At 41.5% G+C, this 72,089-nt stretch overlaps 1 protein-coding gene across 2 annotated transcripts; it reads right to left on the bottom strand.

Moving 5' to 3' along the window:
* Positions 1-5,386: 5,386 nt before the first annotated feature.
* Positions 5,387-31,816, bottom strand: CLDN18 (claudin 18; the record flags this gene model as incomplete). 2 transcript variants are annotated; one of them, XM_080807293.1, is made up of 5 exons in its annotated part: positions 5,387-5,558; positions 6,528-6,638; positions 10,776-10,893; positions 11,520-11,684; positions 31,597-31,816. In XM_080807293.1, 5 exons carry the CDS (start codon positions 31,814-31,816, stop codon positions 5,387-5,389), a joined length of 786 nt encoding a protein of 261 aa, XP_080663419.1. The 2 variants fall into 2 exon arrangements, with proteins under 2 accessions (XP_080663419.1, XP_080663418.1); XM_080807292.1 differs by lacking the exon at positions 31,597-31,816 and adding an exon at positions 22,720-22,939.
* Between the last annotated feature and the right edge of the window lie 40,273 nt (positions 31,817-72,089).

The raw sequence follows: 72,089 nt of genomic DNA on the forward strand, positions 1-72,089 counted from the left end.
CCTTCATTGGGTTTTCTGTGTTCTCTTGGCTGTGCTCCTCTGCAGCTGGATGTGATGGTCTGTCTGCATGAAAGCTACTGGTGGGAGGGCTCTGCCAGTCCTTGTGAGAAGCCATGCACTCACCACTGACATTAAAAATATCTCCATCCATATTCTGAACCTCCCACTCCCACCCCTCAACATGTTTGTTTGCAGCTGGACATTTTTGTTTCTCTCTCTCCAAATTATGACTTAACTCCTAAGACTTGGGCAAACACTCCCAGTATCATAAGGGACTGGCTGGCCTGGCGGCCTGTGCCCCGTTATGGAATTTTATTCACCCTTCAGCCTCACTCCATTGTCCTTACCAGAGCCATTTCCATGGCAACTGTCCTCCTTTGGCCATTAAGTATGGGTGGCTAAGTCTTACATACTTAACATGTTTGGTATTTCATCTTCCAAAAAATTCAAGTTGGCTTGTCGAATAGAACAAATAAGCTTTTTATAGTCAACAAGGACTAAGGGCGGCCGCTTTGATAACAGGGAAAGACCAGAAACCTCAGGCCAGTCACATCCAGCTCCACTTGAGACAAGAGAGGAATGGGAAGTCTTTAGAAGGTTGGGGGAGACTGACTCAGACCCAGTGTTGGGGCTTCAAGTTAAGAGTAGTGCTGAGATGACATGGGTCTTGGCCAAACCCAACCTCAAGGACCTTTGGGTGGTTTAGCTGTCATCAGTGGAGGAGTTCACCTGCAGACAGTGCAGTTTGGGGACCCCCGGGTTTCCATACCCTTCACATAGCATCACACCATAGTGCTCTCTAGCCTGGGAGCCCTTAAAATTGCACATATGTTCCATAGCACCCTGAGAACTTTGCTGAGGTGCATGTGTCAGCTCGGAAGGGACCAGTTGGCCTGATGGTCTCCTCCATTCCCACCATCTGTCCACCATTTGCAATACATTTGCTCTTGTTCAATATTTTTTTAAACTTGAGAATTAAAAGTTGAAATTACAGTATGTTAAGTATTACGCTTCTTGGATTCATAGGCAAATACCTTTATCTTTAAAGTAGATTTGTTCCTTCCTCCCTACCTCTCTCCCCTCTTCTCTTCCTCCCTCACTTCTTCCCCTCCTTCTCTCCTTCCTTCCTACATATGTATGTATTTTGCCTGTTTAGTGGGATTCACTCTGGCATACTAGAAAGAGAGTGAGATGTGGAGCCAGACAGATCCTGGTTGGAACCATGATCGTCTATAAGCCATGTAACCTTGGCATGAGACGACCAGCTGTCCTGGTTTGCTGGGGGCTAGAGGTTTCCTGGAATGCAGGACTTTGAGTCTAAATCCAGGACCATCTTGAAGAAACCAGGACAGTTATGACCTTACTTGGGCAAGACAGAACCTTACTGAGCCTTGGTTTCTTTCTTTATCTATGAAATGGGCATAATAGTACCTGTCTCCTGGTTATTTTGATGATTTGAGTTAGTATTCAAAAAGTACGTGAAGTTATATTGGAGATGTCCTAGATCTCCTAGATCTAAACAGACGATAATGAGGTAATATTAACATTCATAATTGTCTCTCTTTTTAAGGCTCAAAGTGATCTTTCACCATCATTCAATGCTTTTTTCATCATTTCTAATGTCTCTTCAGGAAAGGGGAATTTATTCTGGGTACGGGTATAAAATGAAGATATTCTTTATACTGAAAAGTATAAAGAAAAAGTATCATTATCATATCCCTAACCTGAAGCAACCACTTTAAAAATACTTTGGATTCAGGTTTACTAGTCTAAACAATTGATATATATCTTTGGGTGTAAATATTTTTTATTATTTCCTTAGAGGAAATTAAAAAACGGGGGGTTGCTTGATTAAAGGACAAATATTTTTAGCCTTCTTTTATATTAGATATAACATTATATTTACATTCCTCCAAAAATCTAAGTCGACAGAACAAAATATGATGTTTTCTATGAAGGGAGTTGTGTGTTCCTTGTTTCCACACAGGACTCAGCTGTCTCTGGAAGGCTCTCTAAGGAAGAAGTTTGATTTCTTTCAGCAACCCTGTGGTAGTGGTGGCTAACAGATATCATCTTATCTTGTCATTAGGTAGTAGTACTGCTTTTACTATTGAGTATTAGTTTAAAATGGAATGTAATGTCTTGGTCAGTTTTAGATTTTAATTATCCATTTTCTGGGAGAACCAGAGTAATCACTCAGATCCTCCGTCTCTGTACTATAAATACTATGCTGTTTGGTAATTTGTTTAGAGGTTGTGCCTCTGAAGCTTTTCCTGGAGATCAGGTTTAATCAAAGGGGTAACAATGAGGCAAAGCAATGAATTTGCCTGATTTCTAAGGACTCTGGGTCCTTTGTGGGATACGACAAATCTCCATATTTTGACTGTGGGACCCAGGCTCGGCTAAGCTAAATATGACTGCTCTGGTTATACAAAGATGTTTAGGGGTGGCTATGACTCAAATAGTGCAATAAGTTTTATCAGAATTTTTTTCTCCTACGGATATCAGGAAAGAGATACTTCCTTTTGGCAAGGTACTCCAGCTGAAAGACGGCATATGCCTAGAGATATGAGCAGCCATCATTGCTATCCTGTGGGGACATCCTGCCTGAGAAGCAAACCAACAGAGAGGAAAGGAGAACTGAGGTACGGACAGAGAAAAAGTAGGATCTTGGTCATATCCCTTGATCCATCTATGCCTGAAACCAATGCTGGCCTCAGATATCCTACTTACCTAAGTCAATGCCCTCTTTGTCTTAAAGTTATGCAAGTTGAGTGTTTGTCACTTAAATATGTCCTTTACTTGCATTATGCCATTATGGTTCTTATTTTCATTCTATAGAAACCAGGACTCAGAACGATTAACTGCTTTGCTCAAGCTAACACAGCTGGTAAGTGGGGTGGTCTGGGTTTGTGGTTGGGCTGTTCTGACTCTACAGGTCATGTTTCTTAGCTTGATTCAGCCTCAGTGAGTATAGCTACTTGAGCTGGTGAAGCCAGCCCTTGACAGCATTAAGATAGGCATTGGCTCTCCTGTTTTACTAGCTCGTGAGCAGGCCAATGACATTAGACACTTCAGGCTGGTGCACTGAGGGTCAGACAGGCTAAATGTGGTCCCTGGATCGCATGCCGCATGCCTGCCTGCTCTGGAAAGTCCTTTTGATTCAGGCTTCTCAACTTGCAGGAACCACTAAGTGGGTGGAATCAGACCTCATTGGCCTCTAGTCAGCCAGGCTACTGCTGAGCAGGGAGATTCTGCAAGCAGAAACATTCCAGAAGATGCCCTCAGCTTTGAGGTGCTGAGACTACCCCCCTCCACGTTCTGAAGCTTAGGAGAAAAAAGCAGGAGCTATTCAAATGTGAGATAATAGTAATTTTAATATTTAGTTCACAAAACATGCAGGTCAATAGTCAATGCATATATAATAGGCTAAAGCAACAATAACAAAATTACAAAGTACAGTCTAACTCACAGAGGCTTTCATACAACAAAGTGTTGGGTAGAGAATGTGCTGATTAAAAACCCAGCTGAGCCACACCTCAGTGCCTCAGACCGGACCAGGGACTTTCTGGTGGTAGCAAAGAAAGCTCATTGTGCCCATGGCCTTCAAGTCAAACCCTGAGAACCCTCACAATCTCCATGCCCTCGGTTGCTCAGTTTTGTCTTCTCCCATCTCTGCCTTTTTTGTTGTTGTTGTTGTTGTTGTTTTCCTTGAATTATCTATCCACCCTTTATCCCATCTCAGACAATGAGTTCCATGAATACTGTATCTGATGTAGCTTAGAACCATTGCAGTTTCAGTGAGAAGGGTCTCTGAGTTTGCTTTGGATGTTGGTGAACAAAATTCCTCTCTGTTTAATGGGCTGTGATCTGGTTTTCCCCAGACATACTCTGTTGAGTCTGAAGACCCCTATGAATAGTCACCCAAAACCCTGGAGGCCACTTTCATATGCACTATTGGTGTAGGGACTTTTTTCCCCAAATAATAACCCAATGGTGAGATTCCCCCAGTGCCAGTGCTACTGCCTGATTGGGTAGTTTTGAGAGACTGCTCTTATTTTACTTCCCTGAGGACCTGTTCTGGCTCTGGTGCTGAGATGGAATTCTGGTGGCCTGGAAGGAATTCAGGCTTTCTGCAGCAGGCATGTGAACACAGGGAAGGTGTGTGGCTGTCAAGAGATTTCAGTTCTTGAACATCCAATGGTCCAACCACTGTAGGTAAAGTTAGTGAAGGGAAGAGCTCTCTGAGTATCAAAGCTGACCACAGTGCCTAGTAAGTGCTCCTGTCAACTGACAGTGACCTCTAGCCATGCAAGTGTGCACAGGGGTCACTTGCCATCACATTACATCCAGGCTCATCACTTTGTAGTTGTGCTTGTCTTTTGAAAGAACTGGTTTCAACTCATTCCCCCAGCTTCATCATTTGGTTTTTACAGGGTTACACTGTATCTATCATGTGTAGTCACAGTCCTGGAGAACTCAAAGGGAAATAATTAGGATCAGTGAACATTTCATGGAATTCAAACTTAAGGATGATTTTACAAAGTCAATATAGACAATACCAAAGCAATTATTTTGTCATTTTCTTCTATTCATGTGCAGGGGTGAGGCTAATTCAGAGACAGTGTATTGTTTCACTAATATTTATTCTAACTATATTGAGAATACCATATATATTCAGATTACCCACAAATATCCTTTTCTCATTCTTCTAGGGACACTTTCTGGCCTGTGACAGAAAGAGAACCTGCAGTGGGGAGCCCAGGAGACCCCTGGGGGCATCATACTGGAATTAGCAGTTGTCAGCAAAAGCAGAAAGCTTTCCTTAAACTGAAATTGCTTTGGTCCAGGTAATGTCAAGATCACAGTGTAAGAAAACTCAGATAATGAGCTGGAGACATAACAAATATCTTTCCCTATCACCTCTTCTTCAATCAGTGTTTATTAGTAGCCAAGTTGGCGGGGGAGGTTAAAATCAAATAGCAGGAAATGATGTCTTTTGATGGACTCTCCTTTTTTCCTTGCAGAATTGTTCTGGGGGATGAGTTGGGAAATAGATCATCGATGGGCTATTGTCTGATAGGAATTCAAACCACATTCTATCATCAGATTAGAAAGGTTAAATAAAAAAAAAGAAATAGGGGATTGGAAACCGTGAACGGTAGCCTCTAATTCATATCTGATAACTCAGCTGTTTTGTGATGGAACATTAGAGACATAGAGACATGTGGCCCAGACCATCTGGCCACCTCACGGGTGAAATCAAGGTTTTTCTAACTTTCAACTGTGAGTCAAAAGCAATCAGGAGTCAAGGTAAAATTTCCTTGTTTTTCACGTGCGTTCTAACTGGGGGATTCTTTTGCCCATGCCGAGGTGTCTTGGAGCGCTACACGTAGTCGTACTTGGAAGGATGAGACTGTACCTCATCCTCTGTGCGGGCACCCCCATCGTATATCTTCTTGTTTTTGCTATTGGGCCCAAAGGCAGTGCTGGCCTTGAAGCCTCCGGGCTTATAGGCGACGTTGTGGCCTGAGGCATGATAAGACACAGCTTTGTAGCTGAAAGAAAAAAAAGAAACATTCCATGACCACAGATGTATTTGGTAAGAGGATAACCCACTCCATTTACCCCAGGATATCTTGGTTTTAGCACTGAAAGTCCAGCATCCCAGGAAACCCTTAGTCCTGGGCAAACTCAGATGGTTGGTCACCCTAGGTTTTGAGGCACTGGTTTTTCTGCCTCTGCACTGGAGCAGAATTTCTTGTTTTGTATTAGAGCCGGTAATTAATGACTAGTGAGTTCCCTCTGTTAATCAATTAAAATGAAGCTGAATCAGAAACAATGTCTGGGGGAACATGGTTATGGCAGAAAAAAAAATCACAGAATTTGTAAGCTGGAAGGCACATCCATGGAGCCACTCTTCTCTCATCCGCTCAGTTTATGGATGAGCTAACAGAGGCCCAGAGAAGGCAAATGACCTGCTAGAAGTCACAGGACTAGTTAGCAGTAGATCTGGCCCGGGATCCAGGTCTCCCAGCTCCAGGTCCATGTTGGGGGTACAGTGGGGTTTTCTCTGCAGCAAAACTTTGGCATTTTGGAACCGAGGACTCTGTCATGAGGGCCTCTCCTGTGCATCGCAGAAAGTTTAGCAGCACCCCCCCCCACGCCCCCTGCACTTGATCCCAGTATCACCCCTGCCCCACTGCAAAGATGCTGCAACAATCAGGAGTCTTCAGCTGTTGCCAAATATCCCCCGGTGGGCGGACTGCTTTCAGCTGAGAACCATCAAATCCTGAAGTCAGAGGGAACCTGGGGGGATATTTTTTTCTCTCAAACAGGATCATTCCTAAATCCACTCAGCTGAAATGTTCCTATTCCGTTCTTTAGGTTCCCCATAAAAGAGAGGGTTCAGGATCCTTTAGTTAATAAGTTCTTCCATAAACCTAGACTGATCATTCTGGCTCCAAATTATACTTTAAAATGGACTTGGATTAAATGTTTGATTGCACTGGGATGGGGAGACTCACTTGGTTTCCTCAGGCGCCAGGCCCCGGCAGGCAATGCACATCATCACACCCCCAATTAGTGTGAGGCCTCCAGCGACCCAACCCACGAACAGAGCCGAACCAAAGGTGTACCTGAGGGGGAAAATGAAGCGATGAATGTGGGCGACTCAACCCTCCAGACTCTACCCACTGTACTTGGCCACACCCATCCTCTCTTGTCAGTTCTTGTGGCTTCCACACCCATCCTCGCCCATGCACTGAACACGCACTCCTTTGGGTCTTGGCCAACTGAATGAGGTGCCCTAGAGAGCAGAATTGGGACGGAAGCTAGTCAGCCAAACGGCAGTGGGATTCTCTGGCCCCTAGCATCACTCAGGCATGGAATTAATTATAAGTCTCTAATCTCAGAGAAACATCTCTGGAAACCCACCTCCTTCCCGATTGACATTAGGGAGTGTCTTAAAGGTTTGGCAAGAGGAATTTGAGAGATGTGGAATCAGTCTGAAGTTATTATTTCTGAAGGTATTTTGGCGCCTTGAGTTCTTCCTGTGGGCCAATAAGCTTTCATCTTACCTAATTCAAGTACCCTGGAAACTGTCCATGCAGGTAGGGGCATTATCTTCAGAAAGAACTAATGTGAAGGGACCATTCATTCTTCCACTCATTGTTTATGCATCTGTTCAACACGTATTTATTGAGCTCCTACTATGTGCCTGACACTGCCCTGGCACTGGGACATAGGGAACACAGATTCTACTTTCCCAGTGCTTCTGTTCTAGAGCCCACACTGAAACTTTAACCTGTGTCATCTGACTCCAAAGCTGGTACACTTCCCCTAGGAGGGGTGCCTCCATGGGACTTGTTACCTCTGAGCAGGATTGTCTGAGAACAAGCTGTCCTGAAAATAAAATAATTCTCATTCCAAATGGACCTTTGTAGGTAGTGGAGACTGTGACCAAAAGCTGTTAGGAAGTCAGTGGGTATTTCAGTGTTAGCTGGTAACTTTCCCTTCATCTCCAAGAATCTCACAGGAAGGGAGAGCTCAGCACAGTGGATGCCTGCCCGTGGAGGTTTTCCCCTTGGGCTCATTAAGGATCATGGGGATGTTTGTAGAACACTGTGAATCACTGGTATGTTTAAAAATCATAAAATAAGAACATTATACCAGTACTTGGAAGACAGAAATGTGTGCAGACCTCTGCAACCTAAGAAAATAAGATACTTTAGATGTGCTTAAAAAGTATACACATTTTAGCAGGATCAAAGTAAGCAACATAAGCTGGATGACCAAGTGTAATGTAAAGGGCGAAGCTGGCAGACTTAGCTCAGGGCTTGAAAAAGTTCTGGGAGAACATTTATTTGTAGGCTATTTTTATTTCCTTTGGACTAGGAAAAGACAGGCATTTGGTTTGAGTGCTGTTGGCTTGGAATGAAGAACCCCATCCCACCCCCTTGGTCCTCCCCATTGTAGCTAGAGGTTTAACAGCTGACCTCTTCCTAAGACTCCTCTTCCAGCCCCTGGGTGAATCTCCTGGGGGCAGTCCTGGTCCGTCTGTCCTGACAGAAACCCTGTCCTTGATACCCCTACGGATGTTTGAGTGATTGCACAATGTTAATGATGACAAAAATCGCTCCAGTTATTGAGCCCTTACTGAAACTGTGAAGGACTCTTTTATCAAAATTTTATTTAATTCTTCCATCAGTCCCATTTGGCAGGATTTATCATTCCCATTTTATAGATGAAGAGACAGAGGCTCAGAGAGGCTGAGCAACTTTTTCAAAGACCCAGGAAGGAGTTGCTGGGATTCAAATGCAGATCCCTCTGCCTCCAAAGCCCTCAGTGTTAGTCATGAAGCTAATTCTATCTTCTGTGTAGGGGGAATGAGGTCCCCTTCTTTAATTTAGACCTCTTGGTCAAGGTCAGCAAACTTAAATACTTAACTGGGATGGGTATGGAATTTAAATGGGTGAAGTGGGTTGGGTATAAGAAAATATTTCACTTTCTTAACTCTCTCATATGGGGAAAAAACCCCACAAGCCCAGTGATAAATGACCTCAGAGCTGGGACATTTGATAAACTGGAGAGGGTGAGTCCTTGCTAAGAGGGCGTCTGTCTCTTAGCTGCAGAGATTGTCGTCATAGAGGATGAGGGCCCAGTATTGTCAGATCTGATTTTTTTTTTCAAGAAGCTGGGAAAACAGATTTTGTGTGAGTGTGTGTGTGTGTGTGTGTGTGTGTGTGTGTGTGTGTTGTGAAATATCCTTGTAGAAAGCATTAATGGTACTCCACCCAGGTCCCCTATGTTCCTTTAACCATTTCTTCAGCTCCTGTGGTCTTTGCCTTTGCTTGCCCGCCCCCATATTTCCCCCCTGGAGCTCTAGCTTTGGTACAGTCCCTGGAGCCATTTTACCCACAAGCACAGAGGCTGACTAGTGCTGAAGTGTGACAATTTGAAGTCAGGGCAACTCGGAGATTGTCTTGTTCACAGCTCCCCAGGATTGGATTGAGTCCCAGACTTCATTGCAATTACCCCCTTCTCTACCCTGGGTTCCTCTCTCCTACCCAGTCTCCCCTTCCTTAATAAATCGCTAAACAGAGCCTTGGGATCTGTTTCTCAGGATCTGTTTTCGAGTAACCCAATCTACGACACACTTCTACTTTTTAAAAGTTGGTGATTAATGCAGGTTATAAAATGCAATGTGTAGGCTAATACAACATACCTCGCAAGCTGTGTATAGCATGAATGAAGGCAATTTGTAGCTCAGGTACATACAATGCAGCAATAGCAGAGGAAGGGATACCAGAAAGCCCAATGGGGTACCAGAAAGTCCCTTCAACTGACTGCCAAGGCCTTTCTTGGAAGCTGTACTGTCCTGTGTGATTTCTGGGTAGACAGGATAAGAAGACAGAAGAAAGGGAAAAACTGCTGCCCATCCATGGAGGAAGGCATTCAGGAGGACTCTCAGAATACTATAGTCTCGATCTCAGGATATAAGTTGGCTGCCGAAGGGATGGGGCAGGTTTTAGGGAGATGGTGTGGGAGAATGATGGAGGCATTAGTCCCAGGTGCCAGTTGGGTGGATGACCCCTCTAGGCAGGGACAGTGACCCCAGGCACCCAGATACTCCAGATAAGGTGGGCTTTTCATATACTCTTCTAAGTAGGCTGACCAACCATCCTGATTTGCCCACGAAGGAAGAGTTGCCCAGGATGTGGGACTTTCAGCGCTTAAATTGGCAAAGTTCCCAGAAAACCAAAATGAGTTGGTCAGCATACTTCTAAGTTGTCCTTGTAACCAAGAGATAATGGAAAAATCATATAGGAGGATGGGAAGAGCTTATGGGGATCACTTCCTCCTCTCTTGAAACAAAGCAGAGCAAGGATGGGGACTGGAGTTCCAGGGAGTCAGAGATTAATGGATGCATCCCAACCTCATCTCCTCTTTGTATCCCACGATGGTGTGGCTGGAGGAATACCAAGTGTATCCACTCCAGAGATGACAGATCACTTAGATATAATATTTACATGACTCTCTCAGGGCAAGATCTTTCTTCTTTAAGAATTTGCTGCTGCTTCTTGCTTTGAAATACATCTCTTTGAAGTGGTTAAATGAATATGGGTTTCAGAATTGCTCTTGCATCATTTAGAAGTTCTACCCTCCTTTAGACGCCAAATTATCATGGGGGTTCATCTCCCTCGGCTAGACCACAACCTCCATGAGGATGGGGACCTTTTCTTATCCCCAGCACTCAGAACAGTTCCTGGCCCACAGCAGGTGCTCCATACATTTGTCGAATGAATACATGTGTGAATGAAATGAAGATGCAGCTGTTCAAGGAAGAAACATAACATTACTCTTCACACCTGTACCACACTCTGCTCAGTTCTACTCAAGCTTTCACCTGTCCCTAGCCAGGTTCCTGTCATGGCCTGGAGGTGCAGGTTGAGGTTCATTTACATGCCTGGGCTAATAGTGCCCGTTTCATTGCCACCACAATGGGGCCTGTGTAAGCGTGTTAGATAAATACTGTGAACTGTCGCTGTATTTCAATGCAAATGTCAGCTCAGCCTCAAGTCATAGCACCAAGGATATTTCACTGAAATGAAGTTTATGAATTTACAGATCATTGTTGATTTACGATATGACATGGTTGCCTCTGATAAATTTTTGCTATTTCAGGCACTGACAGTCACATTAGGCATATGTGTTTAATAGGATTTTTACAACCGTACTCACCACAGAATACTAAGACTAGATTAGGAGGTTACCTGGTCTGAACGGTCTGCACCATCCCACCCATGCCGGTGTACATGTTAGCTGTAGACATCCAGAAGTTAGTAACCAGCATGTTGGCAAATACAGATACTCCAACGATTGCACAGAGACCTGTGGGCCAAGAATGAGAAAGCTCCAGAGTCAGCTTTAAAGGGATCACAATGTTTCTGAGGCAATGTGTGCTTAAATGAGTTTAGATGAGCAGGCTGGAGAATATTCCATTCCTGTAACAGAATGGCTAATCCAAGCCTTGATTCTTGAATTCCCACTCTGTGCTAGACATTGTGTTAGGTGCTTAGACTCTCTTATCTTGCTAATTGTGGAAGGATTTGTATGTGTGCAGAAAGAGATTTTCCAGGCATCTTAGGACAAGGGATTAATAATACAAATATTTTGGGCCTGGCCCTTTCATGATGTTAAGTGCTCTTCCCTTAAAATCATTTTTCTAGAGTCTTACCAAAATAATGCCTTTAGGGACTGAGTCACATGACTACCTTAGGATTGATAATCTCTTCTAATAAAGTGGGGTGGCAGTTAAGGGGGACCTTAACACTCATGACAATTCTGTACAGCATAATTGGGCCCTAATCTCAGATCTTGAATCCCAGTGTGTAAAGCTCTGATCCATGGTCCAGCCATGCTCAGTAGAGAGAAGTTGTGTTTCCTCTGCCAGAATGATTTTGCTTTGACATTCCCAGAAGCCCATTTCAGAGAGGGAACTTCAGCTCCTTGTTTACCTGAGATGATGAACATGATCCCAGAAGTCAGTGTCATGTTGGCTTTGGCGGAGTCCTCCATGCTGCCAATGCGGATGCACTTCAGGGCAAAGATGGACACCAGGAGGCTGATGGCACCCAGGACAATGCCCACGATCATCAGGGCTCGCACTGCTTGCAGCATGGCTGCAGAAGGAGGAACAAGACACGAGCTGCAGATAAGACCACCTCCACATGACTGATTAGGCTTTGGCTCAGTAAAACAAAGCAACCACAATCAACCAGCACCAAATTCCCAAGAAATAGCAAATCCATGAACTGTGACCCTTGCCATCGCCAGGGTACGTGGAGTTGTGAGAGATGCAAAACCACATGTACAATCCTCTGATTGTTGAAGGACCTGCCCATGGTTGTCTGTAGAATGAGGACATTGTGGAGCTGGGACAGCCAGTGGAATTGAGCTATTCTTTTTCCTCATTTTAAAGCTTGATAATCTGTGGTCTACTTAGAGGAAATGGCTTGACCAAGGTGACATGAAAAATTATTGATAGAACTTACAGTAAAACTGTGTGGCTTTGACTTCTAACCCCAACTTTTTCTCCTCTAGTCTCTTCATATGGGCTCAAAGCTTCGTATTGTTGTGTCCACTTTAGGAAAACCCAATATTCATTTATAGCACGTGATGAGCAAGTTTGCTAGGTGATATACCAAGGGCACCGTATTTTTGTCTCTTTGCAAATGGACTACTACAGTCAGTATGAGTCATAGGTTTTGGGTATATATGAAAAGCCTGATGTCTCAATCACAGGCCTTTCAACACAACCAGTTTATCATCAGTTCCCTTCTCAGGAAACAATGGAAACTGTAGGTTCTGCTTGGACCCTGCAGCAGTGACCTCCCTTCCAGATATATCCACAGTGGATTCTAGTGTGTCCTTAATATGCAATGACTCATCCCAACAGCTTTTTTCTGAGACCCTATGACTAGGCACAGGGATGACCTTAATTAATATGTCAGCATGGCCTCTGCACTCATGGATCTTATGCCAAAGTGGGGAAAAACAGTCATTAAACATGCCCACTACAAGCATAATGCATTTTACAAAAGAAAGACAAATGAGTCCCTTGTGTTCTCCAGAGGGGAAGGCCCTGAGCATGGGTATTTCTGATAGAGTAGAACTGGAGAATTGTGGGAAGCAAAGCTCTGTCCTACCCCAGTTATCATAGCCAATTGCTACATTTTGATTGAAAGCTATCAGTGGCTTTTTAGACATTAAAAAACTTAATCCACAGTAAAAAAACAAAACAAAACAAACCCTGCAATGTGGGTGATATGATTACCTCCATTTTATAGTTGAAGAAACTGAGAGTCCGAGGTTAGAGAGCTTCAAGGACACATACCAAGGAACAAGCAAGACCTGGGGGTCAAACCCAGAACTATCCCAAAATGGTTACTTTCTCCATCACAGTACATCACTTTGAGGTACCTAATCCTGGAAAAGCAGGCTGCCATCAAGGTCAGGTGATCTGTAAGCACCTAAGAGAATGTATCCTCCAAACATGGAGACTCAGCTGTGAAATATCATCTCCTCAAATGGATGCTAAGAATGTATAAGGAAATAGTCTCTAAAAATCATCTCAGGGAATAACCTGTGTCAGGAGATTATTTCTAAATGTGACTCTCAAGACAAGGAATTTCCTGGGAACATTTTCTCTCTAATCTCTTCAGGAAGACTTCTGTCTGAAATATGGCCTTTATCGCTGGACCTGCCAGCTCACTCACTCTGAGGTGCATATCACAAAGCAGCTGATCAGATGGAAGAATTGGCAACCGATGAAGTCTATTGAAAAAGGAGAGGTAGATCTTGCGGAACTCATTCAAGAGCCTTCTGCATTGTCTGAGGAATGGAAGCCCAGGCAACCTTCTCACCAGGTGTCTCCTTGTATGGAGATGATGATATCCAGCCATTCTAGTTCTACTCCACTTGATTCTGATTCTCTTCTCCCTGAACCAACTTCTGATTTTAACTTTGCTTCTCTGCTGAGAAGAGAATTCTACATGCAGCCATCATCAGTCTTGGTCCCATTGGCAACTATGTTAGCAAGGTAAATGTGTTGGTTTATGGTGTGGGTCAATCCTGTAGGATCTGACCATTCTTTCCTGGGAGAACTGAACTGATTAACACTGGCATCTTGAGATTACAGCTGAGTTCTCATGCCAGAGCCGCAGTGACCCCGGTAGGGCAAAGAGAGCTCAGGAGGGCCTTTAGAGTGGCCCTTGGATCCACTCTTAATACAGAAGGGCTCTAGAGTGTCACCTATGTTCTCTGAAGCCTTGCTCAAGGGCTTGGCTGGCCCTGTGGGAGACTGGGAACAAACAGCCTGTTCATCCCCTTATTAACAAATACAAGCATGTGTCAACTACTTGTGTATTCATTTACATTTTTGTGTTTGCATCCAGCATATGTTGGTATATACTCATAGCCATATGTCACATAATCATACAACTCATCAATGAATTCAGTCATTCATTCATCGAATATTTTAAAGCTCAAATTCTCTACAAAACCCTTTGTCAGATGCCATAGGAGGTATAAAGTTTCACAAAAAATAATCACTGCCTTAAAGCAGTGTATGTCTTGGGAAGGTCATATTTTTAATGGAAATCCTGAACCTCAAGTTTCTTTTCACTTTGGGAGTACCTTGGCTAAGTAATAATAGACCCATTTCCTCACAGTTGCTCATGATATGGTTCTAGTTCTCTTTAACATATACAATTACACTACAAGCCTGGTTCAGGACAACTATGGAGAGAACATCCAGGCAGTAGCCCTAGACTTGAGAAAATGTCCTTCAAGCTCTACTAATATGTATGTTATTACCAGAAAACTGGACATATGGGAAGAGAAAGGGAGTTGACTTTCCCTTCATCTTGTCCCCATGGGCCTCTCGTAAGCTTCAAATCTGCCCAGAATCTGGGTTGGAGGTTTTAAACACTGCTCTCATTCTGACATTTTAAGCCTTAAGCTATTCAGAGAACAAAATCACTTATCCCTTTTGAGAACCACCTAGCAGGGCATCTGGTTAAAACAGCCAAAACCCAATCAACCAACCAACCAAACAAATAAAAACCAAAGAAACAATATTAATGAGGCAAGATAAAGGATGTCCCTTCCTCATTCTACTTTTCTGCTGGACTCTTGGTGAGGGTGGAATCATGGACTCTCTTGACTGGGTAGTTTTAATGTTTGTTCCCGAGAACATAACACCAGGTGGCCGTGGCTGAGGCACATGACCTTGCCTGACGTTGCTGGATTAGAAGGGCAGTGAGACTGGCAAGTGGGAGGTGAAAGCACGGTGGGCTTGCCTCCTGTGAAGAGTTGCCGCTTCTGTGCCACGGGAGCCATTGGGTACGGGAGCCCTTGGGTACAGGAGCCCTGGACAGCCTGTCCTGGTCAGCCTTTGCCTCAGGCTCTCAGAGGTCCTTTTGCCTCTGTGGAGTCACGTTTGCATGACAAGGCCTCATTTCTTTCCTGCTCTCTTGATCTCTGGATTTTGGATGAACAATGGCACCTGCTTTGAAATAGGAGTCCACCTTCACCCTGAGCACTTTTTTATTTCTTAGACACTGTTTCTAGCTTATTCCTACCCCTTTCTGTGGTTGGAAAAGACACAACATTGTTTTATGTTTTACGTTTTATATCTTGTGGGACGACTGTCCAAGTCCCAACCCTGGACCTGGATGGATGGACCAAAGTCTGCCTTGCTTTGGAGATTCCTTGATGGGTTCTTCTAAGAGTGGGAGCTGTGATGGGGGCAGGTTCCAGAAAGTAGGAGGAAACGTTCTCCACCACTCATTGCTAGAAACCCCCTAAGCCTAGTAATGACCATGGACATGCATGGGGGTGACCTCTATTTCCTTTCCAGTTGGAAGATTCTACCATCTGGAGTTCTAATTCTTCATAGATAGGTAACCAGAGAAACTGCTCCCAAAGGAGGTGGGTTTCTCTTTTAGCCACTCTGTCTCTTATTTGCTATTCCAAGCAAGAGGCATATAGGCTTATCAGCTGATAACAGGTGAGTCAACGGCTCTGTAGACTGATTCCCTGCACCAAAGGTGTGACTACAGCATTCTTTCCAATGAACAATGAGGCATTATCAGGCTTGAAGGGTGGGCAGGATTCAGGGCTGACAGAAGCAAACAGAAAAAATGGGAACTCAGTGTTCCCTCCCAGTTGCAAAATATCTAATTCCCCCAAACCAGCTATGGACTGACATACAGGGTGCCTTTGGGTGTGGTTCTCAACGCTGGTTGTACCTTAGCATCTCCTGGGGGAAATTTTAAAGAAATGTTAATGTTTGCCTCCACCCCTAGAGATTTTCATTAAATTGTTCAATAACACAAAATTTCAAGGAGTAATCTGGGAAAACAGCCCTCCACAGGGCTCAGGAGGAGGTGCTCAGAGTGACAAGTTGAGAGGAAAGAGTTCCCAGTGGCTGACATCCCTGAGCTAGCTGGGGTGTTGGGGAGTGGGGCTTATGAGACAAAGGTGTGACCTGGGGCATTTGTTAGTGGCAGTTAGAGAGGACCCACACCTCAGGCACAAAGTGGCTTCAGACTGGAGGCAGGGAGGGCTGATGGAGGAGTCCAAAGGAGGGGAGCCCAGAGGAGGGAAGTCTGAGGCCAGACCTCAGAGAAAAGGTCCTTCAGAACAAGGTAGAAGGGCCTAGATTCTCCTGAGATCTCAGGGAACCAATATGGAAGTCCTTTGTATCTCATGAAATTCTACAGAACAATGTGAAGCCAGGTAGGTGTTGTTAGGCAAGTCTTTTAACCTCACTGAAGTCGAGTTTCCTCAGCCCTGGAGTGGGACAGAGCTATCTCTTGCAAAGAGATGTTGTGAGCACCAGATGCTACTTGGCACCAGCACAGAACTAAGCCAGGCTCAGAAAATATCAGAAAAGAAGAGAAGAGAAAAGAAGTTCTCTCTCTTCAGCTCCACGTGGCTTTGGCTGGTACCAACTGCATAAACCTGAATCCTATCACATGCTGATAAAATATCGTTGAGGATTTGAGAAAGCCATGCATGAGGAAATATGAGGGGCCAGAGGGGAATAAGATTTGAGACGAGAAGAAGAATAAGACCTGGACCAAGACCGGGGGTGGGGGTGGAGGGAAGATCAGGAAAAATGGGCTCAAGATCTGACTGGCAATGAGGGAGGGGGCAGGTGAGGGGTGAGGCTGGGGGGGGGTGGCATCCGCCTTCATTGCCCTTCCTTTTCATCTCTCAGGTGGGGTCCAACTATGTGACTCTGGTCACGTGCGTCCCCAGTAAGAAATGGTGCCCACCACTGACTAGCCCGTGCTGGAGCATGATACTTTTTGTGTGGCTGCCCCTGCTCTCCAAGCAGCAGCCTTGGCGGTCACAAGCTGGGGAGGCATTTTGATTCCTGGGTCTGCATGGGGCAGGCAGCCTCATTTCACGCTGCAGGCACAGATTCTCTCCGGCTTTGTAGATGTGTGCTCAGTTCTCTGTGGGATCTCCTTCAGACACACAATAGTGTGCACACGTTTAGATGTTTGTCCACATATTGAAAAAGGCCTGTTTGGGCTAAAATATGTTTCTTTTGGGAAGAAAGAGAAAGCATCTTGAGCAAAACCAAGAGGCTCCCCCAGATTTAATTTCAAGTGTATGACTAACTCATAACCACTTTCCCTCTTGGGGCCAGTTTCTTTCACCAGACATTGGAGCACAACTGGTTTCACAGGATTACGAATGCTGGACTTCATGTGAAGCAGTCAGCCAATAGGAAGGAGAAATAAACCAGGTGGCTCCTTTGGAAAGGATGCTGAAAAGCATTTCCATATTTTTTCCTTTGTGGATTTTTGCTTTAGATTTTGTGGAATTGATTTCTGCGTTAAGTGTGATTTTGTGAAAAACCCCCATTCCTGTGTGTGTAAATACGATCAATAGGTTAATGGGAAACTCCCTAGCTTTCCAGTGGCTGTTGTTTTTTCACATTGCAATAGAAAGGGGCAAATGCAGCCAGTTGTATGAAAAAAAGAAAAAAAAGACCCTCAGTGCCTGCAAAGGGGCTGGAAACCAATGATGTGCCCAGAACATAATTGGAATGGAGGACTGAAAGGAGAAAAAGAAGGTCCCTAAATAATCTTTACTTTGTGTAAAGATTCATAAAAGATGCTTGATTTTGGAGAAGGAGAAAACCCTGGAAGATCAAGTGTCCTAACCGTTGTGGGTGTTGTAGACAGGGCAGTAATGATTTATTGACACCAAAAGCCAGATCTTGTAAATGGTTCGCAGAACACTTTCATACAGATGCCTTATTGTGAGGCATTTCACAGATGGGGAAAGCAAGGTCAGGAGATGTACCTGGTCAAGCTATGCTCTTAATCCCAACTCACTTGCCTCTATCACAGGGCCCTACCACGGCACTACATTCCATCCAAATATTTGCAAACACATTAGAAAAAACATTACTTGGGGTGACTGGGTGGCTCAGTTGGTTGAGTGTTCGACTCTTGATTTTGGCTGAGGTCATGATCTTGGGGTGGTGGGATGGAGCCCCATATCAGGCTCTGTGTTCAGTGGGAAGTTTGCTTGGGATTCTCTCTCTTCTCCCTCTGCCCCTCCTTTTTCCCTCTTTCTCAAATAAATACATAAATCTTAAAAAAAAAAAAAAGAAAACATTACTTGACCATGACGTCATTATGGGACCAGGGCCATGGTCTTTGCCTCCTCTCTACCCTGCTCTTTGACTGCCCTTTCCCCCATCCCCACTGTCTCCAGAGTGGGGGAAAGGGAATGATACACAAGTCATCCATTCTTTAAATTTGGTACTCCTAATTGTGCATTTGTGATGATAAATGGGTCAAGGGGCTGGTGTACAAGTGCAGAGCACTCTCTTCAATTCTAAAGGCAGCCTCTTCTAGCTGGAATGCAGAAGCAGGGCCTGAGCATGGGCAGGGGAAGAGATACAGACTTGGAAGGTTTATGGCCTCATTTTTATTTCCCACTTCTGCCATCTTCCATCCATGGGAAATTGGGCACCTTACTCTGTCTCCCTATTTCAGCCTCAGTTTCCACTTTTTTAAAAAATTTTTTTATTTCTTTTCAGCGTAATAGTATTCATTGTTTTTGCACCACACCCAGTGCTCCATGCAATCTGTGCCCTCCTAATACCCACCAGCTGGCTCCCCCAACCTCCCACCCCCCGCCCCTTCCAAAACCTTCAGAGTCCATAGTCTCTCATGGTTCACCTCCCCTTCCAATTTCCCTCAACTCCCTTCTCCTCTCCATCTCCCCATGTCCTCCATGTTATTTGTTATGCTCCACAAATAAGTGAAACCATATGATAATTGACTCTCTCTGCTTGACTTATTTCACTCAGCATAATCTCTTCCTCAGTTTCCACTTTTAAAAAAACAAAGCTAATACACATTTTGCTGTATTGCCGTGAAGATTAAACTGGAGGGTCTATGTGCAGTCCAATAAATGGTAACTGTTTTTATTTCTGGGCACTGTCCTTGGAGAACTACATGCTGCATTAACTGTTTGGAATATAATGAGAAAGAATCTTTGGCTATTCATTACACAGAGCTGGTCATTTACAGGTAAACAGTCCTGTTACCACCAACACTCATGTCATTGGTCTATCTTTGGTTACATAATACAGCCAGTTGAATGGAATTAAATTATTCTGTGGCTGTAAGTTCTAACTAAATGTGATACATTTTAATCAGATGAATGAAGGGTTATGTGAGATTTTGCAAGAAAAGAGCTTATCCTTAGGAAGAAGTGGATAATTGGTAGTGATATTATTATTGCTAACTCAGGTATTACAGGGGTACCTGCCTCATGCTTTTATATACCTTAAAGCTTACCTCTCTGCTAGAAGGTGGTACTCCCCTGAGTTCTAGGTCAAAATTAAACTCTCTTCATTTCTGTTTTAAGGCATTTCACTCAGATCCTCTGCTTCAAGTCTATCTTCCCTACGCACCTTGTCATGCTCAAGAAAATGCTTCCAGCGGTTATTCTTGATGGCCAAGTTCCCCCTAGGTACTAAGTCCTGGGTGGTTAATATTACCCCTTTCTGGTTCCTCAGAAGCCCCACAAATGTCCACCAGCCACCCACTGGACTCCTCTCTGGCTGCTCCATCTTCTTCTATTTCTGCCTTTAGTTTTGGGGTATCTTTTTACCCTTTTCCTTCTGACAATCTTCCAGCCCATCCCTTACTTTAGTCAGCCAAATATTTTTTGTTTTGTTTTGTTTATTTTATTTTATTTCATTTTATTTTTGAGAGAGGGTGCAAGTTGGGGGAAGGGAAGGGAGGGAGAGAATCTTAAGGAGGCTCCAGCCCAGCATGGAGCCCAACTCTGGGCTCTCGATCTCAGGACCCTAAGATCATGACCTGAGTTGACATCAAGAGTCAGACACTTAACGGACTGAGCCACCCAGGCACCTCAAGTCGGCCAAATCTTAAGTCACCAAACAAATATATGCATTATGGGATGCCAGTTTACATTTTGGTCACTTCTGCTGCAGGAGGCCCGGCTGTTCTTAAATCTGCACTGTTCTCCATGGTCATACATTATCAGTTATTTAATATCAGTTATTTATTTTGGCAATTCAGGCTCAAGAAATGTCTTTCCTGGCTTTTGATGGAATCCTCTTCCCCCGATCCAGGCAGGAAGGACTGGGGTATATCTGTGTGAGGGCTGCCTGGAGCTTTTCAGCTTTTCGAAATTGTGAGCAGTGTCACGAGGGTGGATACGCTCAATGCTATCAGCGTGCCCTAGGTCTGGCACAGAGATTTGTGGGATCCTATTCAATTTGGGCATGTGAGGAGGCCTCACAGTGGAGGTCATATTTGAGCTGGACCTTGCACGTGAGAAGATTTGTGAGATGGCAGTGGGGCGGTGGAGGGGGGCTTTTGGCATTGGGGGCATTGGATATCCAGGACCAAGCCCACGGTATAGTAGATGGACAGGGAGGAGCACAGCCTGAGGGCAGAGGAATAGTAAGAGAGAAGTCAGGCAAGGTGAGGCATGTAGGGGGCTGTGGGCATCAGGCTGTCATTTCTGCCCTGAATTTATGTGAACGGGGAATCCATGGGAAAGGTTGGGTTTTAAAATATCTAGGGCGATGAGAACTGAGAACTGGAAGCTGGTGATTGGACGGTCTACCTGACCATCTGCTGTAGCCAAAGGAGTAAACACTCCAAAGAGAGGAAGGATGGAAAGCAGACTGAGAAAGACAAAGAGTGAGAGGGGGAAGTAAAATTTATTCTTTTAATTTGGTTTTCAGTGACCCAGGGAGAGACAGAATTTGATAATGATCAGAATCATGAGATCTTCTAGGAGAGAAGAAAATAAGCCTAAGTAAGGAGGAGAGATGAAAGAGGCAAGAAGGACAGGGGCTGATCAGAGGGGATGATGAGAGAGGATGGTGTGGGGCTCCATGAGTGGAAAAGGAACAGAATGAGAGAGAGACTGGTAATGTGTGGGGTCCTGGTTCGAGGTTATTCGGTATGAAGTCATAGGATGTCATCCCTTAATTTTGAGTATGAGGTCAATCTTTTTCCTTCACTTAATAGTTAAAATAAGGTGAGGCTAGCAGCTCAGCAATCCATGTTTGCACCTTCTGCCTTCTGCCCTCTCCCCTCACACCACAGTATAATACCTCCTCTGTGGCTATCTGCCCTGCGGCCAGGTCCTACCTGCCTTGTTTCCCTAAGCAGGTCTCAGTTGGTGATCCTACTGGACCTGCAGTACAAGTGACTTCCAGGGGTGCCTGGGTAGCTCAGTTGGTTAAGTGTCTGCTTTCGGCCCAGGTCATGATCCCAGAGTCCTGGGATTGAGTCCTGTTTCCAGCTACCTACTGGGCGGGGAGCCTGCTTCTCCTTCTCCCTTTGTTGCTCCCCCTGCTTGTACTCTCTCTCTTCTCTCTCTCTCTCTCTCTCTCTCTGTCAAATAAATAAATAAAATCTTTTTAAAAAGTGGCTTTCAAAATGCAGCAATTATTCCAATTCTACTCTGTTACCCATCTTCTATTTCTTTCCAAAAATGAAGATACATTAGTTGAATTGCTTTTCATAATTCAATTTCAAGTGCTGGATAGGTAGTGTCGTGAAAATTTATTTCCACCTACCTGCTCACAAGGTGCTCGTTTCAGAGCGGCAAACCTAACACTTCCTCACCAAACTCATATCTTTGGCCACTACTTGGAGCCACTGGTTAGAATGGCCTTTTATTTTCTTTTTGCCCACCCTCTTTCTTTAAATACAAGTAGATCCCAGGATATCTAGAATGCAACGTTCCTATGAGCACATTTGAAATAATAATCTGTATTAAAAGCAGGGGTTTAACGTACTTCATCTTCAGGGGTGAAAAGATGTCACATTTATAATGGTATTATATTGTGAGATTATTTTAATTATAACTTTCTAATATTCTGGCATATGTTGTTTTTTAAGAGTGCATACTAGAACTTCTCAATGCAAAGCAAGAAAAGGGGTATTTATAATTGAATGGCAATATATATTTTCTGGCACTCACAGAGACTCCAACTTTTCTTTTCTTTTCTTTTTTAAAGATTTTATTTATTTATTTGACAGACAGAGATCACAAGCAGGCAGAGAAGCAGGCAGAGAGAGGGGGGGAAGCAGGCTCCCCGCTGATCAGAGAGCCCGACACGGGGCTCTATCCCCAGGACCCTGGGATCATGACCTGAGCTGAAGGCAGAGGCTTTAACCCACTGAGCCACCCAGGCGCCCTGAGACTCCGACTTTTCAAAGAAAAATTGAATTGAATTGAAAATGAAAGGAAATGAGCTCTCAGTCAACATTTTTGGCTAGAAGAAAATATTCACCATCCTACTTTCTTGCTTCCGTGTACGTACAGGCAAGAGCAAGTCAGAGGCACATACATACACATGATTTCCTCCTTTGAAGACCATTATGCTAGTATCCCGAGCTTGCCCTAAGAATAGATCCCTTTTCTTCATGCCCTGTACTTCCTTTGACTTGAGTATGAATTCTCCGATTTTCTCCCGTATGATCTAGCCCTCTCTGTCACGGGGCCAACTTCTCTTATTCACACCTTTTATTCTGAGCCAAGGCTGCAAGGGTCACCCCTGGTGCTGCAGGGAGTGCGGGTCAGTCCCTGCCCGGCCCTCACCAGCCGGTCCCCCGCCCGGCCTACCTGGAAGGCCCAGGATGGTGAAGTAGGGCCGGCACTCGGTGAACCCTGAGCTCTGCCTCACGCAGCTCCGCCAGAGCCCCTCGTACTGGAACACAGAGGTGACGGGGTTGTCATACAGGTCCTGGGTGCTCCACATGTCCATCCCTGTGGCGGCGATGCAGCCGGCCAAGCCCAGGAGGGACAGGAGGAAGCCCACCACTTGGCATGTGGTGGTGGACATGGCCTTAGCCCGCGCACCCTCCGACCACCTGCTCAGGACAAGCTGCGCCTTCCTCCTGAGCCGGGTGTGGGCGGGCGGGCAGTGCCCCTGAGCCTGGCTGCCCTAATCAGATGGTTTCCCTAAGCTCTTGGTGTTTGCTCACAGTGTTTTCCTTAGATAGTTCAGTTTCACTCTTGGTTCAAGGGCATTATTTTTTCATTTGTTAGGGTAGCAGCCCCAAGAGGCACTTGTCCTGTCGAGCTGCGCAGGCCCAGCTGGTTTGAGAGCTGAGCTGTCCAAATGGACACCTTGCGCAAAGGCCGTGGCAGCCTCTCCTGGGTCCCTGGCTCTGGCTCTGTCCCTTAAGCTCGCCGGCCGCCACCTGGGGAGAAAGCTGACGAGTCCAGCACCCCTACAAGCTTTTCCTTGAGGCTCTGCTCATCACAGGAAACCACTTTGGCTGACCTCACTTAAAACAAAGGCCCCAGAGACTGCGCCTTGAATCAGACTTCCACATTTTCTCCTCACAGCTCATAAACTACTTCCCATGCACATCTTTCCATTTTGCTCTTACAGAAATGGGTAGAGTAGGTATTATTATCCAAACTCATTATCTATTTTGAGGCAAGTGAAGTAGGAATAGATGGAAGAACTTGGTCAAGTGCCTTGGGTCACACATGCATTAAAGTCAGCAAAGATGGAGCTCTAGTCCCCACTTCTGATCTGATATTCTTTCTCCATTTCCATGTGGAGTGGCAGAGGCAGGCAAGGTGTCCCCGCTTTTGAGAACAGGAAGGCAAATCCTAGAGATTTGCTTTTGTTTTACAGGTATTGGAAATAGGAGGAGAAGAAGTGAGATGTCCAGCAGACCTCCATGTCACCCTTTCATTCACACCATGAGAACCACATGGAGACCACGTGGCAGACACAGAAGGTTCTAGAAAGGCCAGAGAAGGGCTCAGGGCTGGCTGGGCCCAAGTGCCTGATCTGGTTACTGAGAGACCTGGGATCTGCTCCTGACACTGTACTAACATGCTGTATGCTAGATGATTTTGGGCAAACTGCTCAGCATCTGCAGGTCTTGGTTTCTTCGTCTGTAACATTTGCATATTAAAGTAGAATACTTCAGCACCCTTTCAGATCTCACACACTGTCTTCAATATTTTGTAGGAAAGTTTTCACTACAATTGGTCAAAATATCAGGAATTATATAATCACAAAAAAGAGAGACCTGGCCAGAAATTAGCCATTGCATTTTGCCTACCCAGTTCGATTTTGTAAGAGAATTGACTGACCTGCTACTTTCTCGGGGTCATGTGTGTCTTGCCTCTGAATTCAGAACCATCTTTTTTTTTTTTTTTTAAAGTTGGTTCTACACCCAGCATGGAGTCAACATGGGGCTTGAACTCACGACCCTGAGATCAAAACCTGAGCTGAAACCAAGAGTCAGACACTTAACTGACTGAGCCACCCAGGCACCCCCAGAACCGTTGTAATTACAGCTTCCCCAGCTCTGGATTTCCAGGCCTGGAAACACATCCAGCATACCAATCTCTAGCCTGTACAGGTTCTCCTGGAAACAAGCCTTTGCATCTGGCCATTTCAATGTTATCTTGAGTGCACCCAGCCACTGCTCCCATTCCTTTTTTCTCCCCAGCAAACACAGAAAGCAAATATGGATGGTCTCCCCCTAGTTTGAACAGGCACCACACTCCCCTCAAGTGCTTATCTTGCTCTAGGTTCTGTGATCAGTGTAGAGAGTGAATCATGAGCCAGAAAACTCAAAAAAAGAGAGTAAGCAGGAGTTACATCCCTTTTGGTGAAACAGCATTGGTGTCTGTTTTCCCTGAACTGAGTTACAAGGCCAAGTACAAAAGGTGAGGAGGAAGCAAGTAGAAAAAGGGCCTCTAGTATCTGCTGCTGGATGGGGATTGACCAATTAGATTGGAAAGTACTGGAATAGTTCAAGAATGATTCTGCCACTGTTTCTATGGAGAGAGTCCATTTTGCTCTTGTTTCAACCAAGAAGCAGTATTCTTACTCATAAAGAGCTTGGTTTCCGGTTGTTCATTTTTTGACCTTTGTCTAACACCCACCCCATATCTTGACTATAATGCCACTGAAATAGTAGATGGAAAATGAAAAAAACAAAAGTAATAGGTTATTACAAGTTACATATTCTCACTCATTGCTGTTCCCCCCCCCCTTCCCTATGCAAATGCTTTGGGCAAAATTGTAAGACCTGGGGAAAAACATTATTCAGGTAATAATGAATTAGCTTTCTTTTTTGTTTGAAATAGTGACAGTGACTTCATTTTTTGGAAGAAGGAAAAGTTAATTTTAAAGGATAAACTAAAGCTACTTCTATCTAGTAGAATACTGAACGAATATAGAGAAAATGTAAGTCTCCATATTTTCTTTAAAGATTTTATTTATTTATTTGACAGATAGAGATCACAAGCAGGCAGAGAGGCAGGCAGAGAGAGGAGGAAGCAGGCTCCCTGCTGAGCAGAGAGCCTGCTATGGGACTCGATCCCAGGACCCTGGGATCATGACCTGAGCTGAAGGCAGAGGCTGTAACCCACTGAGCCACCCAGGTACCCCATCTCCATATTTTTTAAAAAATGTAAGTCTGTGTACTTTTTTAATGTGAAATAAATATTGATAGATTTTAAAACATCTGGAAGATGGAAACTGTCACTTCTTGGTGGCTATAAAATGAGTGGACCACGGCTTTAAGGGTAACTGCTCAAGAGTGAATGGGGGTCCACAGAGGAAAATCTGGGTTCCTCGCTCATGGGAGAGGCTTTGTTAAAATACATTAAATGTATCTCTAGTAATAGTAACAACTCATGGCCTGATTATAATAATATGTAATAATAATAATTCATGGTCTGATTTTGTTTAACAATAATGGGGTTGTTATAACTTTGTTTAATAATCTTTAAAATGGAACAAAATTTTTTGCTGATTTCTTCAGGGAAATCATCCCTATATTCAGGTTTAAATGTAGTCTGGTAGTGCCATTTTGGGTTGTAAATGTTCAGCAGTTCATATTATTTTACTGATATTGGAGAAAAAAATTTCTCCTACCCTTTCCTTATATCATTTTAGGAATAATAATATGTAAAATGCCTTCTATGGTAATTAGGAAAATATGGTGGTTGAATAGCAATATAAAATATCACAGCTAGGAATACAGGAGGAGTAAAACGAATATACTAGCAAGACAAATCACTGATGTGTCTGTTAATTTCTTTTTTAAAAAATATTACCACACGGTATATCCCTAATTTCTGATTAGGGATTAGAATAGATCTTTTGGTGCTCATAATTGAAAATTTGGAAGTAGAGGAAATTTTACCAAATCATTCATAATTTTAAATACTAGGGAAAATATTTGGCTTATTTCTTTTTTATCCTTTCTCTGTATATGTATTTTCACATGATTAAGAGATTATATGACTTGATGTTTTGCTCTTTTAACTTAATTGCATACATAGACAATTAAAGCTCTTTGTAAACATCACTAAATATGTGTAATATTAAACATTTTTTTCAATATGAGCAAATTAGTATTTTAGTCCTAGCAGATTAATATTCTGTTACATAGAGGTGCTATTATTCACCTAAACAGTACCTATTCTTATGCAGTTGGATTATACCCCTCCCCAAGTTCTGCGTGTGTGTGTGTGTGTGTGTGTGTGTGTGTGTGTGTGAAAAACAATGTTACCATGAACATCCTTCCAAACTATTTGCCAGCATTTCTGATTAGTTAGAATAGATTCTTAGGAGTGGAATTAAGATGTCAAAGGGCGTGAAGTTTTTAAAAAATATTTTTTATATAGAACCAGATTTTTTTGCTATGAATTTTATTCTAGCAGCAGTATTTGAAAGATCTTGTCTCATTGCACCCTTATCTAATTTGTGAATTTGGTAAGTTACACACAATCATTTGTTTTAATTTGCATTATTTTGAAATGCAAATTTGAGTTTGAAACTTTTTTTAAAAAACAAATGCTTATGAAAATCTATTTTTTTCCTTTTCCTGAATTGTCAGATTGTACTCCTTTCTCATTTAGTTACTGGAATTTTAGGACTTTGCCTGTTAATTTATTGAATAAATTATCTGTTTAAGATCTTAATATACCCTTATTTATTTATTTATTTATTTTTTATTATGTTCAATTAGCCAACATGTAGTACTGTTATAATTACTAAAAAGATATTTTCTCATTGATTACTTGCTTTTTAAATTTTTTCATGGTTTTACATATTCTATTTATTGCTTCATAGTACCTGGTGCATAATGTGTGCTTAATAAATATTTGTTGAATAATGTAGTTAGATGAGTTTGCTTTTGTGTTTCCTACATCATTTCTATGCTTAAGAGTTTTTTTTCTATTTAGAGGAAGAAAACAATATTAGAATTATTTTAGAATTTTAGAAGATTTAAAAGTATTTTTTTGTTTTTACATTACTTAATCTGGAATCTAGTTTGGTATTTATATTGGTTTTATTATAATTCTTTTTTCCCCTCAAAAAAGCTAATCAATAATTTCTGCAGTTTCTTATTGAATAAGCTTTCCTCTCCCCATTGCTTTGTAAATCCTCTCTATATGAAATTCACATATATGTCTTTTTAATTTTAGATTTTGTTCCATTTATCTTTCTGTCCATCTTTGGGCCAAAACACAATTTTAATTACCACAACTTTAAAATTTGGTTAAATATCTAGTGGAGTTAGCCCACTATTTTCATTTTATTCTCTAAGAAAACTATTAAAAATCAATTTCCTCTGCCTCTTCTTATGGATAAAAAACTTTGTCAAGTTCCTGAAGGAAAACTATCGGTGGTATTTTGATTAGAATTCTTGGTATGTAGCCTAGGTTCTGGAGGAAGTCTGCCTGGGTTTGAATCTTCCTCTATCACTTACTATTACAGTATCATCAGGCAAATTCTTTAATTTTTCTGTGCTTCAGTTTCTTCATCTATAAAATGGAGATAATTTTACTACTTAACATCATAGTGTTGCTGTGAAAATTTAAGTATGCATAAGTAACTTATGTAAATGTATATAATTATGTAATTTATGCACATTTATATATGCTAATTTATTAAACAAATACCTATACATAGTTAGGTCTCAATAAATTTATTACTAATGATAATAATAAAATAATACAGGATTTATTATTATACATTAATTAGGGACAAATTCCCATCTTCAAAAATTCATATCTTTATAATATTATTATTTAGGAAACTGTAGTATATATTTCCATGTAATTAAGACTTAACTTTTTCTTAGTAAAGCTTCTTTTTCACTCCAAGGGAGGCACTTGTCCAAACCCGATCAGCCCAGGACAGGTTGGCTTCCAGTTATGTGGCTAGTGAAATGATTTTATCTAGGAAGGTTGACTACCAGTCCTATGCCTCAAGTTTCTCTGGAAGCTTTGGTTGGGCCTGACTTCTTCCCTCTGAGCCTGAGTCTGTGCTTGCATTTTGGGGTGTGCAGCTTCTCAGTGGAAATTTAAAAATTCTGTACTTTTATCTCAGTGACAACGAAAAGGACATAAAAACAAGTACATTCCAGATCCTCAGGCTGGCTCTTAGGGTTCTTGTTTGTGTTGATGGTAATTATCACGTTTATACCAGAAGACAATTAAGTATTCTCAACTGCTATGTGAACAAAGGGTTCATTCTTGCTCAAACAGGAAATACAGTCGGGGAACCTATCCTTGCTTTGTGGTACTGATGCTCCAAGCTATGGCACCTGTGCCTTGGGGTCCACACCATACCAGCTTCCCCGGCAAGCATTGTCTTGCCGGGTCCTTGCACATACCTGATAGCAGCAATCAGTGGTGGTAAATATATAGCAGAGAACGTTCCCTCCCCAATTCCAGAAATGATTGGGTTGATAATTTTAGACCCACATTTCAATACAACCTTACTTCAAATGAACAAGACCACTGCAGAGAGCCATTGAGCCTCAGAAACCTTATTACCACAGGAATGACAAGGTTGTGCTTGAGTGTGAGAGGTGAGTACCTCAAACTTACTAACGCCATTTTGTAAAACAAACCTACACAAGTAGAGAATCTCTGTTAATGATACTGAAGTTGAAACACTGAAACAAATAAAATGCAACAATGGCCTGGAGGCTGTATCTTTGTTAAAATCCAAGTGCAAATGAACACTATCCCTAACATCAAACTAATTTTTAACTTTGGATTGATTAGCTTTTCAGTGTTATTTATATTACATTTGCAAATGTGCCTTTTGTACTTGTATAAGACTTACATGCATTGGGAATTTAAATCTATTGTTCTACTTGAATACATTAAAGTAACATTAAAATAAGCATAATTTAAGTGAACATTGAGGGTCTGTAAGAATTTTTTTTCCTTTAAAGGGATTCCTATAAAATTCTTTATAAAAATGGTTCTCTAAACTATCTACTGACAGGACTTACATATGCGTGTGCACACACACACACTCGAAGTTTCTGAGAGAAGGCCTAACGGGCAGTTTCGGTCTGGCCCAATTTTAGCTCTGTGAGTTTGGGCGAGTTGCTCTGCCCCTCTCAGACTCCATCTGTAAAATACATATGGGGCGTGTTGATAGCTGTTCTTAGTCCAGGACAGCTGCCCAAGGAGAAGTCTGTGTGGGGCTGGGGCACCAGGCTTTGGCAAGAGGTGAGGCTAGGAAGACCCCTTCACACTGGGGGCTTTTGCTTTGGATGAGGTGAGATTTCTGTTTGGAGCCCGAGAGTCTCAGGTCTTCTTATTAGGGCAACCCTCTGGGGCTTAGGTGAAGGCACAACAGGGCCTGAGCCCTGTCTCCATCTGTATTTGACCTTGGGCAAGTCACTCAAACTCATTTTCCTTGTTTCTAAAAGGGTGATAATAATAGCACCAAGCTCACAAGGCAGTTTGCAGAGGTTACACAAAATGTTGCAAACCAGTTGTTTACTCAAGTCCTAGTACATGAGCCACCATTGTTATCCTCTCTTTGTGGAACCGCATGAATGCCTCAGATGGGGGCTCTGTGCGGCTGAGTCCCTCCACCAAGGCCTCCAGCTCTGCGTGGACCCAGGTCCTTGTGTCTGGAGAGACTGAACTTTTGCATTTGAGGTGAGGGAGTCTCAGAGCCAAGCCTGAGTCAGCAGGATGCAAGGATGTGGGAGAGGCTCATCTTTGCTCTAGTCTCTTGTGGAGAGAGACCCCACTGAGTCCGCAGTTGGTCACCCACTGATCTGACTCATGCCCTCTTGTTTATACCCAGTCCCCACCTCTGAAGAGAACATTCACTGCCTTCTATGATTGTGCCCACACAAATCCTCTCCTCCAGCCAAGGTCACTCTGTAGTTTTCCCCCAAGTAAGACTTGAGGGGTAGCACCCTCATGCCTTTGCTCATGCTGCTTTTCCTTCCATGTCCCTGCCCTTTCCAAACCCTACCTGGCTTTCCAGGCTCACTTATGGTTTTTCCTCCTCAGTGGAGCCTTTCCTGAGCAGTTCCATACTCCTCTCATCTCTGCAGCCCTGGCCCTCTGGCCTCACTTGGCACCCGGTCACACCCAGCCTGGGGTGCACTTTCATCATTTCAAGGGTGCTAGCCCCAAGAATCTTGAGGTTGCAGTGAGCTCTCTATCAGTAGATGTGGAGTGTATAAAAGAATGATTCACTGTGTGACTTAAGTCTTTACTTGTTACCTTCTATGCATTTCTAAGCCTTGACCCTATAGTCAGATGGCAAGTTCCTGGAGGGGAAAGCCCCATTTTCTATTTCTGGTGCTCCCTTCAATGCCCTTCTTGGATCAGTGTCCCTCTCAAGACTTTGATGTATATTTATGGAAGGAACAAAAAACTAAAAAATAAAAATGACAAGTTTATTCAATGTTTTACTCTGTTACATGAGTGAAAGACACTTTAAACATTTCCTCCTTTTTAAAAAAAAAAAAAACACTTTTAAAACCTCCTCTTGAGACTTGAATTTTTCTTCAAGTTAAAATGACCAAGCTGCTAAGCCAACAAACACACAATCTGGTTCATACCAATCTGGGGAATCACGGCCACACATCTTGCCTCCATGGCGGAGATCCCTTACCACAGAAGGCCCCTGTGCAGAGAGAGCACCCAGAATCTGATTCCATGTGGCCAGTATTTTCTGGAGGGCAGGAGCCGAGAGCCCAGAGAAGGGGCCCATTCAGCACCCCTCAGAGAACCATGGCGCTCAGTTCTTTTTCTGTATGAATCTCTTTCCTCTGCCCCTTTCTGTTGCTGCTGCGGGCTCAGGCTTCCCGGAAGCCGGACCCAGGAATAAAAGGGCCTGGAGATGAAACTCCGATTATGAGATCCACAGTCCCCATTTCAGGGAGGGGGAATTGGGGGCTAAAGTTGGCCCTCTTGAGTCCTGTTCCTCTGTGTGCTTGAGTCTCCATGCTGTTGCTCATATAGGAGTTGTGAAACGATGGTCCCCTTGGTGAAAACTGGGCACTAGCTAGTGAGGGGAACAGGAGCCCTGACAGCTCAGGAAGAGCCTCTCCCTAAGGTTGCTGTGCTCCTGTTCTGACTCTGGTGTCGGTCACTGCTGCTCCTCATTCCTCAGCCGTTCCTCTATGGTGCCCCAGGCAGCGGCCTCCATCTCCCTGCCGGCCCACAGCACCCAGCCCTTACCTGGCAGTCCCAGTAGGGTGAAGTAGCCCCGGCACTCGGTGAAGCCCGAGCTCTCACGGACGCAAGAGCGCCACAGCCCTTGGTAGTTGAATACAGCTGTCACTGGGTTGTTGTACAAGTCCTGGGTGCTCCACTGGTCCATGCAGGTGGCGGCAATGATGCCCGCAATCCCGATCAGTGAAACGACGAACCCCAAGCCCTGGCAGGCAGTCACGGCCATGGTGGAGTGCAGCCTTGACACAGAGTGCCACACGACAGAGGGTCAGCCTGGTTCTGAGTGTGCTGGGTGTAGGGATGGTGTTTTCTCGGGGAGGTTGGTGCCCACGTCACAAATGGGCCATGCAATGGAGGAGGGGCTCAACAGTGCCACCTGAGCTTGTCCTCCTCCTTTATCTACCCCAGTGAGATAATTTCCACAACATGGTACCAAGACCCATTTGTTTTCTACCATATGTACACTCTACTCACTGTTTACCTTCAGAGGGAGTTTCTTTCCTGATTAGCCAGGTTCCCCTCTGTAGAGGGTAAAGCAGGGGTAGAGGGCACAGCCTGGAAGGGCCTGCAGGTTGTCATGCCTCAAAAATACTTGGAGATGAAAGGGCTTTGTCTGTGAGGCCCTCCCAGGGTATCGATGCTGCTCTAATTCAATAAATTAAATAGAACTAAAGCATATAACTGAGAAAATGATGCAAAACATAGACAAAAATAAAGGGATAGAAAACATGAACCAGCAGTAAGAAGCTTGGAGTGTGGAATGAGAAGCTCCAACATATATCTGATAGGAGTCCCAGAATGGGAGAGTAAAGAGGCTGAGAGAAAGACACTATTTGGTAAGTGATTGCCTCGGAATTTTCTAGAATTGATGAAAAGCATTAATCCCATATTAAGGATGCCCAACAGTTTCACAAAAGGTTAGTAAAATAATCAACATCTGGGTGCATTGTAGTATTGCAAAGTACAACAGATGAAGGGGAAAACTTTCAAAAAACCTGAAAGAAAGAAATTATTGTCAGTATATCAATTGCAGCAATAGAAACCAGAAGATGACAGAATTATATATCTAAAAATCGAGATTAAAAGTAACTACCAACTTCAGAATAATGAGAAGACAAGCCACAAATAGAAAATATTTGCAAAAGGAAAATATTTTCAAAGAAATATTTTATATCCAAAAAACCTACCAGGGTAAATGACTCTTTTCCAAAATCTACTAGGACCCTAAAACTCAACAATAAGAAAATGAAGAGCTTGATGAAAAAATAAGCAAAATACCTGAACAGTGCCTCATCAAAGAAGATACACAGATGATAAATAAGCATAGGGAAAAAATGCCATTAAAGAATTACAAATTAAAACAACAAGGTAATAACTTCATACCCATTAGAATGGCTAAAGTCCAAAACACTAACACCAAATTCTGACGAGGATATGGAGCAACAAGAACTCTCACTCATTGCTGGTGGAAATGCAAAGGTACAGCCACTTTAGAAGGCAGTTTGGCAGTTGCTTATAGGTATACATATTCTTAGCATAAGATCCAGTGGTTTTGCTCCTTGGAATTTGCCCAAATGAGTTGAAAAATTATATCCACACAAAAACCTGCATCAGATGTCTATAAAAGCTTTATTCATAATTGCCCAAATTTGATAGTCACAAGATATTTTTCAGTAGGTGAATGGATAAATAAACTGGTATATCCAGACAATGAAATATTATCCAATGCACAAAAAACTTATCTATCAAGCCTTGAAAAAACATGGAGGAACCTTAGATGCATATTACGAAGTGAAAGCAGCCAATCTGAAAAGGCTTCTGTATGATTCCAACTATATGACATTCTGGAAAAGGCAAAACTGTGGGGGCAATAAAAGATCAGTGATTGCAAGGGGCTCAGAGCTCTGGGAAGATTAATCAAAGGAGCATAGAAGATTTTTAAGGCAGTGAAGTTATTTTGTACGAAACTATGATGGGTAAACACATGACATTGTATACTTATCAAAATCCATAAATGTATAACACCAAGAGTATATACTAATGTAAACTATGGACTTTGGGTGGTAATGATGTAGTGTTGGTTCATCTGTTGTGATGGATGTAGCACTCTGGTGCTGGACATTGATAGTGGGGGAGGCGACGCATGTGTGGGGGCAGGGAGTATGTGGAACTCTCTTTGCTTTCCATTCAATATTGCTGTGAACTTGAAACTGCTCTAACAAGTAATATCTGAGGGTTGAGTTCCGTATTTGTGTTGATACTTGAGTGCAGAGAGGAGAACAGCTCCGGAAGGGCAGAGCAGAGAACAAGGCTTGAGTATGGGCCGGGAATTGGAATCAGCAGTGGGTGTGAAAATGTAAATTTGGAGTGGACAGTAGACTTTCCCAAAGTGGATGAGGGCTCAAAACAATCTCATTTAGATCTTCAGGGAGAGGGGAACTGCCCAGGAGAAATCTCATTACATAACTAGCAGAAAAAGCGGGCCTCGTATCTTGGTGATGTGCTCTGTAATTGGGCAATTGAGAGGCCTCAACTGGGAAGAGAGGATTTTGACCCAGAATGCCCTTCAGTTGACTATGAAGCTTGTTCCTTATACCTCTGCCCTTCTGGGGGCTGGAGGTACACCTCACATGGTAGTCAAGAGAACACTTCTTCTATCTAACCTTCTCTCCAGGTGGTTGGTGGTCAAGGGTTCTTGGAAACTTGCAGGATTTTTTTTTTTTTTAAACCAGATCTGGGAATCAGAGGCAAAGCTATCTTGGTATGAATGATAACATGTGAAGAAGTGTATGTCTTAACTCTGACATTGTTTTACCATTTCACCAAAACAGGTGCTCTGTTTTCCAGAAAAATAAGGAATGTTTTTTACCTACTGTATAGGAATATTTTGAAAACACAGGCTGCATACCACTATGTCCAGAGGTCCGTAGCACTGTGTGTGGGCCCCAAAAAACAAAACAAAATAAAACAAGAACCCAAATTAAAATTTCCAGAAGTGAGAGAACCAACCTGCTCTTTCCAGGTAAAATGTCCATTCCAGAATCTATAGAAGAAACTCAGCATGTTCTTGTAATGAGCTCATGCTGCCAAGTCAGCTATGACTCAGAAAAATGACCACTGAACCCTGAGTTTCAGCCTAATGTGGGTGTTCTGTGGACAGGATTCAGGCACTTGGTGACTCATTTCCACTTGGTTTGGTTTGTGGGAGTAACAAGATAATAACTGGCTGTGGACAGGGGGTATAAATGGTTCAAGTGTCCCATGCCATTTCAGTCTTGAGATTTAATTCTAAAGCCTATAAGCATGGCTATCTGATATTGCCCAGTGTTCGCTGGTTCTCTAGATCTGGCCGTATTTTTGAGTCTCAGTTTGAGTGACTAATAGTATATGGATTTTTAAAAAGATTTTATTTATTTATTTGACAGAAAGAGACACAGTGAGAGAAGGAACACAAGCAGGGGGAGTGTGAGAGGGAGAAGCAGACTTCCCACTGAGCAGGGAGCATGATGTGGGGCTTGATCCCAGAACGCTGGGATCATGACCTGAGCCGAAGGCAGACACTTAACGGCTGAGCCACCCCGGCACTGCAGTATATGGATTTTTAATAAAAATACACATAGCATATTTGGAAAAGAATTTGAACATTATGCATCCTCTCAGGTAAGAGAAGAATTAAGTCCCTATTTGTTTGCTAAACAGTTTTAGTTGGGAAACCCAAATACTGCCCCCTTTGGTGATAAAGATGCAGAAGGAATATGGACAATCCACGATGTCCAGATTTTTCCTGTTGCCAGCACATGTCAATATCAAGGAGTACCCTAAAATATAGGAGACCCCTCTAGGGCAAGTGTTTTAAGACAGAATCAGCCCTTGGCACCAGTGTGATGACATCACAGATGATCCTGACTGCCCTGCCCTCACCTGTCTTTCTCTGAGAGCATCCCTTCCTCACCATTGCTCAGTGTTCCATGTGCCTCATGCTCCCTGACTTCCCAGCTCTAAACTCTGCTATTAGGAAAGAGGTGTGTTAAAACCTAATGATTGAAAGCCATGGCTTTGTTTGTAACCTCTTCTGAACTATTTGTATTTCACCCCATAAATCAGCTTCTCTTTTCTCCACCTTAAAAACAAATCAAACAAAACCTTTCCTGTTTGCTGATGGTTTGGTAATCCCTAGACTTTTGAATTGTATGAATGAGAAAATTTTCATACAAAAGATTCCAGGACCCAAAGAGGACACCAGGTTTTGATTTTGTCAAGTAAGACAATAACTGATTGCAACAATCACTCTCATTTATAAGAACAAGAATATTGTCTATAATAGAAAAATATAGAAAACCACAAACTGAGAATAAAGCATAGTCATGGATAGCTATGACATATATATTCATATTTATATTCCACATTATCCTCATCTTTTCCCTCATTTATTTTCAGATGGGAAAACCTTTGCCATGGACCAGCCCAGAGCTGGAGGATTCTAGGAGTTGTCTTATAACCAGTGAGATGCTGGCCACTAAGATTGTTGGAGGGGAGCAAGCCAGGATATAGGGGCAGAGAGATGGCTCTTGAGCTGAAGGTGACACAGGGGGAATTTTGGTGATCCTGAGGGGAGGTATTGACTTTGGGAGGAGATGTCGATGGATAAAGACAGGAGATCTTTTTTTTTTTAATATTTTTTATCTATTTATTTGACAGACTGAGATCACAAGTAGGCAGAGAGGCAGGCAGAGAGAGAGGGGGAAGCAGGCTCCCCGCCGAGCAGAGAGCCCGATGTGGGGCTCGATCCCAGGACCCTGGGATCATGACCCGAGCCGAAGGCAGAGGCTTTAACCCACTGAGCCACCCACGCACCCCAAGACAGGAGATCTTGAGGACTCAGGATGATCTGGTTGAGAGGACAGGGACTAAGGTGGGTGGAGGGAGGGGGTGGTGTGTTTGGTGAAAAATCATTTACCTCAGACGATGGAAGATAAGGTAAGCAATGAAAAGTCCCTAAGTGCAGTGACTATGACCTTACAAGAGACTCATCTAGAATGCTTTAGGGACAGAGACAAAGAAACATCATTGATTGATTGATTTGATTTATTCAGGGATGCATTTGTTTAAAAAGCAATTGGTGAGCCAGGCAGTACACCAAGCACTGGGAATATGGAAATAAATAAGGTACCATCCTGGTCCCCAGATACACGTAATCATAAATGATCTATATGTGCTACGATTTTTAAGTATTACATTGTAAAACATAGCCTAACATGGAAATGAAAGGAAGATAATACAAATGTGATTGTAAATAGAAGTTCTGAAATTATCTTTCTGTGCCCCAGTGGATTGTTTGATCCATGTCTGGGTTTTTTTTTTTTTTGAAACAGAACTATTTTTATTTATTTGAAAGATGGGGTGAATCCATCACTGGTGACCAGAGCTCTGAGGCTATACTTTCTCCTCAGGGAAGTGGGGTGGAATGGGGTGGGCTGCGTTTGGCAGGGACTGTGGTGGTTTGAGATCTGCCTGGCTCCCCAGCTGGGCCTCAGGCCGGTCTCCCCGGAGTACTTTCCCTGTTTGGAAAGTATTGGCCAAGGCAGTTGTAAGTAAATTGAGGGAGACTGGCAAGTATGAACGATGTGGGAGGAGCATTACTCTAAGGCTGAGAATAGACATAGGCTTGAAGAGAGAGCCGCCCTCATTCTCTAGGATCAAAGAAAAAAGAGGGAAAAAATGAAGAGAAGTGGAATGAAGCAAGAGAAGAGAGAGGAACGTGGACATGGGCCTGGGGGAGTACAGTGAACAAGAAACTTAACGAGTGACCTTCAAGGCAGAGCTTACCAACAGAAAGGGCACTTGGAACTCTGGCTGGAGTGGATCAGGCTCATTTAGATCTAGCTAAGTGAACAGCATGAGACTGAGTCTGCAGTTTACCTATCTATCCCACACTGTAATACAGTGATGACTGAGAGTGTGTGCTCAGCCACAGAGGACAGGGCAGGAAGGGCTTGCATGAGACCCGAAAGAGGGAGAAGCATACATTTTGATGGAGAATCTTGTACTGCTCCAGATACATAGGTCACAGGACACTGTGGCTCAGCGTTAGCTTTTTGAATCATTTGATAACCAGCATTAGTGTGACCAGACATTCTGGTTTGCCTGAGACCATCCCACTTATATCACTGAAAGTCATAGGACCTGGGAAAACCCTTCAGTGTTAGGCAGACAGGGATAGCTGTTACCTAAGTTATTGCACCTTGCCTGCTCTTTTGAGGAACAACCCTGTGTCCTTCTCAATCCACTAGGTTCCGGGGGATTGGTTTCCTCTCTGGAGGCAGACATGTGACTGGGTGCTGGCCACCCAGCATCTTTCACCTCCTTGGTTGCTGTGGTTGGATCACAGATGGGCACATGAGGCAAACCAGGACAGTGAGACTCAATTCTGGATGTTTTGTTAGGACTGTTGGGAAGGAAGAGGGGCTTATTTGCTGGGCCTCCTGGCATTGAGTCTGGCAAATGCTTGGAGATGCTGGAGCCTCCTACTGGAATCTGGAATAAAGCCAATTTTAGAGAAAAATAGGAAGGGGAGATGAAGATACTAATTCTTTTTTTTTTTTTAAAGATTTTATTTATTTATTTGACAGAGAGAGCAGGAGAGGACAGGCAGGGAAGCAGCGGAGGGAGAGGGAGGAGCAGGTCTCCTGCTGAGCAGGGAGCCCAATGTGGCGCTCGATCCTAGGACCCTGGGATCATGACCCGAGCCAAAGGCAGTTGCTTAACTGACTGAGCCACCCAGGCACCCAAGAGATACTAATTCTTGATGATGTCTGAGTCCCCGTACTAGACAATGCCTGAAGAGAGTTTTACTCTCAATTTTCTTCAGTTATATGAACAACCAAGTCTCCTTCCAGCCACACTGTCCCACTTTACCCTTTGATCAGGCCAGTTTGAATTGGGTTTTTCTACCTTTAACTGATGGAATCCTGACAAATGCAGCTTGTGCTGATCAGATAGAGAGAAAGAAATACATGTTATGCTACCTAGAAGCCATCTTTCATAGATGTACCTTTCTGCATCTTGATGCCTGGGGGCAGTCTTCCCTAAGATAAAGGAGATAATCAGTAGTTGTATGGAATTTAATGGGCAGGTATAAAAGTGGAGAACTGATATCTAGTGGGACTTGGTTATTATTTCAGAAAGTGGTAAGGAGTGGTAATACAGAACTAATACTATAAGAGGCTTGGAAAATTTCAGATTTTTGTTATTTCATTGTATTTATTTCTTTATTCTTATTTATTCCCTTGCCTAGGGTGGTTGACAGCAAAGTTTTGAAAAGCTACACTGAAAGTGGGTTTGTGAGTGTCTTTTGGGGAGCACCTAAGCTAGGGGTAGACAAAATCAAGGAACATTTAAGCAGACTAATAACTTAGAGCCCTCTGTCCAAACTAAAATCTTTAAATATTTGTTCAACATTTATTTAGAAGTGGCAAGGACAACTTATTTTTATGAATAATTCTCTTCCATTGATTAAAGCTGCCCTAAAAATATTCCATAAAATATTCTTCACTTTTTTTCATAGTTTTCATTCTCCCCATAATTTTATTATTTTCCGAAGCAGACATTTTCTTGGTAGGCTTATTAACAAGTTTAAAAATTTAAAAATAAATCTCAGGAAGTGGCCCTATGCCATGCATGATTCATTTTTGTAATTTCAATTCTCTATAACAGAGAGCTTCAGCAACCATTAGCAGGCAGGCTCTGGGTTGGAGAAGTTCAGAGAAAAATACAGGTGCTGAAGAGATGTGTTTTAAATTTTTTTTTACCACAGGGCATATTTTGCTTTGGAGGGAGTTGTCTATTTAACTTTTCACCAACAACGTAAGGAGTTGTATAAGGAAACCTCAGCTAATTGACATCATATTTCCAGTGTATTCAGTGATGGTTTCATATCCCATATGGACTGTTTCCTGGTTAGCCTGGCCCTAATCTAGCTATGGAGAAAAAAAGTGGTAGCACTGAGAATTCACTGAATAGGAGAAGAAGCTGGATCTTTGAATCTTCAGGAAAGGATGCTTTGAAAAGTATAGGGAAAACTGTTCTATTACCTTTAGGATGGGCAGTAGAAATGGCAAAAATGTCAGCCAAGTGGGGAGGTTACCTATTTTTAGGAATGGTGGGCTAGGTAATTTGATCAAACCTCCTACTAGGAACTATTTAAAATTTCAAAAAATTAATAAAAAGCTTCTTGAAAACATAATAAACTGACAATATTATGAAGAATTACCAGACCAAAAGCGAAGGAAAAATGGAACCCTGCAATGTAAATGAGCATGGAAATCACTTTTAACTGAGGACATTTGCTGACGCTTCAAAATTAGGACATTTGTTTTAACAACTTGGTAGGATATGTAAAGAAGAAAAAAATCAAAGTTCCATGAGAACTAGATGTGGACAGACAAGACTCTATCCCCATTAAACTGGGACCCCAAAAGTGTAAACGCTTAAGATAAGGATGATTCGGAAGTCCAGAATTGTAGCTTTAAAAAATCCCTAGTACTACAGATGACTTTGTTTAAGGTAGTTTCATGCTAGCAACAAGCCGGAGCACTTGACATAAAGGAAATTCAAATTCTCCCTTGAGCACTATCTCTTTATTGTGGGTCTCAAATTATTCCTTTAAATAATTAAAAAATGTAATATACAACATATAGCCAAAAATAACCAGGTATACACATAAATAAGACTCCATGAGAAAAAGCCAGCAAAAACAAAACCCAACATAATAGCAAATATTCAAAGAAGGCATTAAGGAAGTGATAGATCCATCAGAAGAAATTAACCAAAATATTATATGTGGATAAATGAGAGAGGGAGTGGGAGCAAGAAAGGAAGGAAGGGGTGGGGAGGAAGAAAGAAAGAAAGAGAGAAAGAAAAGGTTGTAAGAGTCATAGAAGATACAGTGATAGGATACAAACTTATGTTTAATGAAATCCACAAAGGAGAAGTGGGAAAGAATGCAGCAGATGCTGTATTTGAAGAGATAATCTCTGAGAATTTTTCAGGACCGATGAAAGACACCAATGCACAGATTTAAAGTCTCCAAATTCCCAAGCAAGATAAATAAAAAGAAATATACTCCTAGGCACATCATGACATTGCTGAAAATCAAAGATAAGGAGAATTGTTAATAGCAGCCAGAGAAACATAGATGACTTTCAAATGAGCAGTAGTTGGACTGTCAGCAACAACGGAAGGTAGAAGACAGCGGGATGGTACCTTCAAGGTGCAATAAAGAAATAACCGCTGACCTACAATTTTACATATATTTGGCAAATGCATCTTTCAAGAATGAAGAAAAAAACATTTAAAAAGGTGAGTGAGTTCTTCATCAGCAGATGTGTAACAAAGAAAATTCTAAAGGATTTTTTTGGGAAATAAAAATATGATTCCAAATGTCCTAAATCTGATATGGGACACCCACGAAAACCCCACAAATAACAACTATCTAATAGTGAAAGACTGAATGCTTTCACCATAAGATCAGGAACTAGACAAAGATGTCTACCTACTTTCATCATTCCTTCAACATTTTACTGGAGGTCTACGCAGAGCAATTAGGCAAGAACATGAAAAAAAAAACGCATCCAGATTGAAAAGGAAGAAGTAAAACTATTGCTACTTTCAGATGGCATGATCTTAAATATAGAAAATTCTAATAATAATAAATTCATGAAAAAACTAATAGAGCTAATAATGAGTTGAGCAGGTTGCAGAATACAAGGTCAATATGCAAAAATTAATTGCATTTCTATATTCTTGCAATGAAAAAATCTGAAAATGACACTAAGAAAACAATTCCACCCAAAATAGCATCCAAAAGAACAAAATACTTAGGAATAAATTTAATGAAAGAAATATGAAACTTGTATTCTGAAAACCATAAGACATTATTGAAATAAATTTTTTAAAAAGATTATTTATTTATTTATTTAATTGACAGAGAGAGAGAGTGAGCGAGAGAAGGAACACAAGCAGGGGGAGTGGGAGAGGAAGAAGCAGGCTTCCCGCTGAACAAGGAGCCCAATTCAGGGCTCGATGCAGCGTTCGATTCACAGGACCCTTAGGTCATGACCTCAGCTGAAGGCAGAGGCCTAACCGACTGAGCCACCCAAGTGCCCCCAAGAACTCATCTTATTTAAGAATTTGGAATCAAAATCTCACTTTGGAGGGTGGAGCTATGCTGAAGGAAAATACACTGCCAGTCCTCCTGGGCTAAGAAAAGGGAGTACAGTGATGCTGTTTTCCTAAAGAGTTGGTGTACATGAACTGGGGAAGATTGTTTTCGTCCTGACTTTTGATCAATGGAAATAAAAAATACTAAAATATAAAATTAAATCACCTTTAGCTAATGTATGTAATAATCCCCTAAATGGAAAGTGGTTGGGGTGAGGATCACTGCAGTTTTCCTTTACCCACCAGCACACACCTTATCTGAATCACCACTCAGAATCAGGAAGCTGTGGGACTTCGTGTCTCGGGCTCTCAGGAGAGAATGAGGCAAGAGAGCAAACAAGGTGGGGATGGCTGGTTTCTGTTTGACTAGTTGTAGGTCCTCAAGCCTCCCTGCCTTCTCCTGAAACTCAACACACAAACTGCAGGTTCGCCTTTGGGTGCTTTTTTTCAGGGGAGCTGAACAGACACCCGAAGGGTTTCTGAGTCAAGGGGAAACGGAAAGCTTCAACTTGCATTTACCTTCACAAAAGGGTTCTTTAAATGACAGTATTTGTTTTTCTCTTACCATAACAGTGATATAAAATGGTAGAAAATGTTAAAGAATAAAAAATTTAGGTGCGTCTGGGTGGCTCAGTTGTTAAGCGTCTGCCTTTGGCTCAGTTCATGATCCCAGGGTCCTGGGATCAAGCCCCACATTGAGCTCCTTGCTCCGTGGAGAGCCTGCTTCTCCCTCTCCCTCTGACTGCTGCTACCCCTGATTGTGCTCTCTCTCTTTCTCTCTCTCTGTCAAATAAATAAATAAAATCTTTTTTTTTAAAGATTTTATTTATTTATTTGACAGATACAGAACCCAAGTAGGCAGAGAGGCAGGCAGAGAGAGAGAGGAGGAAGCAGGCTCCCTGCTGAGCAGAGAACCTGATGTGGGGCTCGATCCCAAGACCCTGGAATCATGGCCTGAGCCGAAGGCAGAGGCTTTAACCCACTGAGCTACCCAGGCACCCCAATAAATAAAATCTTAAAAAAAGAGAAAAGTTTAAAGATCCCAAAGAGGGACAAATAGGTGGAACATAGGATTTTTAGGGCATGGAAACTACTCTGTATGATACTATAATGGTGGATATGTGTTGTTGTATATTTGTCTAAACCCAGAAAGTGTACAACACCATGTGTCAATGTAGGTTCATCATTTGTAACAAATGTACACCCCTGTGGGAATGCTGACCATTGGGGGAGGCTGTGCATGCGTGGGCAGCAGGAAGCATACGGGAAATCTTGGTACTTTCAGTTTTGCTGCGGACCTATAACTGCTCTAAAAAAAGTACAATAAAATCTTTATAAAAATAAAATCAAAGGAATTTTTTTTAAATCCGAGAAACAAAAACAGAGAATAAAATGATAAACTATGATTCTACCTCTAACATTTGGCCAACATTTTGGCTTTTTTCCTTCTAGTCATCTTTCTTTGAATATGTATCTTTTTTACATAGTTGAGATCAAACTAAACACACAGTTTTTAATCATGTTTTGTTCTTTTAACTTTGTCTTTGTCAAAAAATATTTCTTACTTCATCCAAAATTCACTGCAAGCATAAATTTTCACATTTTATTATATGTAGCTGTATCATGTCTGCTTAACATTTCCTCCCCTGTTGAATATTTAGGTTATTTGCAAGATTCACTTTTTATGTATAATATGAGTTTTGAGAAACCAGAACTTCTCTGATTTTTGAAAACTTGAGGAGGGAAGTTGAAACAACTGGCATTTAAGCTGTAAGCACTTTTCTATTTCATTAGAGATAGGAGCTTTACTGCTCCTTCATGACAGGCTGTACCTGGAATGAACACTACAGTTACACACATGCAAATTACTTACCCACTTAACTCTTCCTGGGGAAAATGTGATGTCACCACCCACCGTAGTAGAGTTGTTTGTAGGTTGAGAATCCAAGTATCCTGATGGCTAAGGTACATTGTTTTGGTGTATGCTTGAGTCAGATTTGTGTCTGCAGGGTTTTTTTGTTTTTGTTTTTGTTTTGTTCTTGTTTTGGAAGGAGAAGTAAATAGAGTAAAAAAAAAGTTTTCTCAGTTTGAAATGAAACTGCTTTTTGCCTAAAGCTTGCTCTCCTGGGTATGGATATGCGTCTGTGTATACGCCATGGTTACCCAGAACACTCAACTCCTTGAGATCTAAGTAAGACCGGTTTTATTATTCATTCTGGAGCTCATGGGTCTCCAAAGCCCTGTTCAAGAGTTCTGTGATTTTCTGAGGGTCTTATGATCTCATTGCTTTTGCCTCTGGGATCCTGTGCCCCTGTAGCGGTTCCTGTTCCATACCATCTACACCCAGATGTCAAACTCAGCTGCTTCCTCAATTTCCACAATACTAACTCACACAGAGTGTCCCTAGGTGGAGAAATAATAATGACCACTGACATTTATGGAGCACATACACTGTACCAGGCATTATTATAACAACTTTAGAGGTATTGCCCAATCTAATCTTTGTAACAACTCTGTGAGATAGGAACCTCAATGTCTTAACAGATGCAGAAACTGAAGCACTGAGAGATTAGGTACAATTTATGTGCAAGTATGTTTATTAAAGCATTCACTTATTAAAAAAGTTAATAAGCGTCCTAATCATTCCATGAAGTGCTAGAGACTCAATGGTGAATAACACAGATGTAATCTTGGCCCGTAGAGAGCTCAGTCTAGAGGCGGGAAACAGACAGAAGTTACCAAAATGAAAAAGTAGATGAAATACAGAGTGATACTCCAGAGAATTTTTTTTTAAACCTCTGTAGTTATGGAAATTTCCTGAAAAAAACTGACAACTAATAAAGGCCTGCAGGATGATTGGAACTGAGCCCTAAAAGGGTGGGAAGAATCAGGTAAAGAATATTCCAGGTAGAGAGAAGTTCTTGCAAAGCCTGGGAGTGAAGAAGGGACCAGGAGCTAGGGGAGGTTGGGAATGGCTGCAGCACGGAGTGAGGCAGGGTGGACAGGGGGAGAGGGGCTGGGCACTTGGTCAGAAGCCAGGACATGGAGGCCTTATAGGCCATGGAGGGTCTTGAAGTCTCATTAGCAATTTTAGACTCCAATCCAAGGGTAAAGACAAACCAGTGAAAGGTTTAAGGAGGGAAGGGCCATGATCATATCCGCATCTTAGAGGGTTACTTTGGTTGCACATGGAGAATGTAATTGACTAGTGGGTGAGGACTAACAGCAGGAAATCTAGCGGACCCAAGAATGGGCCATGCAAGAACTTATGGTGGCTTGCATCCAAGGACTAGCAATGTCAGTGGAGAGAAGCAAATGGATTTGAGATTCACTTAGAAGGTTGTATTAGTCTGGGCTTTTAGTTATAGAAAACAGATTCCATTCCAAGTGATGTAAGCAGGAAGGGATTTACTGCTGGGTATTTAGGATATTATAGTATATAACATGAAAGAAAAAAATTGAGAAAGAAATTACCACTTTAGAAAAAGAAATAACTGATTAAAACTTGACCAATTTACAAAATTAAAGGAAATCGAAAACATTTCCTGTGATTTTGGGTGTGCTCTGAGAGGACACCAGTGACTTAGATCAGACCGGGGCAAGAGGGGCCCCTGGGTGAGCAAGGGGTTGTGTGTTTATGTCCCACAAAAGTTTCAAGTCAGCTGGCTTGGAGAGAGAAGGAAGTGCTCCCCACCCTGCTTAGGCTACAGGTGGTGAGACTTGAGCCCGGAGGAGTGCACCTTCTTTCATGGGATCATCCTGGATCAGGGAAGGGATAGCCCTTTGGGTGGCTTTTCTTTCTAAGCCATCTGCCTCCAAAGTCCAGAGTCCATAGGTCACTATGAATTTTGCCATTCAATCATCCTAGTTGCTCTGGAATTTATTCACTATCTCAAAGATGCATTCACTATTCATTCATTCATTCACGCACTTACCCACATATTCACACTTATTTATTCAACAGAACTTTTATGTGTTGTATATGGTGGGGATAGAGGAGAGAGGTGGGTGGCTTCAGAGTTTGAAATATAGGACTGTCTGCCTTGGCAGAGGGCGCTGGACAAACTCACCTTCCTTTCCCTATACCTCTCCACGTCACTGGTGGCTCTCAAGCTCAGTGCTTCTAAAACACTGAGGTCCTCACCAATCATGTGCGATCCTGTCAAATTGGAGATTCTGGTTCAGTAGCTATGGGTGAGGCCTAAGATGCTGCATTTCTGACAAACTCCCAGGTAAGACCCATGCTGCTGCTCTTCAGACCACATTCTCAGTAGCAGGAATCTAGGCTGGTGTTGTCCAATAGACGTACCGGGGACTCCATATTTATGAGATACCCAGTTTAATCTGAAGTTTAGATAAACAATGAATTTGATTTTTAGTACAAATATGTCCCAGATAATACATGGGACATATTTATACTAAAAATTTACTAAATATACTAAAAATTTTATTTGTGTTTATCTGAAATTCAAACTTAACTGGGCATCCAGCATTTTCATTTGTTAAATTTGGCAATCTTACATATGATCTGAGCTACAAATGTGAGCCACATATGTAATTTTACATTTTCTTCTAACTACGTTTTTAAGTAAAAAGAAGTAGGTGAATTAATTTAAATAACATACCTAGCCCAGTATATCAAAATACCATTTTAACTTACAATTAATGTAAAATTATTAATGAGCTATTTCACATTCTCTTTTTTGTTCTAAGTGTGTGAAACCCAGTGTATATTTTACACTTAAATCTCCGTTCGAACCAGCCACATTTCAAGGGCTCCGTAGCTGCATGTGGGTAGTGGGTACTATGTGGGACACGGTAGGTCTAGGTCTCCCCAAATAGTCTTACCTCATTGGCCTGGGGCATGGGTATATTCTAATTGCTTCCCCATGATTCCAACGCAGTCAAGTCGCCACGGGCTCTCTACCAGATTGCTTGGTCCCAGATCATTCCGCCATGAGCGGCAGCTGCCACAAGAGGGAGCCAGCTTCTTGGACTAAAGGCTTCTCCAAGCCACCCGGTCTTCACTAGGCAGGAACTCTGGAGATGCTGGGTGAACCCACTGGCACAGCACCTGGACCAGTTCTTCAGTTTCCCTCCCACTTGCTCTCCCAACCAAGGTGTCCCCCAGTCTGAGTCACTACAGCGGATCTGTCTGTTAAGTTGCTCTGTAATTATCTCTCTCATCTGCAGTATCTCTCCATCCTCCTTCCACCAACATAAGGTCTTCCCCACCACAGCAGGGTGGAAAGGTACAGAGACTGGGAGCAAGATTGAGGTGTGAGCCCCAGCTCTGCTACTTACTGGTTAAGGGCTCTTTAACAGGTCACATAACTGCTCTCAGCCCCCTCACTGGTGTAAGGTGGTACCAATCTCATCACCATGTCAAGGAAGGACAACTTGTGATGATATACTTAAAAGCAGTACACAGGAGATGCTCATAATAAGGTAAAGAAGTAGGTGCTCAGGAGATCATGGTTCATTCCCCACCCCCTGCCCTACAGATATATATTGGAGGCAATGTGATACGCCTAATATATTAGTTGCCCAACTTGGCAGCACCACCGGCTCCCCTAAGGAGCTTATGAATATATCCTATTTCTTGATCCTCTCTCCCAGAGATTCTGATTCTGTAGGTCTGAGATGAGGCCAGGGATTATGGATTATGACGTTTTAAAAAGTTCTCCAGGTGATTCTGAGAAGCCATTCTGATACTGGTTTTGTGGGTTGTTTGGAAACCATTGACGTGTGGAAGGAACAGGGGATTTGGAATCAGGAGTCCTGGACTTAACTTCTTGCTTTGTTGTTGACTCAACTTCTCTGAGCCTCAGTGGTGTCATTTGTTCCAGGACAAACAAGACAGCCTGCTCAGGAGGTGTAGAATGTAGAATAAGGTCTGGGTGGTTATGGTCTTTCCCTTCCTCACCCACTCTCTATGCTCCCTCTTTCCTAATTCCCAGAGCTACCTACTGTTTCTAGCACCGGTCATTCTTTCTCATCTCCCAACCACTGTCCAGTCCTTTCTTGCCATTTGGGCTTTCCTCTGCTCCTTTTTCCCTCTGTCCCTCGTCTATCAGAGCTGGGCCAGCTAAACCGATAGCCCCACACTCCCTGTGGACTTCAGGTTAGATTCTCTTTAGTGACCCATTGCTCTATTGTTTCTGATTCAATGTCTTTGGCTGAGCAAGGAGTTTACCATTAGACCAGCTCAAATAAGGCTCTTCCCTATCCCCTCACCACTCCTCCTGTCCTACCTCAAGGAGCCAGACTTAGCTGACAGTTCTTCCTGGGAAAGGATGGGTGCCAGAGGAGTGAGGAGAGGAGAAGTTCTGTGTGGGGAAGAGGAAAGAAGACAATCCCATCCTCCTTTGTAATAATAGGCTTCTGACCTGAAACAAATTTACTTTATAGTAAAACATCAAGAGAAAAGCTAACAGACAAATGACTAATATCTTAATAGGTATCACATATAAATGATATTAAAGCAAGTTTGGAGTTTTGATTAATATCATGGACCAACCATTGGACTGAGACAGTAATTATAACTTAAAGTGGTTATAGATTTGCCTGACCAAGAGTGAACAGAAAAATCAGGGGCCTGCTGGTGTTGTCTTCTAGTCTCAGAGAATATTTATACACACTGACCAAATTTTAAAGTGATGAGAAAAGGCCCAAGATAAAATTGGATTATTATTATATCCACAGTCATGCCTATTCAGTGTACTGGTCATATCCAGTATTCTGTAACCTTTTAATTTTTAATATATCATGGAATAATTTTTTATGTCATTACATAAAAATATTCCTCAATCTTTTAAAAGACTGCATAGGAGTCCATCGTGTGACTATATTATATTTAATCAATTCCATATCAATATATGTTCAGTTGTCAATGTCTTCTATTAGAAAGAACAATGATCTCTTAGGACATTAATCTTTTCTGACTTGTTTCATTATTTCCTTAGGACAAACTCCCTGAAGTGAAATATGTAGTATAAACATAAAAAAAAGAACTTAAAATTTTGATCATATTGTTCTCTCAAAAAGTTAGATCAGCTTATACATTTGCTAAAAAACATTATGCTTGTTGATAATTTTCCATAGCCTTGAAAACTAAGGATTATCAATATTCTTATTACTTTCAGGAAAGAATAGACAGACATGATGTCCCATTTTAACTTGGAATGCTTTGGTTATTGTCCCCCTGTGAGTACCTTTTCTTGTATTTGTGGACATTTTTATTTCTTCTCCTTTGGTTTGCTTGTTCATGGTGGTGAGTAAAATTTTTATCAGATTAATAATTCCATTACAAGATTGTGTTTCTAATATCTTCTTTTAGTGAAATTAATGTCAGATTGGTGGGCAGAGGTCTTTACCCTCCAATTAATAAGATTAATGCCTCCAGTTACAGTTTCAGATTAGAGTACTTTTCAAATTCTTATCTTCTGTGCAACTTGAGGTTTTATGGTGTTTCTGTTTTTGTTTTTATTTTTTTATTTATTTATTTTTTTTTTAAGATTTTTATTTATTTATTTGACAGACAGAGATCACAAGTAGGCAGAGAGGCAGGCAGAGAGAGAGGAGGAAGCAGGCTCCCTGCTGAGCAGAGAGCCCGATGTGGGATTTGATCCCAGGACCCTGGGATCATGACCTGAGCCGAAAGCAGAGGCTTTAACCCACTGAGCCACCCAGGTTCCCTCTGTTTTTGTTTTTAAAGAAGAGTTTGAGTGTAGCATGAAGCTCATTTAGAAAGAAGTAAGTTTGTGAATGTCGCCTTTAGTGGGGGCAGGTGCTGCTTACCTAGTTCACCTCTCCGCAGGACTCTCTCATTGATTCTGGAAGTCTAGCCATTCGGATCTATTTGAAACAAGCTTGGGAGATGTTTAGAAAGACTAAAGGGGGGTTGTTAATGAGACTGAACTCATTTTTTTTTTTACAGGACTGTTAAATTGAAATGTTATTAAGCATATGCAGATGGGTTCTATGATCAGTTTTCTCTTCACTTAGGAGATAGTTGAAAGTCTCCACCTGGGAGGATGACTAGAATGGTGGTTTCTGGTCTGTTGGCAGCAACCAGGTTTCTGGAGACCAGCTCTGTGTGTCTCAGCATCTCTTGCTGTCTTCAGGCACATCCTTACATGAGGGGGTCGTTGTGGCACCTGTTGGCAGACATTTCCAGCTCTTTCCATCATGTTTCAGTTTGGTGTAGGGGCCCAGTGTAACCATGAGAGTAAAGCTCAGGATTTTCCTTCCCTCCAGTATGTTTTGCAAAATACAGTGCAGGAGCTGAATCCATAGGTACTTTCTGAAGTTAACTTCTATGTAGAAAATGTTTATTGAGGTGCCTGGGTGCCTCAGTCAGTTGAGCTACTGCCTTGGCTCAGGTCATGATCTTGGAGTCCAGGGATCGAGTCCCCCATCAGGCTCCCTCCTCAGTGGGGACTCTGTTTCTTCCTTTGACCCTACCCCCTCTTGTGCTCTCTCTCGTTATCTCTCCCTCAAATAAATAAATAAAATCTTTAAAAAAAAGAGTTTATTGAAAGTGATGTAACGAAAATGTGCTGATTTGAAGCCCATGTATATATTATTTATACTAAAGGGTAACCACAGCGATTGTTTAAACATTAAACCAACAAAAAATATTTTTGGAGGAGAATTTTTTCATTGACATAGATTATATAGAATTGTACATGATAATACTAAAAAACAGGCTGATTTTGAATAGATTTTATTATTGCTTTTAAATTTTCTACGGACAGTGCTTCTGTAATGCTTTGGTACCATATAAGCTCCCAAGTTTGGCTTCAACATTCAGGAAAACATAAGGAATGAGGATCCAAGTTTCTGTCATTGAGTGAAATATGGCTCAAAGTAGAACTTACACTCAGTTGTTAAAGAACGGACAAACTTGCTTTCTTAAACATCTGAGTGTGTGACTGGAAGCTTGTACTCAGTAACTTGTTATTCTGGAAACTGCTTCTTGGTGCTGTGGTGTTCTTCCGTCTCATATCAGAAGAACCCCGTGCCTTCTTCCCAATGGTACACTTTCTGTTGCATGGATAGAAGAGGTTTTAAACTTCTATTTTGTAAAGAAGAATCACTTTGTGAATAGGATCCACACCGAACACTGATGTACTCCCCAGGGCAGAAGTGAAGCTGTGAACCCTCAGTGTACAACCTGCCAGAGTTTAAGGGACGTCCATGCTCAATGGCAAGTGTCTTGGAGGACATTTTCATCCTCACTTCCCTCTCCCCATTCAATGCATTCTACACTCTCATCTGCTTTGGCACTTCCTGGCCTTAGACTATCATTCTAGGAGGCTAAAGGGGCAGGAAGGCCACTGCCTGCCAAAGTCTTCTTTCTGAAAAGCACTGATCTGAATATCTGTGACAGCGAGGGAAGGCCTGCTGCTGTGGAGTAGGGGCTCTCTTGGAGGGCATGGAAATTCTTCTGAATAGTGAAATCCAGTGTGGCTTTGCAAATGACCCCTGCTGAGTGAGTCTTCAATCAGGATGCCTCCTCGATGGTGTTTCAACTTGCAATTATCTCCGAAGTCCTCAGGGGGAGGCACAGTTAGTGTGGTCCCTCATTGGGCCGATAACGCTCCAAAGCCTCCCTGGGGATGTGGTACCCATGCCAAGAAGGTGCTGCAGCAATTAAAGAAGGTTTTCTCCCTGAGCTCTCGGGTATATTTATCTTCAAGCTAATGGTACGGTTGGTGCTTTCTTTTGCCAAGCTTCAGAACAACTGGGCCTCCTATCCCTTCACCGCCTCACAGTGAGAGCTGGGTTCAAACCATCTTCCTTCTGATGAGCTGGGAAGAGCGCTCATTGAATATCCATTAGCTTCAGTGAGTCAGCCTCATTTCAAAGGCATCTTGTCGACCCATCTCTGGTCCTGCTGAAGCTGTGACCTAGAAGAGGCAGGCGCTGGGCCTTTTGTCCCCAAGGACTGGTGGGAGGGGGGCTGGGCCACCCGGAGGATGCCTTGCCGGACGCCCTGCTGGACAATGGGGAGCATTGACGAAGTGCTCGCATTTATTGGTTGAGCGGCCATATCAGTCATTCATTCACAGGCACAAGGTCTAAATTGCAGAACCAATTAACAGCACTAATAGCCCTTGCCTGAATTAATCTTTGAGACAAAAGGGAGGAGAAGTGGAAGTGCTATTAGCAAATCAAGCTGTACCATCCCTGCTTTATTGCGGAAATCTCAATGTCTGTATGTGGCTATTGTGCTCTGACTGCAATTACAGCCCTCATTTAAAAATGATTAAGTGGTTATAATTATTTTTCAATTAAAACTTGTATCTTCCATTTATGCAATATTTCAGACTTCAATTAAACTTCTTTTTAAAAGTGCCACCGAACCAAAAGATTCCTGTTTCCTCTTTTACCAGGAAACCCTAAACTCAACCCAGACAGGATTTTGATTTCCAGCCTTCAGGAATGGTTTTGTGAAATTTAGACATCGTGTTGAGGGTTACCAAGCAACGCAAAAATGTGTGGTGCCCGCTGGCAGTGGCCAGCAGGACCATGGGTGTAGAGGGAGAAAGAAGGCTCCTGGAAATTTGGGAGTGCTAGGGAGAGAAGTATTCTTGCCAGTGGAAGGGGGCATTCCTAGAAGATTTGACTTCTGAGGCCATATATTTAGATTAGCCCTCACCTTTGCTCATAGGACAGTCATGATTACTACAAGAAAACTGCAAAGTTTTGAGCAATTTAATTCATTTAAAAATTAGAGCAGCTTCAGTGTTTTCCCTTTAAAACCTATCTTATTTCCCTTTAATGTGCTTTTTTTGAGGGGGAGAAGAGGAATTGCTAGGAATTACCTATAAACCACAGCCTATTTTATCTTGCTGCTGCTTCTGATTATGGAATCAGAGTGTATTCTTGGAGTATGACCCTCATGTGTGTGGTGGTGGGAAAAAGGGTTCAGGACCTCTGGGGTCTAGAGGTTTCAACCCAGACGGTTTGGTAGAGCCCTGTTTACCACTTTTAGTGAGAACCAGAGCTCTAAAAAGCAATTTTTGGCTCCAGGGAGGCAGTGAAAAGGGTTAGTTGTTGCCCAATTTTAATTGGATATTCTGAATTAATAACTTCAGTTTTATTCTGTGTTCTTGAAGGCACGCAAGCCCCATGCAAGAAGTTTTCAACTCACACAATTAAAATAAGCCATTTATAATTCTTGTTCCTTAGTAATAAAGTCCTGGTTTCTCTGACCTAATTCTGACTCTGGCGAGGAGGTAAATTATGTCTCAAGAAATGGAAGGCAACAACAGTAATGAAATCTGGGGCCTGGGCTGTGGACCAGACCCTGCCCATGAAACTCAGAAAAAACTGATTGTCCCTTCCTGCAAGGAAGAGATACACTATTGCAATATATTTTTTCCCTTTAAAAAGATATCATCTGATATTGTTGATACCTCCAAAGTTTCTTAAGTTTTTGTTTATAAAATAATATGTTAATTGTAACAAATAGAAGATTTGGGAAACACACAGGCAAAAAAAAAAATCGTATCAAATCAAATTACCTCTAACCTTTGTTAAGAGTTTCATGCAATATTTCCTAGTGTTACAAAAGTTATTGCTAGTTAAAGTTAGATGGCAATATCCCTATGAACATTTTATTGGTCCATAGCTGCAGGGAAGATGGACTGTGTGATCCCCCTCTGTGAAGGCTTTATCTTTGGGGTCCTGGGATAGGACCAAGGATTTTACTGAACCCTCTGCTTTTGTGCCCAGGGCAAAGAAGCCTTTGAGAACTTCTTGATTCAGGGGAGAATAAGGAGTTGTGGTTGGTGCAGACCAGCATCAGAAACAAAATGGTGGTCAAGACCTTGTAGCAAGTGAGTGGCTGGCTCAGGAACTTCAAGATTTTTTTTTTTTTTTTTTTTTTTTTTTAGCACAGGTTAACAGTAGAGCAAAGAGGGACTATGAAGACTAGGTGAAGCCAGAACATTTGGAAGTATAATTTTCCCAATTAATGTTTTGTTACAGCTGAATTCTATTTTTGGGTTTTAGATGTTTATCTAAATACCCTTTAATATGTCCCTACTGCTTCCTACTGAACTGACCACTTCATGTCAGTTATTTTATATAGTTTATATATATGGGATGCCTGAATGCCTCAGTCAGTTAAGTGTCTGTCTTCCACTCAGGTCATGATCCCAAGGTCCTGGGACTGAGTCCCGCATCTAGCTCCTTGTTCTGTGGGGAGGCTACTTCTCTGTCTGCCTGCCACTCTCCCTGGTTATGCTCTCTCTCTGACAAATAAATAAATAAAATCTTTAAAAATATATGTATAGTTTATATAACATACCTATGATGTAGATGTTATGAAACTAAATTTCCCGATGGGATTAAAGAAGTTGTTCAGAGAGGCTAAAAATTTTGCTCCTGGTCACACAGCTAATAAGTGACAGAGTTGGATTTACTAGTCCATCTTGGCACCAGTACCACTCTTTCTTAGTTATAATGGCCTTATGGAAAATCTGATCTCTGGTAAGGCAAGGACCTGACTCTTTTGCCCCTTTACCAGCCCACAGTCCCACCCTCTCCCCACCCACCCACCTTGCTCCTCTTCTTCAAAAGAGTCATTGATTTTCTTGGCCCTTTACTCTTCCAAGTGAATTTAAGGATGAACTTGTCACATTCCATAAATAAAGCCCATGTTGGGATATTGATTGGAATTACATTAAATTTATGGGTTACTTTGGGGAAGACTTGATATCTTTATGAGATTAAGTATTCCTATCTATGAATGTGGAGTATCTCTGTTTATCCAGGCCTCCTTTCATTTACTTCAATAATGTTTTATAATTGTTTTTTTCATAAAGCACATCTACTTATTCCAAGATTCCTCACAGAGTTTAATATTTTGGTATCATGAATGGAACCTTTTCCTATTATCTCTTCTATTTGATTATTACAATTGTATGGAATTTCAATCGATTTTAGTATATAAATCTTGTCTCTAGCAAGCTTGCTGAATTCTCTTATTTGCAAATAAAGACAGTTTTGTTTCTTTTTTTAAAAAAAGATTGCATTTATTTATTTGTTAGAGAGAGAGAGCACAACCGGGGGAGTGGCAGGCAGAGGGAGAAGAGGACCCCCACTTATAAGGAGCCCGATGTGGGGCTCAATCCTAAGACCCTGGGACCTTGACCTACGCCAAAGGCAGATGCTTAACTGACTGAGCCACCCAGGCGTCACAAGACACCTTTGCTGCTTCTTCTTAATTCTTACGCTTGTGTTAGAATTGAATTGCTTATATTCAATACAATGTGGATATATGCAATGATGTAACTGTTCATGCCTTGTTCTTGATTTTAAAGGGACAACCTCTAATGTTTCACTGTTAAGAATATAATTTTTTTTAGGTTTTGATAAATGCTCTGTCTCAGATTAAAGGAATTATTTTCTGTTTCTATTTTATTAGAAGTTATTTTTAGAACTGAATAAGTATTGAGTGCCATCAAATCTTTTTTGCATTTTACTGAGATGATTGCATAGTTTTTCATTTTTCTGGTATTGGGGTATGTATATCATATTAACAGATTTCCTTGCATTCCTAGGGTATACCCTATCTTATCATAATATAGTGTTTTATTCAATTTAATGCTATTTTGCCTAAGAATTTTCCATCTGGTTTTATAAGTGAAACTGATCTATAATTTCCTCCCTTCCTTCATACTGAGAGTATTCTTACCCTGCTTCATAATTTAACTTCCATCGTTCTATGTTTTTTTCCATTCTCTGAGACAGTTTATTTCTGAGGAATAATGTTTACACAGTACATATTTTTGAATACTCACTATATGCCAGGCCCTCTTCTAGTCCTAGGGACATGGTAACAGACAAGTTAAAGTCTCGCTTCACACATTCCTTAACATTTGGACCACATGCCCCTGGCTCTGGGTCTTTGGGGAGTAGGGAGAAGCCTTTCATCTTCCAGTTCAATTTCTTTCATGGGTTTTGGTTTATTCTTGCTTCCTATTCTTCAATTTTTTTCTTTTTAGATTCTTCCTAGGAAATTTCTAATATATCTGTTTAACCATATATTGAATTGAATTATTTATAATATTAAATTATAATTTTTAGCTGATTGTAGATGTAAATTTGTCTTTTTTCCCCCTCTGCAATACAGCTTATTTCTGCCTTTTCATTCTTGCTCAGTCTGGTTAAGGTTCTGGTTAAAAGTGTATCTATTTTAGTATTATTAAACTAATTTGATAAGTTTTTGCAAGGAACCATCTTTTAGTTCCTAATTTCTGCCCTTAACTTTACTATTTTCTCCCATTTCTTTCTAAAGTAATTTTTGCTTCTAGCTTCTTGAAATAACCACATAACTAATTTATTTCTAATCCATCCATTAAAAATGCATTTCTCTAAATATCATTCCCTCTGAAAAGAATCAGGGCTTCTTGAAGAATGGCTGAGTCTAGATCTGGGGCAGAAAATGTACAAAATTAGCCTGGAACATCTGTCACAATAGATAACAAAGACACTATCAACAACTACCAGGGTCATAACAATAGGACCCTGAAGCCTAATTAAAGGGGTTCATTCCTACTGGCCAAAGATGGGACAATATGCTATCAAAAAGAAAAATATCGGCAGTGGGTTGAAATACATCATGTATATTAAAATCCATGAACTCATAATGATGTTAAAAATATCTTCCATGGTAATCTTTGATATTAGGATATCAACTCGTTATTCTGAAAACCCTTTAAAAAGGGAAGGTATCAGTATTTATCCTGCCTTTCCCTAACAAACTATTCCTCAGCATAACTAAATAGTTGGTGAGGGAAAGCTCTTTTTAGAATAATTTTAGTTAATTAAAGAGTGACATGATCTCAAGGAGATCACCACTTTCCAGATCTTGATGATCAAATAGAGGTGGACAATGACCCTGAGTGGCTTCAAGAGTATCCTGTTTTGAAGTGCTGGGAGCACACATATCCATCTATGATGTGTTTTTGCCCCAAATCCAAACTTCAGTTGAATTAGAGCTCAACATGTAACTACTTTATAGTTTATAGGCAGTACAGGCAGCCAAAGAACATGGTAAATGACCCCATGGAGAAAGAATCAAAATCCAGACTGTGTGAAATTCTGCATAAAAAACACCAGGCTTCACTGAGAAATGGTTAGCAAGAAGAGAGAGAGAGAGCTGAATTTATAGATTAAGATACCCATGAGACACATAAATGTAATATAACATATGGACAAAATATAAAGACCTTGCTTCAAATCATGTTTCAAACTAACTAGCTAACTAATTATATAATATATAATAATATAAAAGATTATTAAGGAATTATTAGTTTTCAGTATGATGATGGAATTGTGGTTTGCTTAAAAGAAAGAGATGCTTTTAGAGATTCAGACTGAAGGATTTATGGTTGGAATGAGATGATATATTTTGCTTCAAAATAATCTCGATTGTTAAATGGGAATAATGGGTAAAGTTGGATAATGAATAAAGTTGGATAATAGGGATTCATTATACTCCTCTTATTTGTGTTTTAATTTTTCCATAATGAAAAAGAATGCGTCTCAAACTTTAAATTTGCTGTCATGTAGTACTTCAGCTTCTTCCTACTAGTTTTCCAGGTAGCACTTTCATTGTTTTTAGTTCTAAACAGTTCCCAGTTTCCATTACAATTTAAACAATGAATTAATTACATATATATGTATATATATGAATTTTATAGATATAATACTTATTTTATATTTTATCATCTTGTTATTATTTATTACTAATTTAATTGTGTTATATCAAGAAATGTTGCCTTTTATATTGGTTTTATTCTTTGAGATTATTTGAGCCTTCTCTTGTAACCTAATATAAGGTCACGGTCAATTTTTAAAAAATTATTTAAAAATAAATGTTCCATTTGGATTTGTAAAGAGAATGTATTATTTCTTTTGTGGATTCAGAATTTTCCTTTTATCTATTAGAGCAACTTGCTAATTGGTTTGTTTTTTATTTTTACAATTTTTAAAATTTGCTTGATCTATTGTTTTTTGATAGAGTCATGTTAACATTTCCTACTGTGATTATAAATTCTTTAGTTTTCTTTGTAATTTTATAACTTTTTACTTTATACATATTGAGGCTATGTTCATTTTTACTTGATTTGTTCTTTGAGCTTATTCTGGTTATCGATCACTATAAAACAGAGAATGCTTAGTGGCATAACATAAGAACCATTTTTATTATGCTCATGGGTTCTGTGTCTGGAATCTAAAAGGGGAACATTGGGGGGACACCTGGGTGGCTCAGTTGGTTAAGCAGCTGCCTTCGGCTCAGGTCATGATCCCAGGGTCCTGAGATCAAGTCCCACATCGGGCTCCTTGCTCAGCAGGGAACCTGCTTCTCCCTCTGCCTCTGCCTGCCTCTCTGTCTGCCTGTACTCACTCTCTCTGACAAATAAATAAATAAAATCTTAAAAAAAAAAACCAAAACATTAAAAGGGGAACATTGGGGATGGGTTGTCCCTGCTCACAACCTGTGGAGCTCCAGTAGTGAGGGCACAAAGGGGTGGGATTGACTCCAGAGGCTGAGTGCTGGAATCACCTGGAGGCTTCTTCACTTGAATGTCTAGGGTCTGAGTGGTGGTGACTCAAAGGCTGTGGGTAATGTCTGGGCACCTACACATGACCCCTCTAGGAGCATGGCCTTCTCATAGCATGGCCTTCAGTTGGGTTCTGAGAGGGAGTTCCCCAAGGGGGAGTTTTTGGAGAGCAAACATTCCAAGAGGCCAAGATGAAAGCTGCAAGGATTCTTCTGACCCTCAAAAGTCTCATGGAGTCGCTTCTGTTGGGTCTTAACTAGTTTCAACTCAGTGACTGAAGCCAACTCAGATTTAAGGGCAGGAAAATCAGCCTCTACCTCTTGATAAGGAGTGGCAGGGTCATACTGCAAAAGAACATGTAGGATGGGAGGTATTTTTGCAGCCAGCTTTGGAAAATCTGCCTCAGAGCCCATATTATTAGGTGCATATTTGCTGCCTTTATTATCACATATTTTTTGTTTGACTGTTCCTTTTAGTATTATATTGCTCCTACTTACTTTTGTTCATCTTAAAAATTTTTTTGATGCAATTAAAATTGCTTGCCTTTGTTTTCTTTTTGGTAATATTTTCATGCTATATCTTTTTTGATTCTTTTATTTTTCATCTTTCTTGTGGTTTCACTTTGTTTTGGTCTTTAGAAAATTTTATAGTCTCCATCAATTAATTAGTAAATGTAATGATATAATTTGTTTACATGTATTGTGATTCCCAATATACTGGAGTTAATTTCATTATCTTAGGCAAATTCCTGGCATGTAGAAGATCCTCAGTGTTAACTCCTACCACCTACTTCTGTGACTATTATTTCTGAGTTCCATACCAGAGCTCTCAGTCATGAAACTAGAGAGAAACACTTCCTCATCTTCTAGATACTCATTTCCCAAACATCTCTACTGAAATATGCTCTGTCTGCATCTCTGTAAGGTAAGGATATTCTTCTGAGACTTTCAAGGCTTTCTGACATCTGTCTGGGGAAAGACAATTTCTTTTCTAGACCATAACTGGGGGGAATTTTCAGCACAGGCTCAATTTCAGATGCTATGATTAAGGACATCAGTTTAGAATCACTTTCCCACTCACTAGCTGTTTGATTTTGGACAAGTTACTGAACCTTTCAGAAGCTCAGTTTTTACATCTGGAAGATGACCATGCCAAGTGTAGTGAGAATTAAATGAAGTAATGCAAAGTGCTCAGCACGGTGATTTCAAGGGAAGATACAGTTATTAGTCTCATTTCCAGGGATACTCTCTGAAAGCCAACTCCAAGTCAGGCCCTAAGCTGAGCCACAGGTATTGTACCCAAGCACCTAGTGGGTGGGCAGGGAGCAAGCCTCCCGTACCATCTCCCACTTGGGGATACACACCTTGGCAGGGTTCCTCCTCTCCTGACCTGGAAGTAGACATTCCCATCTTAGTTTCATGCCACAAACTTGATCCAAACAGCTTTCCCAGCAGTGGATCCATTTAGGCTGTGAGCCGCTTAGCGTGAGGTCTCTAATAACCTTCTTTGAAGGTGGGGTTGGCAACTCAGCTGTGTGTAAGTACCTCTATAGGTGGTAGAAGAGCCAACATATTGCTTTAAAATCGCCACTTTGTTCTTTCTGCCTTCAGATGCTAGTGAGTTTCTTGTCCTAGGCTGGGCACTGAGTTACCACCTCCAAGGGTCCCTCCTTAGTGGAGGGAAGCCCTGTTAAATGCTGGACATATTGCAGGTGGTTAGAAATTCTTTGTCAGGTGAACAAATGAATGAATGAGTAAAAATTCTCCCCAGACACTCATGTCCCATGCTCTTTGGGCTTTTCCCTGCCTGATTTTATCTGCTGCTCCATTTCAACTTGAACCTTATGCTGTAACCAACCTGATCTTTTTCCCTACCAGAATGCTCTTTTTCCTGCCATTATCCATGTTTCTTATGCTGTTAGCTCTGCTTGAGATACCCTCTCCATTTTCCACAAACATAAATATATTTTCCCCACCAATGCTGATTGCCCCTCCTGCCCTCCCATAAAATTTTCTTTGAATATTCAGGATATCACAAACCACCAGCTTTCCTTTTTTATGGTTATTTATCTTTATTTGCCTTTCCAAGTAAAATGGCAACCTCCTTGATTAAGAACATGTAGTATTAGTTTTGTGCATTCCTCTCCAACCCATGCAGTGAATGGCTAATAACAGGCAAGTGATAAATGATGATTGAATATACTTTGCAGTTTCTACCACTCAGCAGCTGGGGGGGACGAGGTCAGACTATACAGTGTCTCCAAGACTATATGCCCAATTATAAAACAGAGATAATAATATCTACCTTGCAATATTTTGTCAATTAATTGAGATGAACTATGTAAAGAACTTAACACTGTCATTGCATTTGTTACATTAGGTACTCAGGGACCAGGCTGACAGATGTTCATCTTGACATGTGCTTCCCTGATCACCTTGGAAGGGGGAAAAGAATGTAGTAAATTATGCGTTGATTCTTAGAGCTTGTGCCTGAAGTGACAGATCACTTCCACTCACATTTCATTGGGCTAAGCAAGTAACATGGTCATGCCTAACTTCAGGAGTAAGTGCAATCCTACTCGAAGCCTGCCCAGGTTCCCTTATCTGAAAAGAGGTAATGATAATGGTTGTACCTATGTGGTAGAATTGTCATGAAAACTGAATAAAGAATGCATGTTAAGCCCTTACAAATGTGCCCAGTACACAGCTAAGTGCTTGTTGAATATTAGCAGTTAAAATTCTGCCTATGGGATGAGCCATTTGATATATGCAATTATGTGGACTCATTTACCTAATTGCAAAAACTTGACTGAGTGACTGTTAAATATTAGACCATGTGCTACATGGTGGGGATTGTGGAAATGGATGACCTAAGTGCTGCTATAAAGTAAGGATACATTGAAAACTCTTTGAGTTCTGATTCAAACCTTGACTTGACTTATACTAAGTAGGATCCTGAAATATTACAAAGAACATAGGGTCTGTCTACCAACTGGGCTTATTTTATGTCACTAATATATTTGAGGTATTATCAAATTTTGATGGCAGTTGTGAAATTTATTTGTTGTGTTTTAAATTAGCCAGATATTTGTCTCACGTTTTACCCACTGCCTGAACTTCTCTTGTGGCATCCTAACAGTATGTGACAATAAAGTTCTCTGGTTATGTGGTTGAGGGACCTGAAGACTGTATTGCAATGTCCCCACAAAGTAATCAGTCCAAGGGCTGATTTTGGGGGGAGGAAAACTAATCATCTTATAACCACTAGAGGGCAGTAGCAACTCATTGATGCAATAAGACAATCTTTTACCTTGATGGAGTAGGATTTATCACCAAGATGTGAGGAGAATCTACATTTGCAAATCAATATACGTGTTACATCATGTTACTGAATGGAAGATAAAATCAGGTGATCATCTCAGATGCAGAAAATGAATTTGACAAAATTTAACATCCTTTCATAATAAAACAAAAAATTATGTGTAGAAGAAATGTACCTCAGCATAATAAAGACCATATTTGATATGGCCACAGCTAACATTATACTCAATGGTGGAAAGCTAAAAACTTTTCCTCTAAGATGAGGAATAAGACAAATGTGCCCACTCTCACCACTCCTATTCATTGTAGTACTGGCACTAGCCAGAGCAATCAGACAAGAAAAAGAAACAAGTCACCCAATCATAAAGGAAGAAGTAAAATTTCTGTTGCTAGAGTGATTTTGTCTCAAGTCAAAGTTTTATGGGACAGCTTGCACTGAATAACTGAGTAAAGCCGGGGCATACAACTTAGCCACTTTGACCTGACATGGGCAATAATGACTGGCATTATTTGTTCCAGATCCCTTCACTGGGTTGGCTAAGGTTTTATTAGAGCTGCATATCAGGTTGACTTCTCCGTCTGCCAAATCCTACTTCTTCCCTTTGAATTCTTCTATTTTGATTGAAAAACATTTTTGTACCTCAACTCATCTCAGCTGTCTCTTTCTATACAATCCAACTAGTAACATTTTGCCTTAATCTTTAAATCTACTAGTTGTTTTATAATTCCAGGCTTTACCACAATTTCAAGAAAAAAATATTTTAGCAAATATCAAAATAACTGAAGATTTACAGAAAGTAAAAGTATAGTGACCTTCTTGGCTTATTGCTTCTGTCCATCTTTAAGTCTGTCAACTAGCACCATTAACTTGGCCCCAGTTAGAAGTCTGGGTCCAGTCCTTGTACTTCGGATCTAAGTAACTATGTTTTCATATTTATGTATGCCTAAGCCCCAACTTTGTTTCTTGTGTCCAGTAACTGCTCAGTTTTGTGTCCCATATGGGTTGTTTACCCAAGTGGTCTGGGCTGCTGTTTTAAATCACAAAGCACAGAGAAGAATTCACCAGCTTCATATAGGTTTTCTCGTTTGCTGTCCCTGTTCTCTTCTATCTCTGCCTACACTGGCACATAATTTTCCATAATGTGATACTCCATTTTCATATAACCTGGAAGTGATTCTATTTTTCCTTTGTATTGCCTCTTCTTTCCTTTTCCTCCTCCTCTCTCACATCCTCCTCCTCCTCCTCTTTTTTCTTCCTGCAACTATTGACTCCTTCTCCATGTCAGGAGCTCACACTTAGGCAAAGAGATAAAAGACATGGTCCTTTTTTTTTTTCCAGAGCATTCCCAGTCTACCAGGGGGAATCCAGGAAAATAAGTATGTGATCTCCAAGTGAATTAGTGCTCAGCACACGTTAGCATGGGCCAATTGCTCTTTGAGAGCAAGGTGTACAGCTTCATGGAGAAGTGAGTCTTGGTCTGAATGTTAGAGGATAGGAGTATGGCCATGTTCACTTCTGGATTCTTGGCTACATTTGTACTTGAAGTTTTGGAGAGTTTAACCTTCAGGTAAGTGAAAAGCAAACATAATTATTTTTTTATATAAATGACTGCTTCTGATGTGTTTGAAGAATATTTTTAAAAGACTTATTCAAAAATACATAAAATAGTCACTCAATACAAAATTTTCATCTGAAATCTTATCTCTACACTATTAATTTTTTTAAAGATTTTATTTATTTATTTGACAGACAGAGATCACAAGTAGGCAGAGAGGCAGGCAGAGAGAGGAGGAAGTAGGCTTCCTGCTGAGCAGAGAGCCCGATGTGGGGCTCGATCCCAGGACCCTGGAATCATGACCCGAGCCGAAGGCAGAGGCTTTAACCCACTGAGCCACCCAGGCGCCCCTCTACACTATTAATTTGCCTTACAAACCATTTCATTCCAGGTGACAGAAAAACTAAGTTCATCCTAAGTTTGACCACATCATCTGAAAAATCCCCAGAGGAGCTGTGGCAATCAAGGAAGTTTAGCAGTACATTGAATGTCTCCATATTTCCCTTTGGCTTTTGAGTACATACATGCAGATTTACTCATCACACATGAAACTCTACATTTTAAAAGAGTACTGATATTTGTCAGTCAAAGCACAGTTCATTAAAAAGGGGCCATTTTTCAAACCTAAGATTTCATGGTTTGGGGTATATTCTGAGGATGCCTCAATGTACCAGCATTCTTTCTGCTCTCTGACAGTGTGTTTTCCACCCTCTTGGCTGTGGTTGCTGGATGCTACCATGTCATTCCCAGAAAACTCTGGATCATGTATCAGACCTTTGCCATGTATCAGATATTTAGCTTAATTTCCTCATTTTTCAGGGGAAATAAGAAAAAACAGTGTGTTGATTACTAACCTGTCCCAGGAGTTTTACAAATGTCTGATAAGAGTAACACTTGAATGATTGATTCCTTGATAATGTATGTTTAAATCACTTTTAAGGCTATATTATTACTGATTTATTTTTTCATCAATAATTTTGTTGACACAAACTAACCTTTACTGTTTAGAGTTAAGTAGAATTTATAAGTAGAAATAACATAAATTTTATCACAGTGTAATGTTCTAGAATTAACTAGCATTCATACTCAAGATCATCAATGGAAAAATATTTAAACAGTAGACAGCATCTGAAAAACTAGTTCTAGCTGACTTAAAGGAGGTCATGAATAATTTAGATTTGTTCAAAGTTTCACATCCCCCACTCCTCACTTACAATAAAACCAAACCGAATTGATGTTAGCTTTTGAAAAATAACACATCATCTAAAGTAAAATTGGTCAATCCCTGAGAAATTATGGAATGTTGAATACTTGTTTTGATTAGTTCTAAGTCCATCCTCTTGGTTATTGGCATTACCCACGAGTGAGAACATTTACCATCCTGAATCTTATGTGGAGAAATGATGGGGCTTGGTCAGCTGCTGGCCAGTGCATGGGTTACTTCTCAGTCTCCACCAAAATAATGTTCTGAAGCAAGCTTCTTGTTAAGTCATCAGCTAAAGTGCTTTTCACAGCCAGATGGTCAGGTCACAGTCCTGCCTGCTTTGCAGACATTTTGGTGTCAAATCATCAGGCCAAGGGATTGGCATGGATTGTCTAATTTATGTCCACATATTCAAGGAAAACGTGAAGGATGAAGAGATGTCTTCAAAAACATCACATGTCCAATGGCCTCTTGATCTGCAGTGCCTCAGGCAAGAAAGCTCCCAGGTGTGTCCACAGAGAAACCTATCTTCTGGAAATGCATGAAGACCCCATAAACGACCGTCCTGGTGAGCACTCCCACTTATTAGTTTTCCCTCATCACAAACACATATCCAAAACCTTGAGGAATTATGCTATTTCCCCACAAAGCCAAAACAAATCAAATACTCATCACATCCTCTGTTAATGTATTTGACATAAATTGCATTTAAGTGGACCTAGGGTATGATCGCATAGCTGTTTGATAGCATCCATTTGTGCATACTGCTCACTTATGCTCTGGGTTTATTATGGATATTATTCTGCACCAAAAAGAACGAATCTTCCTATGTTGAGAAATTAACTTGGTCTTAATGGAGAAAGTCTAGAGGTCTCAAAATTGTACAATTAATTCAGCACTTCTGTCTCCAAGTGACTGTATTGCAACAGATTATGAAGTGTAATTATAGTTATAGAACATCAGAACATTTGGCAAATTCAGTTAATTCTGTTAAGACGAGTCATTGAGAATTGGCTTTGGTTCCTGAATGAATTATTTGCACCTTCATTTGGTGCTTTGCCATCACATATACACATGTGAGGAGGCTTCAGGGGCTGGGTTTTGGTGGGAGTGCCAAATCTGAGAAGGAAAAGAGAATGGCCATGGATATATAGGCTCTGTTTCTTGAACTCACTTGAGAAGTCACTACTTTGGAGATAACTCTGCTGAAGCCCAGTATATTACATCTCTGCTTCAGTTTACAGTTCAGATTAGCGCATGGGGTTGCTTGGAGGATTTCGAAGGAACAAAATGAAATACAGATACACAAGGGACCCAGTGCTGGATAAAGAACAGGAGTCTAAGAAGACCTGTCTTGCTCCTTGCCTTTCTGGCTAAAAGTTAACTTGTTTTCTTTCTGTGTCACTTTGTAAAGCATAGGGCTGACTGTAGAAATCACAGGAAGAATTGACCAGGCCAGATAAAATACTCTGCAGAAGAACACTCACTCAGTACCTACTGGAAGTATGTCAAGCAACTGACCGGCTTCCTTTCCTCCTCCTTTCCATAGGGAAGAAAACCACAAAGCACCTGCTGGGAGGGATTAGATAGCTCAGTGGGAATTCCTTATTCCCTTTTCTCTTTCTTTCTTCCATCTTCTCTCCCTATCTGCCACCTTTGTCCTCTGTTTCTGCCTTTTTCCTCCATCCTTCCTTCCTTTCTTGCCTGTCCAAATGGTGGGGACAGTCTAATCATAGATAAAGGGGAGGAAAGAAGCATTTTTGGAGCAAGGACAAGTCAGGCAACAGATTTGGCTGAAACAAAAAGATGAGGTTGGGAATAAAAAATAATTTGGACAAGAACACATGGAGATGGCATGTCCCAAAGGACAGTAAACTTAAATTAGTCTCAAAGGACAGAAGTGAGTCTGGTAAATTCTCGAGCAGGAAATTGACATAAAAATAACATTGAGAAGGACATTTCGATAATGAGTGGAGCTAACTATGGCGTAAGCTATTTCTTTATCAAGGGATAGAGCCATCTATCTGTCCCCATGCTAGTTCATAGTATCAGAAGGAATTCACACTGGAAGGCTTGAAGTTGTTTCTAAAGATACATGTGGCCATTTCCTATCTGTATTTGGGCTTAAGGTATCCTGCAGAGGATCTTGGTTTCTTTCTGGGCTCGGCTGGAGCATCTCCTCCTTGGGGAAGTCCTCACTGCATCCAGCTCCATCCATGTGCTTTACTCTGCCATTGTTTGAGTCACACAGCCTTTTCTTCTGCCTCACTGGATCCTGTCTCCCAGCCCCATGATCCTCCACTCCTGTTGCCCCTAGACTTTAACTCTTTAACTGTCCGATCCATAGCCCCAGCTTCATGCAGCATACAGAGTGGCCAAGTCTCCATAACTCTGGGCAATCAGGTAGGATGTGTAAATACCATTCTGTAACCTCAGCAGAAGACTATGTTTTTTCAAATATGTCTTATCTGAAGAAGAGACCAGACTATGAAAGACCAGATTCGATGGGACTGGATTTAAGGTGTTCACAGCTCTGACATCCTGGGACCTAAGTGCTAAACTCCCTGGAAGGAGGAGGAGGAAGGGTCAGTGAAGCTGTTTGCTAGGTTTATCTAGGGAAGTTGGAGCTGGAAGAAATCTACTACTCCATTATCCCTAACCTACTGACATGTCCCATTCTAACCAAGCATTCTCAAGATTAGAACCTTTAAACAAAACTAAACCCAAATATGCCATTTTTGTGGGTATAGCAAATACAGAAAGAAGCAAAGACACTGACTTGCACTCTCCCTAACTTATCTGGATCTTGTCTAGGATGGATGTAGCTGCTGGCAGACGTACGTGATGGTGATGGTCTCTCAGATGGGGTCTTGGCAGCTGCTGGACTCTCCACCTTCAGAGACATCTGCGTGACTTCCAGTGAAGTAGGGACACCACTTGGGGACCAAGGCTCACTTCTCTTATAATGTTTTTCTTCCCAGGGTAGTTATTCCAGGAGCTGGTACTCTTTTTTCATTGTTTGTTGTATACCGAAGGCCCACCTAGTAGAAGCAGGGGTCTAAATGTCATTGGCTCTATTATTTTATCTTCCTTTGTAAGTTTGGTAAAACACTGGAACTTAATTATTCCTGTGTAAGTACTTGATTCCCAGTATAAAGTTGTTACTTGTGCCTCTTGTTCACCATACTTGACCAGCATAAACAAACATCCCCTTGTTCTTCTTTATTTATAAGACATAATGATAACACAAACACCTTTTTAACAAATTCATTTTATACTTTGGTAAGAAAGAAATTAGAAGAGCGATCTCTTTTTGAATTGGTCAGCCCCAGGGACTTCAGGTGTGAAGTTCCTGGAGAGGGCGATTTTCAAATGACTGGAAGAGCATGAGCAAGTCTGAATGAGGGAGCTGTTATAGGAAATAGGAGAGAACCTAGTTGGGGTTGACTGCATAGGAGATAAAGCTAGATAAAGTTGAAGTCATATTCTGTACAATCCTGAGTTGGGTGGGGAGTGTGTGAACTGTTAGATGTAGTCCATTAAATAGATCGATGCACATTATCCATTACCATCTCACCTCCAACAACAGAATGCTGAGCCCTGCTGGGGAAGTTTTTATAACTTTGCAGTTATCACTAAAAATGCATTGTCTTTTTCTCAGCAGTTTGGATATCCCAGCTTAGCTATCCTTCTATGTGATGTCAGTCTGTTCCTCATGTATTTGCAATTATAAACTATCTGTATCCCTATTAAAAACTGTTTCATTATGACCTTTGGAAATTTCTTATTTAGTAAGTCTGACATAAGTTGTAGCTATAAATGGTGAGAAAACATTTTAAAAAATCATAAGCAAAAAAAGCCTCTGATTTGCATTTGAGGCTGTTCAGTTAAGGTGTAGAATGGAGAAAGGACTGGCAATAAGGTTTGGGGGCAATATTTGAGGGAAGAAGAGGAAGGAGAGAGAAAATGGGGATTTAGAGTCATGAACTACAATGGAAATGAAGGGGAGAGCATCAAGGCAACGATGTTCCCAAGAATTGGATTATAGCTTGGATGTGAAGGTTGAAAAAACAGGTGCATCCTCCCAGGTTTTTGAATTGTGTGACTGGTGGATGATCATACTGTTAGGGAACCTAAGATGAGGTACAGTTTGGAAGGAAGATGATAAATTATTTCTGGGATATTTAGAGAAAGAATTGTCTTTAGAGTCTGCTTATATAAACATCAAAAAAATTCTTTTAAAAAAATATTTTAGGGGCGCCTGGGTGGCTCAGTTGGTTCAGCATCTGCCTTCGGCTCGGGTCATGATCCCAGCGTCCTGGGATCAAGCCCCGCGTCGGGCTCCATGCTCAACGGGGAGCCTGCTTCTCCCTCTCCCTCTACCTGCTACTTCCTTTCTTGTGTTCTCTCTGTGTCAAATAAATGAATTAAAAAAATATTTTATTCATTTGACAGACAGAGATCACAAGTAGGCAGAGAGAGAGGAGGAAGCAGGCTCCCTGCTGAGCAGAGAGCCCGATGCAGGGTTCGATCCTAAGACCCTGGGATCATGACCTGAGCTGAAGGCAGAGGCTTTAACCCACTGAGCCACCCAGGCACGCCTTAAAAAAATTCTTAATTTTGAAGACAAGCCTGCTACAGTTGCCAAAGTTGTTTTTAATATGAAAGTTGCTTGTTTCATTGAGTTGTCTCTGCTTAAGCATTTCTTGTGACAGATGTGTTCCATCTCAATTATTCTCCAAAGTGGGCATACCTCAACAATTTTTTTTTTTTAAACTTCTAAATGCACCACCACAACTTGGAATCTTTCTGGATTGATTTGGAAAGCATTGAGAGAATTAGAACCAGAATAAGAAAGAAATTCTAGTCATCATTTTTTCACTTGTCAAATGTTCACCATATGTGGGCTTTTTGTCAGCTATTGTAATGTTGTTAGGACTCTGGAGGTGAAAGGAGGCCAGAAGCTCCCAGAGAGGTAGGGAAGACTTTCAGTACAGCCTGATAGGTTGACAGATAGGACTAAGGCAGAGGCCTGTGGGAGAAGGAACTTCATCCAGCCTCAGGGTAGGAAGGTTAAAAGTGAATTATGAAGGGGGAACATCAATATTGTGGTGGCATGAGTTATTCCCTTTATCTTTTTTTTTAAAAGATTTTATTTAATTGACAGAGAGAGAGAGACAGTGAGAGAGGGAACCCAAGCAGGGCGAGTGGCAGAGGGAGAAACAGACTCCCCCTGAGAAGGGAGCCCAATGTGGGGCTCGATCCTAGGGCCCTGGGATCATGACCTGAACCTGAACTGAAGGCAGACACTTAACAACTGAGCCACCCAGCACCCCTCCCTTTTTCTTTAAGTTATAATCAACAGAACAGCCACAGTCCAACCAAGGATCCTCTGCACAGCATACCAGGATGCCTGAGAAACATGCACATCCTTACTTTGAAGGTGGGTGAATTGAATCTCACAGAGGTGGCAAAACTGGAGGAACACGCGTAGCATTACCTGTGATCCTAGCAACGCTGGCAGTGACAACTGTGACCCTGTCCAAGCCACCCCAGCACTTGGGGTTGGGACTGTGGCACTCCCCTCCCCAAGCACCGTCTTCAACCTTGGTGCTCCCAGCAGCTATGACTGTCTCAGCAACTCTAGAGACGTGCAGCCACGTGGCACGGGTGACCCCTCTGCCAGAGAGGATGTAGGGTGGAAAGCACACTCCCAAATATAGCTAGGAGCCAGTTCAACAAGGGGGGGGGAACCCCAAAAAACAAACAAAAAACCCCCACAACAACCTAAAACCAAAAACTTATGCTATAGCGCCACCTGCTGGAAGACAAGAGAAAGACCCCCTTGTTGCCAACATGTTGAACTGCAAAAATCAGAGTAATTTACACAGCTTTACCTAAATAAGAAAGGAGTTCACTATTTCAAGGCATCAGCAGACACACATCTCTTCAAAGACCATGAGAAATCAGTAATAAAGTATCACAAAAAGAAAATTGCAATTCTCTAGCAACCAAACCCAAAGTCATGGAAGATTGGGGTCTGACAGAGAATTTAAAATAGCTGTCATGAAGAAATTCAGTAAACTATGAGGAAATCCAGAAAGGCAATTCAATGAACTCAAGAATAAAATTAGCAGAAGGAGTGCTTTGCCAAAGAGATTGAAATTCTAAAGAAGAATCAAAAAGAAATTCTGGAGCTGAAGAACTCAATAAATAAATGAAGAATGCATTAAGAAAGCATTGGTAATAAAGAAAAACAGATAGAAGAACCTAGAAATGATTTGAGTGGACGAGAAGAGATAATTAAAATTTTAAAAAACTGAAGAAGCTTTACAAGAGCTATCAGACTTCATTAGGAGAGCCAATAGAAGAATAGTGGGTATACCAGAAGGAGAAGAGAAGGCAGAGAGGTTATTTAAAGAAATAATAGCTGAGAACTTTCCAAACCTAGGGAAAGAACTAGATATAGAATTCCATGAAACTAGTAGATCTCCTTACTATCTCAATGCAAAAAGAGCTTTTCCAAGACACATTATAATGAAACTATCAAAAGTCAATGATGATGAAAAAATCTTAAAGACACCAGAGGGGGTGGGGATGGGGAAAGTAATCTACAAAGAAACCCCCATTAGACTATCAGCAGATTTCTCAGAAGAAATTCTACAGTCCAGGAGAAAGTAGAATAACATATTCAAAGTACTGAAAGATAAAAATTGCCAGCCAAGAATGCTCTATCCAGCAAAACTATCCTTCAGTTATGAAGAAACAATAGAGGCTTTCCCAGACAAACAAAAGTTGAAGGCATTTGTCACCACTAGACCTGCCTTACAAGAAATGTTGAAGGAACTCTTTTACCTGAAACAATAAGACAAAAACACACAATATTTTGAATAAGGTGTTAAGTAGTTATACAGAATCTGAAAATTGTAACTCCATTTTAGACTAGGGTGTTAAACAATTATAGCATCAAAATGAAAGGAAAAAGCATTAAAAATAACTATAGCCACTACCATTTGGTAATGCAGTCACAGCATGAAAAGGGATAATTTGTGATGACAAAAGTATAAAGGGGAAGAAGAAAATGACAGAACCTTTATAAGCAAGTGAAAATACGTTTCTATCAGCAGAAAAAGACTATTTTGTCTGTAAGATATTTTATACCAACCTCATGGTAACCACAAAACAAAAATAGCAGCAATGTCCACAATAGCCAAACTATGGAAAAAGCCCAAGATGTTCATCAACAGATGAATGGATAAAGGAGATGTGGTAGATATATACAGTGGAATATTACTCAGCAATTAAAAAAGAATGAAATCTTGCCATTTGTGAAGAAGTGGATGGAACTAGAAGGTATTATGCTAAGCAAAATAAATCAGTCAGAGAGAGACAAATACCATATGATTTCACTCATATGTGGAATTTAAGAAGCAAAACAGATAAACATAGGGGAAGGGAAGGAAAAATAAAATAAGATAAAAATAGAGAGGGAGGGGTGCCTGGGTGGCTCAGGCAGTTAAGCCTTTGGTTCAGGCCATGATCCCGGGGTTCTGGGATTGAGTCCCGCATTGGGCTCTGCTCAACAGGGAATCTCCTTCTCCCTCTCCCCCTGCTC

Source organism: Martes martes (genome assembly GCF_963455335.1).
Source record: "Martes martes genome assembly, chromosome: 1".
NCBI lineage: Eukaryota > Metazoa > Chordata > Mammalia > Carnivora > Mustelidae > Martes > Martes martes.